Below are 68,329 nucleotides of genomic sequence, written 5' to 3' on the forward strand. Positions count from 1 at the left end.
TCATTTCAGGGCCCTCGGTCCCTGGTCGGCTTCCGGGCCATTGGTTACGATGGCCCTTTGCCGGGGCACGCACCAGGAATGTAGGGCTGTGTGGATGACGTGAGGCTTCCTGACTCCTGGTTCCTCAGAGCTTGTTCGAAGAAGGAACCACTCGGGCACTGCTGTCCTAGGCTTCAGCACTCAGAGCTGCTTGCTCTTTGTAACCCACTCAGCTCTCTCTGTCACATAATACCTTGTCCCCAGCTGGATCACAGTTGTGAGGTATATAACAATATGCGCCCTGACTGGCCCAAAGGAGACTGAACCAAAGCAACCCTTGGCCAGGCCCCCAGCCCGCCCCCAGTTACTGCCCCCACCCCCAGCCACTTTACTGGGTTGCCCATCGTCACAGCCATGGCCCCAAACTTTGTTCCTTCACGGGGATTGGGGCTTTGGGGCCTCCGTGAATTCCTTCCCTTAGAGCCCTGGCACCAGTGTTGAGAGATGGGGACTAGGTCAGAGCTGGCCTCTGAGGCCAAGCGCCATGGCAGTTTCTAGGCCTGACAGAGGATGGCAGGGCTGCAGTGCTCCATGGCCGGCACCTCTGGAGAGGGGAGTGCTCGGGAGGAGAAAAACATTGAGACCCAGGCCGTGGCTCGCTTGAGGGAGACAGGGCATGGACTTTTACCACACAAGTTTATTTAAATAAAAGTGAACACATATGCAGGCTGGGTGGCCCGAGGGGGCAGAGGTCGGGGAGGAGGGCAGATGGGAGGCAGACGAACAGGAAGGTCCAGGCAGAATCTGTGTGGTATGAACCAAGCTGCAGAAGGGGTGGCTGGGGGCCTGGGGGCGGTGCTGGGCTTCGGTGCTGGGGGCAGGGGGCCGAGGGTGGGTGAGCCTGGTGCCAGGAGGTCATTTTCATCCCTCACGTGCTCCCCCCGCCTCTCCCTGACCACCGGGGCCTCAGGCACCCCCCACTCGGTCCCCTTATCCCTCTCCCGACATCAGCCTTCCCCTCAACTACTGGGAAGTCAGAAGACAAAATAAATAAGAACGGGTGAGTCCTGCCAAGGCTCCCAGCAATGGGGTAGGGATGCCAAGCCAGGCACACTGCCCCGGAGCCCCGTGCTGTCAGCCCTGGGAAAAGAACAGGTAAAGTGCAAGGAAAATCCAGTAAGTAAAAATATACCAATGACTTTGTCAAATATACAGCTGCTGGCTGTCAGGGGAGCGGGCGGCTGGCTGGGGCGGGCAGCGGCAGCGCCACCCTGGGAAGTGTTGGCCGACACAGCGTAGAGACAACGGAAATAAATAGGGGTGGAGGGGTGGACAGAGGCCTCGCCCAGCGCCCACCGGGCCTCTGCCTGCTCACCTGCCCCGTCCCCACAAGCCTCGCTCCTTGCCTGACTCCCCAGTGCTGCGGCACTGACACAAAGCACCCGGCGCCGACCGGCTGTAAGGAAAGGATTATAATGTGGGGCGGGAGCAGGGCGGGGAGGCACGGCAGCCGTGCAGTCAGCCAGGGCTGGGGCCGCCCTCAGTACTCGTCTTGGTCTTCCTGTTGGTGTTCCTCAATCTCATCGTCCTCGGGGGGTGCAAATCCTTCCTGGAGGGTGGGAAGGGAGAGGGAAGTGGTGAGCCAGGCAGGCCAGGCAGAGGGGGAGACTTCTGCTGGGAGCCAGTCCCACCTCCCCTGCTGATCTCTGTGTGACCCTGGGCTCTGACTTCAGTGGGCTCTCCCCACCCTGTTCCCCTAGGCCCCTCGGGGTGCTACCCCTTGTGGTCTGCAGGGGGCAGGATGGGGAGGGCCCAGTGGGCCTGGGACATGAGCGAGTGAAGGCAGAGCTCACCTCGGTGGCATAGAGAATGCCTATGATGCCCGAGATAACAGGGCTGTTCTCACTTTCGTGTTCCTGGCAGATGAGCTCGATGTCTCGAAGTTTGCTGAAGTAGAAGTCACGCTCCTTCTCCAGCCCATCCACCGTCAGCTTCAAATCCAATAGCTGCTTGGGGACAAGGCGGTGTTCAGGCCAGAGGCCCCTGCCCCAGACTCCCCTTCCCACCCAAGGTCCTGGCTTTTGTTGAGGGCTCTCTCAGTGACCCTCGCCCACCCTACTCACCTGCTGATTGAGTTCGAGAATCTGGGCATCGGTCTCATGGCCGCCATTCCGGGCTGATGGGGGGTTCTTCCGGAGGATGCAGGGTGGGGCCACATTGCTCAGCCGGCCAGAGGTCTGCATGTTTTTGGGGCCTGTGGGGGACGTCCTCTGTGGAACTGCCCAGAGGAGAAAGGTCGGATGGGGCCACGTGAGCCCACGGCTCGTGGGGCCTGAGACAGCCTGGTGTGATGACTGCGGGGGCAGGCCCATGCGAAAGGCAGGCACTCTTGCCCTCCCCTCCTCTCCCACTCGGGAGGGGCATCGACATCTAGACCTCAAGCCATGGCCACACTGACACCACAGCAGCCGGGCAGCTCTTTGGCAAGCCTGGGAGAGCAGGGACTATAGGGAAGCAAAGAAGGTATGAGGTGTGGGGAGGGGGGGGAGCTGGCCTGAGGGAGAAGTGAGGGCAACCAGGAAGGAGGATTTGGGAAGTGGGTCTGGGAGGGTTGGGCCCTCTTGTACTGTCAGCCAGAGTCTGAGGAAAAGCAGCTGGTGCAGGGTCTCAAGTCTGGCACTTGCTGGGTCTTTCCCGACAGAAGCCCCACCCTCCCTGGGGATAAACTCAGTCTCAGGGCCCCTGCCCCTCCCAGCATCCCTGCCTCAGGATGGGCTCTGTGCTGTCTGCTGGGCCTGACTCCGGGACCCCGGCTCCTCCCCCACAAGCCCGACATGCTGAGGCCACTTGTCTTCTAGCTATGGCCGCTCCCTAGACAGAGCTGGCTGCTTCTAACACAAAGCAAGCAGGTGAAGGGTGGGGGGGGGGGGGCAGGCCCAGGCGGGGCAGCAGCGCAAACAGAGGAGTGGCTCTGCTATGACGGGTTCAGATGCTGGGGCTGCTCCTTTCTCTTCCTTTCCCCAACCCTCTCATCCCCCAAACGCCCTATTGCTTCTCTCCCTTTTCCTCTTGAACCCAGACAAAGCCTCCTTTCAAAAGGTCATCTCGAGGACTCAGGGCTGTGGGCCTTTGGAATAGGGGAAGATCGGATCCCAATGGGGGAAGCTTGGCAGACTCCTGTCCCAGGGGGGCGTCCAGTGGGCAGGGGGCAAGAAGGGTGTGTGGTGCTGGCACCAGGCCCCTGGCCTGGATGGACCTGGACAGACGAACCGCGCCACATGCCGCCCCATCATCTCAAGGCACAAAGCCAGTGCCCTGGGCCTCCCAGCACCACTGCCCCCGTGGCTGGTGCCGGTGGCTCTCCGTTTGCAGCCCTCTTTCCAGCCCTGTCCTCCCTACTGTGATTCCCCCTGGTCTGGGCGGGCAGCAGGCGGCGTCATCTGAACTCCGTGATAACAGTCTCCTCTAGGCTGGCAGGGCCGGGCCGGCGGCCCAGGGGGCGCTCCTGGCTGCGGAGCCATGCCGGTCCGGCCCCCCACGCTCCCTCCCCCAGCTCGGGCACGTTACCTGCTGTGCCAATGAGTTTCTTGGATTTGTTGAAGATCTGATCACCTGGGTTAGGAGGGGGCGCTACGTCCTGGCCCTGCCGCGCCAGCAGAGGGTTGTAATCCTTTCCGTCATAGTTTGCGTCAAAGAATTTCTTAAACCACTGAATAAACTCAAAATTATCTTGGAATTTTCCTTTCACTAATTTCTCTACGGGAATTATCTGAAACAGACCACACAAGCAGAGAACTTTAGCCACCTGCTGCCGCAGGGCTGCCTTCCTCTGTGAGAGGGTCCACTGCTCTCAGGAAAGCCAGCTCCTGGGCTGCGGCGTCTTCCACCTTCTCCACGGGGCCCCTCCCTCGGCACCGGGAGCCGGGACGCTGTGGCCGGGCCTGGGAGCCAGAGACGGCCCTCTCCTCCAGGCACGGGAGGAGCCGGCTGCGGCCCTCGGTGCTGCCGCCATGTGCCTGTGGGGTAGGGGTGCCGGAACCAGGGGCTGGGGGCCACTGAGGCAGTAGAGTGAGCCAAGAGACTTTCCTCAGGCCCTACAGAGAAGGACCTTAGTAGGAGCGGCGCACTGAGCCCCAGCTGCTGAGACAGACAGGGTCCAGAGAGAAGGAAGGGGAAGGAATGTCGGCAGGATAGGATATCAAGTGTGGGGGTTTTTCCACCATGCCTTGAGCTGGGGGAACATTCCCTCCGGAGAGCAGGGGGGTGGAGAGAGGCGTGAGAGCTGGAATGACCCCAGCAGCCCCTGCTGCCCCGGCTGGCGGGTCATCTTCTTCCCCAGGGTCACACAGCTCCTCAGGGCCCCCCGGAGCGCAGGCACCTACTTTGTCAACACCCATCTTCTTGAAAGCTGCTTGCAGCACCTTGAAGTTGTGGATGTATTCGTGCTCTAGTTTGGCCTGGAACTTCACCTTCCTCAAGTGCACACAGCCGGGGAAGAGCATGTCCATGAACTGGCAATAGGCTGCCCCTGGGGAGAAGCACAGCTGCCTGAGGGGGTCCCCTGCCTGGGCTGCTCCCCCAAACTACCCAGTCTCCTCTCTCCTTGTCCTGGCAGGGTCAGTCCTACGGGTGGGACAGATGTGGCCGGAATCCCCCCCCCAGCTTTCCCAGAATAAGAGCAACTACGACAGATTGATACGGTCACGTCAAACACTGCATACGTGTCATTTAATCCCAACAGCAGCCCTAGTTTGACAGGCATGTTCTCTCCATCTTGTGCATGGGGAAACTGAGACCTAGCGACTTGCCCAGGACTGCGCTGCAAGAAGAGCTGAGCTTCAGGCCCAGCGTGGCCAGATTAGACCTCATGCTGTGGGCCGCTGGCTTCGCTGCCCGTCCTGGCTCTTGATACCCCACGGCCCCTGCCCTCCCGCAGCCCCTCCCCGAGCCTCTCCTGCTCTTCGCTTCGGACTCTTCCCATTCCACGAGACCCTCATTTCCTTTACTGCCACGACTGTGACTAGTTTAGGGCTCTGCTGCTCTCCTCCTCAATCCTAATTTCTGACTCTGTTCTCTGCTGTGGCCCTTCTGCCTCCCTCTCTCTCTCTCCCCTTCCCTCCAGCAGGGCCCACTCCCCCCACACCCAGGCTCCTACCTGAACAGAGCTGTTCTATCTTGGTATAGTTGAGGTGCAGGGAGTCATTGACCCATGCCAGCATATCATGGCGACTCAGATTTTCACTGGTCACGGACGTGGAGTACACATTGACGGCCATACCCCAGCTGCAAAGAAAGACGAGAGGCAAGGTCAGCATCCAGGGGACTCGTGCTATTCCTTGACTGTAAGGACAGAAGGAGCTGGACAGTCCTGGGCGAGTGAAAAGCACCTTCCTCCAGACCGGCCTTGCGGTTTTCCCTCCTGGAAAACCCTTCAGGCATTTCCCTCTTCAGGCATTTAACGAGTGCCTACTATACACCAGACATGTGCTAAGAAACTGGTGATAAGATGTGGTCTCTGCCTCCAAGGAGTTTACAGACAGGCAAACCCTCACAGAAGGGAGTGGCAGGGCAGTGAAAGCGGCACACACGAAGTTAAGAGACGACACAAAGGTGGGAGTGATCTCTTCTGCGTGACAAGGTCAGCGAAGGCTTCGGAGCAGAGATGCTGGAGTCTGGAAGGACCAGGAATTTTCCAAACATGCAAAGGGATGGGGTAGAAGGGTACCGCAGGCCCAAGGACCAGCGAGAACAAAGGCATGGCTTATTCTGGGACTCTGAGTTGTTCAGCAGGCCTGGGGAGCAGGTTTTTGTGTTGGGGTGTGGTACAGTGAGGTTGGCAGGGACAGATTGCAAAGGGCTTTGTTTCCCACGAGGAGGAGTCTGGACTTTCTGTTCAGACAACGGGAAGCCATTAGAGGATTTTAAGCTGGCAGTAACCTGACCAGATTTGTGTTTTAGAAAGCTGACCAATCTTGTCCTCTCCTTTGACTTGAAACCCCGTATTTCTGTGGCCGGTGGCCTGCTGGCTGACCCACAGGCACCTAAACTCTGCTTGTCTAGAACCTCCCCTCAATACATGCGTCTCCTGTTATACTCATTATCCCAGCGACCGTCACCACCAGTCACCCAATCACGCACGTTAGAAACCTGGGGTTATCCTACATAGCCTACGCCCCCTCACACTCATATCCAGTCATCCATCAAGTCCTTTCCAGTGTGCCCTGCTCAGACTAGTCTCCTGCTGCCTGGGGGCTATGTATGCGCTCTCTCAGGCCAAGGCCAGCAGTAGTCTCCTAAAGGCCCCCCCAGCCTCCAGTCTTTCCTGGCCCACCCCTGATACTGCTCCGATCAGAATCCATGTAAAAGTAGCCCAAACCACACCACTCTCCGTCGCAGTCATGAACGAGATCCCCATTGGCTGAATTTGCCTTATAGACTTGAGCTGTTCAGCACTCCCAGCATTGGAAGCATTTTTGAATTAGTGCCCAATATTTTAACGTTGGGATGTTTCACACAAACAACTTGAGGTTTCTGGCTTTTGGCAGCGCTGGGCCTTTGTTCCTGCACAGCAACCAATGGCTGCAGCTGGGCAGAGGCGCCCCCTTCTGGCCAGCGGATATGAGCTCCTCCTTATCCTCCCCCTAGCCACGGTCAGCCAAGTGTCACCGACTTGCACAGTTAAGCACACAGTATACCTTGTAACTAGGTCTTTATCAGAAGTGGAGAAACAGAAGACAGACAAAAGGACAGGGTATTTTGAGAACTAAGAGAGAGCTTACTTCGGACTGAAGAATATTTCTCTAGGTTTAATACATAAAATGTCTCTGTGAAGGAAAAATATGCCCAGACCACTTCCCTTTCTCCCTCCTCCCCCCAGCAGGCACCTGCCCTTACCGTGTGACCCTCCCCACCACTTATCAAACTCCTAACTGGGCCCCACTTCTCCAGCCCTGTCTCTCACTTTGCTCCCCGAGTTGGGAGCCTCCGGCAGCTGCCTACTCACCCTGTCTGGAATGCTGCCCCCACCCCAAAGTCCACTCGTTCTCTGCTCCCATGGTTTTCAAACCATGGTCCCTGCAGGAGCAGCAGTGGTGCTGTCTGGGCTTCGGCTTGCTAGAAATTGCAATCCTGGAGCCGCACCCCAACCTACTGAGTCAGGATCTGCTCCTGACCAAGATGCCCAAAGGGTCTGCAGGAGCAGATTGGAGAAGCTGCTTTAGAGAGGAGGCTTGGGTGGCATCCACTGGGCTCTGCTCCCTCATGGCTTCCACCCCAAGTATACATAATGGAACTTCACTAGATGCACACTCAACTTCAATGGCATTTTTGAGAAAAATCGAGAGAGAAACCTTCTTGTTTTGCCCTTCATTGCCCTGGGAAAGGGAGGTCCGGCAGGCCAAAAAGCCAACAGAAACAAAAATTATTGTATTGTCTTGCATTGTCTTGGGAGCTCCTAAGGACTCAGAAGCTGGGAATTCCAGAGATTTCTGAGGGTAATTTTGACTGCACTTGGGTCTCCTCTTACACAGTGGTTTTGAGCCCAGTGCCTTTGCCCTTCTGACCCTTGCTCGAACCACAAGACTTGTCTAAATGCCTGCCCCCCTTGTCAGTAAAGGCCTTAAAGCCAGGGGTGGGGTTTTCAGGCCAGTCACAGGCAAGGTATTCAGCAAAATTGTTGAATGACTGAGTGATGCCTCCTCATGGCCTCTCCTCTTTCTGAATCATCTTTCATCACCTCTGGCCTGGACCCTCTACCCCCACTCAACCTTTAGGACTCAGCTTGGGCATCATCTCCTCCAGGACATTGTCTCTGAACCCCTGCCCTGCCCCTCTCTGTTTCTATAGCACGATGAGCATGCTCATTCACAGCATTTGTCAATTCTCCTGAAATCACTTCTATGCCTGTCCCTTCCACCTAGATGTAAGTTCCTCCATGGCCAGCCTGTTTCATTCACTTGTGGGTTCCAGACCAATTCTCCATGAACAATAATTGCAGAGACTGGATTTAGGAGAGTGCTTCTGAGTTCCTAGGAAACTCACCTATCAGTAAGCTAGTGGGAATGGGGAATGGATGGACACCAAACTTGACAAAGAGGCAGAATGGGTAGGATCAAGGAAAGTGCATTTTATTTTGATGACTCTTTAGTTAGGGATTGTGAGAAATAGAAAAGACTTGCTCCTGAGTTGAGGGAGTTTATAGTCTTACTGGGAAAACTCACAGGAGAATAATATAACCAAATGCCCCAAAGCGTAGTGTCACCTACTGTTGTGACAGGAAGTCAGGAAGGAGAGGGCGGGCAGAGTTAGAAAGAAATGGGCTTGAAAGGACCCCATCTGAGTGGTCAGACCCTTCCAGGCCTCCAGGGGGGTTGCAGAGGCCTCCAGGAGTTCAGTGCGGGAGGAGACAAGCTATTGTGGATACTGGCCTTCCACTAGCTTGAGCTAGGGGAATTATTTCTTCCCCCAGGCCCCTGAGGCAGGGTGATGGGAGGGGTGGGGAGGGGGAGGGTTGTGGCTCTGCGTTCTGTAGGAGGTGTCTGCCTCAGGGGGTCTAGGCTGGTCAGGGCTGGATCTAGGAGATAATGGGGGGAGGGGTCTTAGGTTGGCCCTGGGGATTCCTGAGCCACTCTAGGGATTTTTTTTTTTTTTTTTTCCTGTTTAGTGTATGAGTTTCAAGGGCTGATTATTGAATAAAAAGCAGAGGCATTGGTCTAGGTCAAAATTAGTCCTCCAGAACTAATTCAAGAGACTTCCAGCTTTCTTTGGGTTCCATAGGACTGAACAGGTGATAGTTCACATTCTTTACTAGAAGAGTACATCGGATTCTCCTTCAGAGACATTCAGTAGGCCGGAGTAAAGCCCAAGTGCATCGTGTGTGTGTGTGTGTGTGTGTGTGTGTGTGTGTGTGTGTGTGTAACTATATATGTATTGTATATAACTATATTATATATGTTACATATATAACTACATATAACATACTATGTATACAATTTATTAATACATATTTATATATAATATATAACATGTAGAGTATATATACAGTCGGCCCTTGAGCAATACATGGGTTAGGGGCTCTGACCCCCCCTCCACAGTTGAAAATCTGTGTAGAACTTTTGACTCTCTCCAAAACTTAACTATTAATAGTTTACCGTTGACCAAAAGTCTTCTTGATAACATAAACAGTTGATCAACACATATTTTGTGTATGTTTTATATACTGTATTCTTATAATAAAGTAAGCTGGAGAAAAGAAAATGTTATTAAAATCACAAGGAAAAGAAAATACACTTACAGTATAGCCCACTGTATGTATCAAAAAAAAATCTACGTATATGTGGTCCTGCACAGTTCAAACCTGTATTGTTCAGGAGTCAACTGTATGCAGTTACACACACATACATATATACACACAAATATTACATATATTATGCACACACACACACATACACACACACCCTCAGGTGGGTCTGATCCTCATCTGATACAGGGGCTTGGCTGGGACTGACTAGCCTACACTGCAATGGCGTACGCTGGGATGTTGGGATGTTTTGCCACCTCCCTTGCGGGGGAAAGTGTTAGCCATCTTCCTCCTTGATACATGGGAGAAATGTCTAGTTTTCCTTCCAGGATACAACCAAAGAGCTTGCTATCAGGGCTCCAAGAGCCACCAAGAGCTATACAGGTACTTGAAAAATGCCAAAGTCTTCTCAGCTTGGCCAGAAATTCCCAGCTCGGTCTGTGCCTGATGATGGGAGGGCATTCTCCACACCTTTGATCATTTCTGAATCTAGGGTCCCCAAAGTGGCAATGGGGCCTGTAAGAAGGAAGTTGGAAAAAATGTCTCCTTGAGGGCCAACAATCATGTTGTTGCCTCCTGTGGGGCTTTTGGGAAAGAGGGTGGGGTGTGGTGGAGTGGGGTGGGAGAGTGGGGTGAGTGTAGGTGGGAGGCTGATACTAAGAACAGAGCCATTATTTCCACTCAGGACTGGCCACTCTCTGCCTTGGTCAGGGTCCATTTTAGCTCAAGAGGACTCATCTAAGGTACCCAGGCGTCTCTGCAAGGATTTTCTGTCACACTTGCTAGAGGGTCCCAAAGAAGTGGCTTCCTAGCTCCCTTATCCCCCATCCTGGTAGGGAGGGCAGGATTTCATTTTCCTTTCCTAGATTTGACACCGTAAATAAGACTAAGCTATGACCAGCAGGTGGCACCCAGGTCCTGAGCTAAAACCTCCTCAAACATTTCCCCCATCCCCAAATCCTCCTCTCCCTAGCTCAATTTAGAAAAAGAGAGCCCCCAACTTGGATCTGGGCCCTCAAAGAAAAAGCCTGGTTTTGTCAAAAGCTCGTGGTGTCAGGGCACGGGGGGTGGGGAGGGGGCGGTGGGGAATGGAGTGCTCATTCCTGACCCAGACGTCCTCTGAGAGCTGGACCAGCTGGAGTGGCCTGGAACGCTGGGTCTAAGATTCTGGACTGAACCACACCAACCTCTCTGTTCCTCAAAGCTACACATTAAACTCATCAATTGGTACACCTTCGGATGACGTTTTGTATTGGGTGTTAACTCAGACCTAGACTCAAACCAGATCAGCTTCTGGGGGCAAAGATATATAGAGCATTTATCCAAGCATCTGGCCCTTCGTGGTCCAACTGCCTCCAATTAAAGCGGAGAAACAGTCTGAGAAAACTCTTGAAGTTAACACACCTGTTACCAAGAGCTGCTTTCTCTCTTCTGAGACAATGGTAGCCACCCCCACAAGGGGTCAGGCTCTGTTTCAAAGGCTACCACAGCGAGGTCTTCCCTGTCCCTGGGTTTCTACCATCATCTTTGGCACATGGTGAATATCAGGAGAAACGGCCCCTGATGGGGTTGTGGCATGTCACCGTCTGAGCCAGCTGTAAACCCCATTCCGGGACCAGACTGAAAATGCGGCCTTGGGAAAAGCCTGCTCTTCAGAGCCATGACTCCTGCTACAGGTCTGGAGTCATGGGAAAGACAAGTTGAGGAGGTTTAAGCTGATGGTTTTGCTAAATCATTTCCCGTGCTAGGACTGTAAGGTTCACGGTGCGTTTACTGGAGATGGGAAAGGTGGCCACAGGTCTCGTCCAGAGAGGCAGAGCCGCTGGTCACTCTGTAGCCTAGTGACTTCAAAATGACTACATCTCAACATCCCATAGTCAGCAGAGTTTCTAGAAATCATCCAGTTCCTTCCCAGATACCCAGGACTACATTAGCTCTAAGTATTTATGTTCCTAAATCATAAATAAGTCTACAGAACTCTGAAAGTTCACACTCTGATATTTAATAATAGTATCACGAGCCTAAATCTGATTTTGGCTTTTCGTTTTCAGGTCTTCAGTGGAAATGTATCCTCTACAAATGTGTCTTGAAGCTAATTCAGGGACATCCAACCCCCAGTTCTTTGGTCCCTACAAGAACCCCCTGCAGTTCCCAGGACTCTATCCTCCAGCCAGCACGGCTATGAAAGACACACCGGGTCTTTCAGTCCTGCAGTGGGTGTTGGGCAAGCCTTTGGCAGCCTCCAAAAAGGTGCTGTGTTAAGCATACTGAGCTCCAGTCAGAACACTTGCGTTCAAATCCTGGCTCTAACATTTCCTAGCAGTTTGGCTTTGGGCCTCAGTTTCCTCATCTATAAAATGGGGACAGTCCCCACTCCATCAAGCTTTCATGAGGATTAAGTGAACCGCATACACAATGCTGAGCAGAGCCCAGCACGTAGTTTTCAGTAAGTGTTTGTCAGCACCACTGGGGCAGACAGCGGGGACTCCAAGGGCACTTGTTTGAGAAGCAGGGGCTCAACACGTACCCAGCTTCAGGTCTCCGAGACCAAGGAAGACCAGTCCTGGAGGGAGAGAGACTACAGAGCTCTGCCCTTTCTGCCTGGGGACAGCCATCTGGGCTTCCTGAAGCTGGGCCTCTGACCACAATCCCTCCCCAACTCCAGATTTCCCACATATTTGGCTTTGTAGATTCATCCTACCGGTCAGGAGAACTGGAAGAGAAGCTGTGGGATCAGAGGACAACTCTGAGGAGTCTGCCAAAACGTTTCCTGCTCCTGACGTGGGGCTATGCCCATTGTCACTGGGTTAACCTTTCCTGCCCAGGCCCAGGGGGGCTGAAGTCACCTGTCTGGAAAATCTGCAAAATTGCTACCCCTTGTCCCCTTGGGTCACACATCCAGGTTATTCCGGGGTTGCATGGAGGCAATATGTGCAGGCAGGCATGAAGGGTTCTGAGGGCCTGGAGGAGTCCTGCCAGCGGGTCACAAAGCCCTGGCAGACCCAGCCAATCACCTTCTTCTCACGGCTGAGCAGGGACCTGACTCATATGGAGGCTCAGCTCTCACAGTTGAATTCGTCAAAGGTAGAGAGGGGGCAGGTGGAACAGCTCCAGGGCTGGTGGGGAACCAGCATACGCCCAATCCAGCAGATCCAGGACAGGGATCTGGATGGTACTGGTTCAGGTGGGGACTGGAGCTTCTCTAGGATTCTGTTCTCACAACACTTTTAGGTCATGTGGCTGTGGCTGTTCTCTAAGATCCTGAACCCCACAGAAGTCCCAGCTTCCAGGGTCTGGGACATGTCCTGCTGAACAATGATCTCAACTCTATTTATTTATTTATTTTTTTTAAGAGAGAGCAAGCAAGCAAGCGGGAGTTGGGGAGAGGGGCAGAGAGAGAGAGAGAAAGAATCTTAAATGGGTTCCACACTCAGCACGGAGCCTGACACGGGGCTTGATCCCACAACCCTGAGATCATGACCTGAGCCAAAATCAAGAAGTCGGATGCTCAACCGACTGAGCCACCCAGGTGCCCCGATCTCAATTCTTTTTTTTTAAAAGTTTTTTTTTCAACGTTTTTTAATTTATTTTTGGGACAGAGAGAGACAGAGCATGAACGGGGGAGGGGCAGAGAGAGAGGGAGACACAGAATCGGAAACAGGCTCCAGGCTCCGAGCCACCAGCCCAGAGCCTGACGCGGGGCTCGAACTCACGGACCGCGAGATCGTGACCTGGCTGAAGTCGGACGCTTAACCGACTGCGCCACCCAGGCGCCCCCCGATCTCAATTCTTAAAGAGGCTTCCCCAGGCTGGTCCGGGTAATGCTGCCATATCCCCGGAGGCTGTGTTCAGCCCCTCTCCCCCGGCCCTGCTCTGCCGGGGGTGGGTTGCTGGCCCATCTGTGGCTAGCCTGAGGACAGACAGGGAAGGAGGCAGCAGCGGCTGCTGTGACATGTTAAGAAGAGAACATTGGTTTCTGCAGCCCTGGTGTGCCTGATTTTCCTTAATGATCCTTCGCGCTTCAAAAGCAGGTGTCTCCCAGGGGGCACATACAAGCTGTGTCACTTTATCTTCCTTAAAACGATGTTTTGTCAGCCTGTATGCCTTGCAGTTGTCACTGGACCAAGTGGCATGTTCTCCCTACCTCTGGAACAAGTGGATCTGACCGGTTGTTTAGCCTGCTTTCCCTCTATCCCAAGCTCAGCCCTCCTCTGCCCTCATAGCTCCTCCTGCCCCATAGCCAGCCCCTCTCAGAATTCTCCAGCTTTATTCCCTTGCCTTTTTGACAGACTGCTCATTTCATCTGCTAGCTTTTCCACCAGAAAGTCTACCCTGGTTATGTCTAGAACTTGACAAGCTTCAGTGTTTGGTCTTCTGTCTTCTCATGCAGACTGTCATTCTTCAGGTCCCCGAGACTCTAGCTGCCTGCCCCGCAGGAAGACAGTGGCCCCCCCCCCGCCTCAGTGGGGATATGTGCTGGACGGGGTACGGTGCCTACTTTCAAATAGCGTCTCCCCTGGTCTGCCATGATTCCTGAAATTCCCACCACAGATGATACTCTTCTGGATGATAGCCTTCATCTCTGAAAAGCCTTAGTTATTATCTCAATTTTGAATATGAGGAAATGAAGGCTCTGGGTTCAAGTAAGTGCCTTGCTCAAGCTCAAGATCAACCACTGGCAAGACTAGAGCATGAACCCCTTCCATTTGAACCTGAAGTCTATGCTCTTGCTTTACCACTACACTGTGGCAAGAAGAGCTGTTTGATCTTGCACAGCCCCGGTGCGGTGCGTGATAATTTGATCTAATGACTTAGGCCCCTGAGCATTAGGAGAAGGGAAAAGAAATTTCAAAGGTTTTCTTCTTTACGTTTCCTTTTCCTGGCTACTGCAGCATTGTCTTAATCTCAGTCACCAACTGTTTACTGACCACTGACACAAGGTGCTAAACACTTTGTGAGGCACCATGAGGACACAGGATCATTTTAAGACACGGGTCTTGTCCTTAAGGAGCCTTCGTTTGAAGAAATAAGAGTAATTCATAAAACAACAAGGGATCCCACAAACCAGAACAGAGGAAGTGCGACCCAGTGAAAGTACATTTGGCTTTTAAGTGCTCCAAGAGAGCGCAAAGGATGAGTGTGGGCTCAGTTAGATGATTGCTGGGGGAAGGTGCACCTAACACCTTGATGACAGGGTATCAGAAAGCAGTGAAGAGAAAATGGGAAAGTGGAGACACAGAAAAGAGGTTTGTTGTCACTTTTATTTTTTAAAATGAGCATGAGACCAGTGATTCAATCTTAGAGGAATGTTAGGGGATTCGATCAAGAGAGGAAGTAGGAGAGGTAGGTGATGTGTCTAAGCCAAGGGAGACACCAGTTTCAAGGAGGAGGTCATCGGCCCTGTTGAATGAAGTTACCAGACAGACCTCTGATGGAGAAATGGTCATTAGATTGTGCAAGAAGAAATGATGAACATCTGAGTCACCTTGCTGCAGGGTGGAGAGAGAAGCTAGACCCAAAGACAGTTACAGAGTCCCAGATCATCTGCCCAGATGGATGCTGAGTGGGGAAATCAGGAGTTTGTCATCCAGGCCATTTATGTCTGCTGCCATATCACAGGTGAAGTAACGAGCGACTGCAAGGTGGGGGACACCGCGCTACTCTTAGTAAAGGTTGAAGCAATATACAGATTCAGTGTAGGCTCGTGCTCTAATCTCAACATCCCACACATCCTCCTTCAGACTCCATATCCTGTTCTTAAATTCTAGATTGTATCTGTCCACAGAGGCTCACAAGTACAACCTCTTGGTTTTTCTAAAGCTTATCACAACCCTGTGTCATGAATGAAAGAAAGAATGGGGGAAGACTTTAAGTATAATAAAATCTTAACTAATTTGAATGTTTGGAATATGTTTTAAGTATTCATTTACTGTCCTGTTTACCTGTAGTTAATCAGAACAGAACCCCTTTTGATCTTCAGTTTCGTTGAAAATCTTGTTGAAAGGTCTATTAAGGCAGGGTAGAATGCACAAAATTTATTACTAAGGACTTTCCAGAGCCTCAGATTCACTCACTTACTTACCACCATTTATGGAGGTATATTGCAGGCATGGAGCCAGGCACAGGGCCTCTAGAAAGGAATGGGATCCAGTCGGGCCCTCAAGGCGTTCACGGATAGGGTGGGAACTAGGCCAGTGAACAAATAGCCAAAGGGCTCCACACTATGCTAGAACCCCACAGGCAGGAAGGGCATGCTGTTGCAGCAAGCCTGCTTCTGGGGTCAGGGAAGCCTTTGTAGAGGAAGCATAGTTTGATGCCGTCTTGAAAGAGAAGGTCATCGAGCCAAGAGTTAAGAGGAGAGGAGACTAGGGGGAAGAGGGCGAGGATTACAAATAGTTCACCCAGAATGCACGCTGGGTGCCGGCGGAGATGAGGTTAGAAGGGTACACAGGAGCTACAAACCAGGAGCTCCGTAAAGAGGTCAGGGGGTATTACATCCGGGGGGAAACTCAAGGAAATTTTGTTCCCTTGTATATAACATATTGGTAACGATACAAAAATACTTGTAACCATACTATAGTTGAAAAACGGAGCATAATTTCCAAATCAAAATTGCAGCAAATGAAATTGCAGTGAATAGAAACTGCATTAAATTTGTAATTCTTGAGGCTTTATTTTATATTATCTTTTCTAGTAAAAATTGAAGAGATTCCCAAGTGCTGCTTGCAGAAATCAGTGCCCTCCAAATTTTTGGAAACACTTTATTTTGAAATAATTTTAGACTCACAGTTGCAAAATAGGACAAAGAATTCCCATGCACCCTCATCCAGCTTCCCCAGTAACATCTTACATAATAATTGTGAAGGCCAGGAAGTTGACATTGGTACATTATTAACGAAGCTATAGACATTATTTGGATTTAATCAGCTTTTACATGCACTTTTTCTTTCTTTTTCTTTCTTTCTTTCTTTCTTTCTTTCTTTCTTTCTTTCTTTCTTTCTTTTTGGTGTACAGTCTATGAAATTTTATCACATGTATAGATTCATGTAATCACCACCCTACTTGGACACAGAATGCTCTATAACTTCAAGGAAACTCCCTTGTGTGGCCCCTCTATAGCCATGCTTCGTCCCCAACTCTAACCCCTGGCAACCACAGATCTGTTTGCCATCACTATAATTTTATAATTTTAAGAATGTTATATAAATGGAATTATATAGTAACCTTTTGAGATTGTCCTTTTCTCCCCTCAGCATAATGCCTTTGGGGTTCTATCCAAGTTGTTGCATACATTAATAGCCCTTTTTGTTGCTGAGTAGTATTCCAAACAATGGTACAAGTATGGATATGCCACATCTTATCCATTCACCCACTGAAGGATATCTGAGTGTTTCCAGTTTGGGGTGATTACTAAAAACCCTATGAGAACTTTCCTCAGTCTTCTCTTGCTCTGTCCATGAAAGTGTGGCTCTGGGAGAGATCTCGCCATGTTTTTTTGTCCTCTGGAACCACAAAGCTGGTTGGGGTTTGTAGCTGGAAGGCCCGGGCATTAGGTTTGGGGACACAGGTACACAAGCAACTCTTTGGACTGACTATTCTCAAAACTATGGGTTTGCTCGATCTAAAGACTGGACCCCTGTAGGCCAGGTTCTTGCTTCTTATATACATTTACTCTGTAACTCAAATTTGTGAACTTATCTTTCTAGATGGCCCAATTTTATCAAGGATACTTTAAAATTATAGTGGTCAGGGGCGCCTGGGTGGCGCAGTCGGTTAAGCGTCCAACTTCAGCCAGGTCACGATCTCGCGGTCCGTGAGTTCGAGCCCCGCGTCGGGCTCTGGGCTGATGGCTCGGAGCCTGGAGCCTGTTTCCGATTCTGTGTCTCCCTCTCTCTCTGCCCCTCCCCTGTTCATGCTCTGTCTCTCTCTGTCCCAAAAATAAATAAAAAACGTTGAAAAAAAAATTAAAAAAAATAAATAAATAAAATTATAGTGGTCAATTTGGGGAACCTTCAATATGAACAAAATTGAGAAGTGCTTTAGCACAAAAAGGGGACAAAGTTTCAAACATTCAATTGTTTGCAGGGTTACTGGGGCTGAATCCACTGAGGTTCAGAACAGCCTGTCTGAATTTCTACCCAAACCTACACAATACCCTCTTAAAGCTAAAGAAGGACTAAAGTAGTCAAAAGCCTAACAGAGAAAGCACTCATCATACTCTGAGCAGTCCTTATAACACCCCTACCCTTCAGTCAAAAAACCCAGTGGGTGGGGATATAGATTTACTCAGGACCTTGGGGCCATAAATAGAATAGTCATCTCCTGACCAGAACCAAATACTCTTATCTCCAGTGCCTCCAGAGGGTGCATATTTTACAGTTACAGATACATGTTTTGCTTTCTTTAGTGTTCTGTTAGGTCGAAAGGGTCAACATTTGTTTGCCTTCTTCTGGGAAACTCACCAATCTACCTGGACTGTTAAATGCCCTAAAGATTTCCTGAGGCCTCTCACCTACTTCTCACAAGTCCCCAGCCACAACCTTAAAGACCTTAAATTTCTGCATGATTCTTCCGTGGATGATGTTACATTGTGTTCTAAAGACAAGTAAACTCTAAGACTGATTCCAGCCATCTGCTGTTTTCTCTCAGAAAGGGCACAGCGTTCCAAAGAGAAGTTACAATTTGGTCAAAGTAAAGGTTATTACCCAGGACATGATTTATCCCCAGGAGGTAAATCCTATACTTTTGACGGACTCCAGGCCGTTCCCAACTTTCCAACTTTTCTAAATCATCACACTTATAACTTAACCAAGCCCTCAGTCTGCAAACCTCTTCCTTAGGAATCTAAACATGAAGAGGCCTTTTGCGAATTAAATTAGCCCTTCAACATCTTCCCACTCTGGGCTTACGTAGTTATCAAAAACCATTCTACCTATTTGTACATGTGAGATCCGGACAAACTTTTGGTGTTTATGACTCAACTTCGTGGGAACCATCAGACATCAACAATCTACTGCAGCGTCTCTTCCCCTGTGGCAGAGTCTACTCACCTGTCCTAAGGGCAACAGCCCAGCAGCTAAGTTATTGGAGGCTTCTGCACACTTCGTTTTAGGGTCTCCTTTAAATTGGATGGTCCTTCATGGTATACAATATTTGTAGCTCACTGAAAACACACAACATTTCTCAGTAAGTAGGCTTACCACCAGTGAAATCCTATTACTTTCTCCTCACATATTTTTCTATTCATTGCAGTAATGCTTTGAATCCTGCTATCCTACTTTAGATGTCATGTTCTCAATGAGGGGATTTTGGCCCATCGGCTTCTGCTCTAGGAAAAAGAGATCGTTAGATAATTCAAGAAGGAGAAAAACCTGGCCTCGATTTAAGAATCAAAACCTTAGCCACTCAAGGGGGAATCAGGGTTGCTTTCTTTTCTCCTCAAGCCTTCTCAGTTCATGCTTTACAAGAGGCCTGGAAAGTAGGGCAAATCCTACTGAAGGTGGAACAGACAGAATGCAGCACGCCAGCTGGGGGATGTGAAAGAGAGAGGTCAAAGGTGACCCCACAGTTTCTGGCCCCAGCCCTGGAAGGATGGAGGAAACTACAGCAGGAGCAGGTTTAAGGGTGGGGTGGAGACCAGGGGCTCACTTAATATCATATACGAACACTGGGAAGAATAGGTAGGGGTATTAGGAAACATCATATTTAATGGAGCACAATATTCCATGCTTTATTATAAGATTTTTTAAAGTTTGTTAGAGAGAGAGAGAGAGAGAGAGAGAGAGAGAGAGAGAGTGCACAAACAGGAGGGCGAGAGAGAGAGAGAGGGAGAGAGAGGATCCCAAGCAGTCTCTGTGCCACCAGCCCAGAGCCTGACGTGGGGCTAGAATCCATGAAACATGAGATTGTGACCTGAGCTGAAATCAAGAATGGGGTGCACTGAACCACCCAGGCGCCCCTTCCATGCTTTATTAAATCAGTCTCCGGTAGTTAGACATTTTTGGTATTTAGATAGTGCTAGATTTAACATCTATGAACATTCAATTTTTGTCTAAATATACTACTACCTGTGGGGAGGGAATTACTATGTCAACGGGCATGGCATGTTTTAAGGCTTAACAGTTTTCTAAAAAGACTGTACCTTTTATTTTCCTTCCAGAAGGAAAGAGTGCTTATTTCACTACACTCTCACCAACACGGAATGTTATTATTTTAGAAAATGTGTTGATTTAATAAAAACCAACTTTTTGTTGTTGTTCTTTTAAAAAACATTTCTTTGATTACTAGTGAGGGAGAACATTATTTCCACATTTATTACTCATATAAATGTATTTTTTTGTGAACTGTCTGGGCTGTAGAGTTTGGGGAACCCACAGGTCATTGATGTGGTCTAAGAAACATCTGGATATTCTGATAGTAAATTCTCACTATTCACACCTTTACTGAAGATCTATCTAGGGTTCTGGGATGGATTTGTACTGACCCCAGATTTATTTATTTATTTGTTGGTTTGTTTATTTATTTATTTATTTATTTATTTATTACTAAATGGAAGTTACTTTTTTTTAAAAAAACTAAATCCCTGATACTCCATGTAATTTATTCTGAACATGAGATACTAGAAATGTCCCTATATGAAGGTTTTGAAGATTCACTTAAGGTAATTATAAAATGAAAGAAAATACTGTTGCTATACTGCAGCTATGCTAAAATGCATTTTGGTTTGAAAAAAGTGGACGTTTGGTAGCAATGGAGAAAACGCACATGACCAGGGAACCAAGATCAAGCTAGACATTACCCTAGATACGCACCCCCTTCATATTTTTGCCTAGTACATGGGGGAACGGGGTTAAGAAAGGGAAAATGACTTAGGGTTTCCCAAGATCCTGCTGAAAGTAGGAGAAATAGAGAATTAAGAAAGCAAACTTTAACTGCATCTCCAAAAATAGGGAGCCTTACAGTGTATTTCCTAAGAAATATACTGGCATGTTTAGCTGTGTGAACAGACAGCATGGTACACACACAAAAAGACTCCAAAGGACCCAGCTCCAGCCCCGCCTCTCATGATCTGGGCTCTGGGCAAAGGTGGCCTCTCGAGGCCTCAGTTTCTTATCATGAAATAGAAATGCCTTCCGGACATCACTCACTATGTGTATGGCTCATGGGCACCCAAAACACAGATGCTGTGAACAGACCACTCATGGAAGGAGTACAAATGGCTAACAAACATGAAATATGAAACGTGTTCAACTTTACTAATGATTTCTAAGTAGCTATGCTGCTGGACCGTCATGAAGGTTAAAGCTAACCTGAGTGGGGCACTCGCACAGGACCTAACCAATCCAGCTCTATCGTTACAGTTATTGGTGAGAGGCTGGTAAAGCAATTCTGACGGAGAACTTTTAAGTCTTTGACATAGAACCAGTAACAATGTAATTCGGTAGGGAGAGGCGGTTGGAGACTCTAAGTAATACAGTTAAATACAGTAAGTTGTGAGTGGATCTATTTTGTGGATGTCTTACGAAGTCGCATTCCAGAGTCTGGAAAAGTGAGGGATCTGGGTAAAGGCCCCGAGGTGGGCATTTAACAGCAGTGACTGGCCAGGGCATCACAATCCTGCTTTAGCTGGATTTGGAATAGGGGCTTCATAAATTTTAGTTTCTCTTCCTTTCTCTTCCCTTGTGGTGGTAATAACCGACAGTAGCTCCAAACCATGCCCCATAAGGAGAGCTCACGCGGAACTCCGTTTCCTTAAGATAGCGCTTCTCACGTCTTACGTGTCACTTCTCCGGAGGTCAGGGTGAGGTCCTAAAGCGACCACCAAAATAGGATCCTTATCATTTCCTTCCTGGAACCAGAATTCTGGAATTTTCCTTTTCTTATTTTAGAGGGTCACGGTGTGGTGCTGAGATCTGGCCTGTGTTCCTGCACCGAGCACGAGTGTTGCTTGGATTCATCATTCCCTAATTTGTTCACACGTGAATATATGTCTACACTCATGAATATTTGATACTATGTACCTACTATGTACATAAAGATGACTGGGCCAGAGGAATTCTTCTCTCATCCATGGATGGCTCCTCGTTTAATGAGTAGGACTGTACACAGTGGCCAACTCCTGACTAGTTAATAACTATCTCAAAGGGTAGTGACGTCTAGGGATGATTTACTCTTTTGACCACCTCCCCGGGAACCTGCAGCGTGTCACGAAAGCGGCTTAATATGATTAAAACGCCCCCCAAATCTCCTGATACTGTTTTCTTAGCCCTCTCTCTGTTACAGATCATGAGATAGGCCTGTGAGGCTACCCTACTTGAGGTACCTCAGGGAAGAGTGATGTGTGAAGATACAGGGAGGGCTGTTTCGAAAGAGGCCAGATACCGGGTGCACCTCAATTCCAAATAAGCCAGGCTAGCCCTGAGTTAAGACTAACATGGCAACAGACGATGGCTTCATGGTGGCAGAAAGAACTTCCCAAAAAAAGGACAGATGAGTGAGGTCTATGCTCACCAGGGACCTCACGAGTCCTCTGCGGTGCCTGCCGAGATGAGGACCCACACCTGTGCCTGGGAGCACAGGCCACCCTGCAAACCCCTACCTCCAGGCAGCACTGGAGAAGGGTGGGGGCTGGTTGAAGCTCTCAGCATCCCTGCTCTGGGTTCCCAGAGGCTGCTGAGCACTTTAGAATCTGGTCCACGCTAGCTCAAAGTTAAATCTGTTAAATGGTCATAGGATAATAGCTTACTGATGAACAAACCAACAAACAAAAACCTTTTATTGAGAGTCCAGGGAAATGTGCCCTTTTAAACGTGGTTGGTCAGAGTGTAACTTAGCACAGTCCTTCTGGATGGCAATTTGGTTAAAAAAAAAAAAAGACATTAAAAGCCTTTACATTTTCTATATTCTCTGACCTTATTTCTATTTCTAGGAATTTTGTACTAGAGCAGTAATTGTGAGTATGTGTAAAACTTTAGACGTAAGCATATCTATAATAATGAAAAACCGGGAACAACTAAAACGATGAACAATAACGAACAGTTAAATAAATCATGGTACATCTAAACTGCAGCTGCTTAAGACAGCGCTGGCTCAGCGCCCATTCCCAGCACCCTTCTCCCTTGCCTGTCTCCGCTAGAGGGGTCAGAAAGACGAAATACTTTTTTCACAGCTTCTCTTATAGCGAAGAGCCATCTGAGACATGAGGTTAACACCCAACTGGCTAAGGGGCTGTAACGTCCTTCACGGTGTCGTGAGCTGTGGTACCGGCTCGTACCTCCTACTTTCAGACTCCTGCCGCGTGAGAAAAATGCCCCTATTATTTGTTGAAGCCATGCTTAGTTTAGATTGGGGTTTGCTATTAACTAACACTGCTAGTTGTCCTTAGAGTTTATTGTTATTTGTATCAAAACACAATCCCGACTGATAAAGACGTGGAAAGACGTTTACAATATATGAAGCGAAGGGAAGGTATTACAGAGCAGAAATATTCCAATAGGCACAGAAGAATAATGTGAAGATATGTTCTAAAATAATAATTGTGGTTCTATCTGACGGCAGGGTTATAGGGGATTTTTATTTTCTTCTTCAGGTTTGCCTGGATTTTCTAAATTTTTTACATTGAACACGTGTAACTTTTGTGACAAGAAAAAAATTCAATAAACATATTTTTAAAAAACAGGGCAGAGAAGTATGGAAGGAAGCTTGTGGTCAGTCAGCCAGCAAGAAGTCACTGATAATAGCTGCCAAAATAACCACTTAAAGGCTTCTCTTGCTTTTTGTCCGGGTGGTTCCGACTTCTTTGAAGTGGTGGTTCGAGCCCTTCCTTGCTAGTCTGTCTGGTGATAAGAGGTCCGCACCAGCTTGTCACCGGGCGGCCGAGACCTGGTCCCAGCAGCAGGCTGCTATCCTCCGGGATGGCCAGAAGAGGCCGTGAGGGCCTCCGAGCTCTCCCTAGCTCCTCTCTCCTCTTCACTGTGGGCCTCCTTTCCCATCGCCTCCCCTCTGTCTCACATTTTTTGCTTTCTCATAAGCTTCTTGGCAGAATCAAATGAGATAAGCTATCTGAAAGGACTTTATACGTTACAAAGTGTCACAAAGGGCAAGGTATTTTTCTTTGTACTTTATACGTTGTTCTTCCTTCTTTTCTCTCCCTGTTTAAAAATCTTTCACTCTTCTTAATCTTCTTCCGTCTTTCCTTTTTCATTCTTCCTCCTGCCTCCTCTGGCCACGGCATAACAAGGACATGCGGGGCCTCCGCAGCCCTGTATCTGTACTTTAATCACATTTCACGTGACCTTGCACTGTACTTATCCGTTCACGGGCCTCTCGTCTTTGTTCACCAGTGTGGTCCGTGAGCAGCGACCATGCCTTTATACTCCCGACAACCTTTCATAACACCTGACTCAAAGTACACTCCTGGCGAATGTTTGTTTGCCCGATACTGCGAACTACACTTCTATTGTTTTGTTATCTGGATAAAGCACAATATGACACAGAGACACTCATTTATGTGTAAAATCAGCCATCCACAAAATGAGTGGAGATGTGTTATTTGCATCTTAAAAATTAAGGTCTTATGGAATCTTTATTTTTATGAGCCAATAACTGAGAACTGGCAGAAAGATTAGTAAGTTGGAAAATGATTTTTTTCTTCCAAACTGCAGTTTAAAAATACTGGGGAATGGGAACATTGATAATGGTAATTTAGAAAAAGTGTTTTTTTAATGGCAAAATATTAGAACTAAATTATATTTTAAATCTGTATTATCCACTGAGACACTTTATTCTGTTTTAAGTTTATTTGTTTTGAGACAGAGCAAGTGAGCAGGGCAGGGGCAGAGAGAAAGGGGGAGAGAGAGAATCCCAAGCAGGCTCCACGCTATCAGTGCAGAGCCTGATGCAGGGCTTGATCCCACAAACTGTGAGATCATGACCTGAGCTGAAATCAAGAATTGGATGCTTAACTGACTGAGCCAACCAGGTGCCCCACCACTGAAATGTTTTTAAAAAGTCTGTGAGGATCCCTGAAATGCTGCATTGAAAGTGCATGTCGTGGGAACCAATCTTATCCCTCCTGCTTTGGCCAAGTTGTTAAATCATTGCTTTTTCTCACCCAGCTCGTCCCAACCATTCTCACTGACTTCATCCTTGTCCAGATTGTTGTCATTCTGTGACCAACAGTATTCCTCCTCTAGTCTCCTTTCAACTTTGTGGCCCCTCACTGCAAGACAAACTTCCCCAAAACACTGCTTTCATCAAACCCCTGCAAAGCTCCGGTGGCCTTTTATGTCTATCTATAGGATAAAGACCAAACATCTTGGCCTGGTGTGCACAATTTCACTCCATACCACCCAACCCCTCCCCCCGCATTCTTTTCTTTGACTTCTCCACCCTTTAAACCCTCAGCTTCAGACTGTTGTTCTCCTTCTTCCGGTCCTGACTCCCACCCTGCCCTTACTTGTTCCTGAATGCCCTACTCCTTTTAAGGTGATGCTTCTACCCCCCACCATTCCCAGGGGCACTGGCTGACAGAGTCAGGATCCCAAACTGCTGTGACAGGCTATGGCAAGAGGCTAAACCACTCAAAAGAGATTCAGACGAGGTTCTGAATTTGGATCTGAAAAACCAAATGGAAGGAAGAGATTAGGCCGATGACATAAGGGTTTGCAACAGAGTGTGCAAAAATACAGAAGCCTTTTAAATGGATACGGGCTTGACGGGAGTTGTCTTTGTGATGGAACTGACAGAAGCTGGGGAAGGGACCGCACTGACTGAGCCCTTGGCATGCGCCTGACCCCCTGTGCGTTTTATTTATCTCATCTGCTCCTTACAACGTGGGGAGGTACTAATGGGCTGAAGGCATCATCAGCTCCATTTTACAGGCTTCATGTCTACTTCTTTGCAGACCACCGTTAAAGTAACCCCTGACTCAATGTCTTCCCAGCGTCTTCTCATTGCGCCTCACTGAACTCCCTGTGACTGGCACCTGCCTGCCTTTCCAGCTTCGCCTCCCATCACCTCTCGCCCTTCTCACTACACCATGTTCCAGCTGTAAGACACCGTACCAACTGAGACAAACTTGGGAGCCTTTTGTTCATGCTTTTCTTCCTTGCCATTGATCTTCACCTGGTAAATGCCCACCTAATCTCAAGATTCATGTCAAGTGTCAACTCACCTGGAAAGTTGGCCCTGATTCCTACTTCTTTCTACTGGGCTGGGTTAGGCTGGCCTTCTAGGTATTTCGGTAATACTGTGTGGGCCTACGTCTAATGCAGACAGTACTTACCATAATTATTTCTTCCACTTCACTATGAGCTTCTTGAGGGCTGGCATTAAGTCCTTGCATCCCTAATGTCTAGTATGGTGCCCAGCTCATGGTATGTTCTCAGCAGAACAGAACTGGGGCTCAGAGAGTTTAAGTAACTTGCCCAAAGTAACAGCTGGTTAGAACTGGTTTGAAGCCAGATAAGTGATTATAAGATCTTTCTAGGATAATGTTCCCCCTTCTCCCCTGGAATACTGAATTCATGGAATACCAGTTCATGGGCAGCCTATTTTTAGAATAACAAAGTGACTGTGATGGTGAATGTAGCAAATATACTCATATTAGGTTTTGTGAGGATCTGCTGGAGAAACTGAGGGTTTAGCTTAGAGATGGAAGAAAAACTTGGAGTGACCAGAGAACTGTCTTTAATTACTTGAAGGGCTATGAGGGGAAGAGTAAAGATTAGATTTCTTCTCTGTGGTCACAAGGGGTAAAACTGATCAAGGTTTAAAGGTATAGAAAGACAGATTTTGACCCACTGAAGAAAAACTTTCCCAACAGGGCTAGTTAAATGCAACAAGCCTATCCCAGGAAGGGGTGAGGTCCTATCATGGCCGGTTTTTAAGCTGGATGACACCATGTGGGATGTTCTAGTAGGGTCAAGAACCAGGTGGCAGGCTGAGCTGAACTAGGTGAGCTTTTATTTTTAGGTGACCTCTTAAGGTCCCTTCAACAGATGCGGATTCTATTACTCTGTCCTGTCTGCCCTCTCTAGCTATTGGCAATCTCTTACTCCTCCATATTTAATAAATTTTATGAGTTTACATAGTTCATTTGGTGATTGAGTACATATGTAGCTTGCCACAAAATATTTAAGTTACCAATCCTTTATGTTTTCATTTAATTTTTTCCCAACATATTCCTAAACAGATACACCCCTTGAAGTCACGGATCATATAACATGTATTAAATATCTTTGGTCTCACATATCTATACTTGTTCAAAATAGAAGAAAAATATTTTAAATGTTCACTTTGTGACTTGACTTTAATTTGTCTGTTAAGAGGACTGTCTTTTATCTCCTAAAAATTCCCTAGGAAAGAATTAATTCTTCATTAGCTACTTTTCTCCAGGTATTTTGCTATTCCTTTTAACAGCTTAAAAAGGAAACATTGGAAGAGGCAGTCTCTGCTAGTTAAGGAAATGCTTGTCATTTATTTATTTATTATTTATTTATTATTTATTTATTTGTTTATTTAACATTTATTCATTTTTGAGAGACAGAGAGACAGAGTGCAAGTTGGGGTGGGGCAGAGAGAGAGGGAGACACAGAATCCGAAGCAGGCTCCAGGCTCTGAGCTGTCAGCACAGAGCCCAATGTGGGGCTTGAACTCACAAACTGTGAGATCATGACCTGAGCCAAAGTTGGACGCTTAACAAGCTGAGCTACCCAAGCGCCCCAAGGAAGTACCTGTCTGTTTCCTATGGCTGCCCAAGGACCCTAGAGGCAGGAGCTCCTCCGTTTGGACCCACCAGGTTCCAAGAGGACCAAATACACTGACAAGGATAACAGAAGGAATAGAGGTAAGAAGCAGGCATGATTGGGCCAAGCAGTCTCAAGAAACAACACTCCCATTTGCTGTCTTTTCATTGTCTTCAATGGAAGAAGAATTGTGGGCTAAGCCCACATATCAGTTGTCCCTAAACAGAGAAGGCTGAGCAGTGTTATCGGGGAGAGCTTTTCTAAACACACACACACACACACACACACAGCCCTCTAAAAAAAGGCTCAGGTATGTGGAAAAGCTCCCCAAGTGGTTCTGATCGCTCTCCCACATTTGAGAAACAGTTTTTCCTCCTAACCCTATCATTAAGGAAGAGCTTTCCTGGGGTGCCTGGGTGGCTCAGTTGGTTGAGCATCTGATTTCAGCTTGGGTCATGATCTCACAGTTTGTAAGTTTGAGCCCTGTGTGGGGCTCTGTGCTGACAGCTCAGAGCCTGCTTCGGGTTCTGTGTTTCCCTCTCTCTGCTCCTCCCCTGCTCACACTTTTTCTGTCTCCCTCTCTCTCAAAAATAAATAAACATTTAAAAAATTTTTTTAAAAAAGGAAGAGCTTTCCCTTCCTATCCCATTATTATTATTATTATTATTTTTTATTTTTTATTATTTTTTTTTTACTTACCTCTTTAAATCAGTATAAACTCATAGATTATTTTACGGGTTATAATATGTTACTATCATTTGTTTTTATGCTCAAATTGTCCTGGTATTGGCCATTGGAGCCCCTTCCCATGTCCTTTTGACACATTCCCATCATTCTTGGAAAAGTTCCTTACTTTCTGGTGGAACAAGATGTTCCAGGCTCAACTTGTACTTTCCTTGCCTCCACCTTAAAAGAAGCCATTTCTCAAAGGATTCCTGTTCTTTTAGGGGAGACTGAAAACCACTTTTGAAGACTTAACCATCATATTAATATTTATGATAAAAGAGGACCAAAGCAAAGTCAAGAAAGGACAAGAAAGATCCCTTCTCTGATTATGACTAATAAGCAGGGGTCAGCAATTATGAGTTAGAGCCCCCTCTTTCTTTGTAAGTAAAGTTTTACTGGGATATGGCCATAATCATTCACCTATTATTATCTAGGACTGCTTTCATATTACAATGTCAGAGTTGAGTAATTTTGACTGAGACTGTATGGCTTGCAAAATGTAAAATACTATTTGGCCCTTGCAGAAAATGGCTGCTGATCCTTGCTAACAAGTATTTACATGCTGTAGACAGAATCCCTTTCAGGAGGAATAATGTGACTTGGAGATACTGTAAAAAGATTAATATCTCTCCCTGTGTTTCCCTAGATGTCACCAGGCAGTACTTTTATCAATGCAGAATAAAATATAAAATTGTAAAAACTGTCATACAGCATGCTGTAGAACCCGGTTGTAAAGGCAATTATAAACATCAGGGTTGTTTATTATGGAATCTAGAAAAAATGATAGCTGGAAAGTAAAACTATGTTAGTACGATTTTAACACTGTCCAATGAAGTGGCACTCTGTTTAGTTGACATTGGTATTCTGGTCACTAGGACAGAGCAAAGCAAGCTCTGATTACCTTTCTGATTGTCAAGTCACCATGACATAGGAAAGAAGTACATCCTTTTCTATATTAAATTTGCTTTCTGGTACCAGTGTGCCTAAACAAATAATAAGTCAGGTTTTTTTCAGGTCTCAGTGACTTTAAGGAGAACTGAACATTAAGGTATCAGATCTAAAGACCTGAGAGGGGTGCCTGGCTGGCTCAGTTGGTAGAGTGTGAGACTTTTGATCTTAGGGTTTTAAGTTTGAGCCTCATGTTGGGTGTAGAGATTACTTAAAAATAAAATCTTAAACAAAACTAAAGACCTGAGATGCTAGGTCCTGAACTGTGTAAATTCTCTTAGAACATGGCACACAATAAAACAGTCAAACTGACGGATTATTATATATTTTTCAAAGTATGCAGATGCAAAAGTATGCTGAAATGTTGGACAGCTCCCATTCACAAAGTTTAGGGCTCCAGCCAAATCCTGGGGGTATCCTGGGAGCATTCCTAAAGTCAATATTCCCAATAAGTCTGTGTCTTGTGGGAGAAGCCCACCCTCTACCGAGGAGAGCATGATTCTCAATTTGTCCATTACAGTCCTGGCTTTCCTCCCAGACATTAACGTTTGGACCTGACCAGTGGCCAGGACCAAGCTGGGCCTAGAGTAGTAGGATAAAGTGCCAGAACTGCTCTATCTCCTGAATCGAGCAAACAGAGTTGGTAAGGCTGAGAAGGGAGCAGAGGGCTCAGCAGCTGGTCCCTAACTTGGCCATTTCACTAGACAGGAAGTCATACCCACATGCACCAAGTAATTATAGCAGAATGTATTAACGTGAACTTAGGGGCAGAGGCAGTGTCTCATATTTGTATTTTTAATTCCAAAGCATGGTCCAAAGTAGGTGCTTGATGTTTGTTGAATGACCTGTCTTCTCTTCCCCTTAAATAACCCATCTCCAACTCATAGAATAGGTCAGTATGTAAAAAACAAAATATCTGGGGGTGCCTGGGTGGCTAAGCATCTGAATTTGGCAGGTCATGATATGGTAGTTTGTGGGTTTCAGCACCATTATCGGGTTCTGTACTGACAGCTCAGAGCCTGGAGCCTGCTGGGGATTCTGTGTCTCCCTCTCTTTCTGCCCCTCGCCCACTCACAGGCTGTCTCTCTCTCTCTCTCTCAAAAATAAATAAACATTACAATTTTTTTAATTTAAAAAATTTAAAAAATTATCTGACAACATTACTTGGTGAGAATGAGTGTCCTGCTTCCCTTATGACTTTAAAATCACATTTTTGGTGGGGCGCCTGGGTGGCTCAGTTGGTAGGGCAGCCGACTTCGGCTCAGGTCATGATCTCACGGTCTGTGAGTTTGAGCCCCGCGTCAGGCTCTGTGCTGACAGCTCAGAGCCTGGGGTCTGCTTCGGATTCTGTGTCTCCCTCTCTCTGACCCTCCCCCATTCATGCTCTGTCTCTCTCTATCTCAAAAATAAATAAACGTTAAAAAAAAATTAAAATCACGTTTTTGGTTAAAAAGGAAATTTATATAGCTTTTAGATGTAAACATAATAAATACAAACATATCTCCGTTATTCTTCTCCCTTAATTATAGGAGGAATAGGTTTATGATTTCCCCAAATCATGAGATTCAATATTTATACATATCCAGTTTCTCATTGGAAGTTGGCACAAAGGAAGAGTGTGTGTGGGGTGGTGGTAGCGAAGGACAGGGAACCAATTCTCACATGTGTGGCCTAAGAAGGCCAAGGTTAAGGTCGAACATGATTTATGAGAGTGAGTAGTTTCAATGAGGGAAGGAGGGGAGGAATGCCACTAATTTTAGAGGATTGGAGAAAATACAGAGAGTTGTTACCTGTTTACATTTGGCCTAATTTAGAGTTTGAGAGTCTGATCCAGATATGTAAGACAGGGAGTAGATGCCTAGAGGTTGCCAGGGCCTCTCAGAGAGATTGTTTAGGTAATCCTGATTGCAGGATTCTGGAGGGATTAGGGATAGAAAGGAGATACTATGGACAATGTGTAAAAATTAACCCATTTATTTTACTTCTGTAGGGTTCTACAAAGTGAATGAGGAGTTTTATTCTGTTTTCAAAAACAGTAGGAGTTACTTTCAAGCAAGCAGACATGGATCATAACTATGGAGCAGTGACTTTTAATAAAGCGAATGGCAGTGACCCACAGACCTTTTGTAGCCAATTACAATCTCCAAAGTCTTCTTCTCCCTACCACCACTGTCAAGCTCTTTATGTTTATAGTGATCAAGGCTGTAGGCAGTATTGGTCCAGCCACCACTATCACTTTCTTTTTGCTACTGTCCTTCTTCTAGGACTAGACATGCCAACTGATGGGTAGGCTGAGCCTCAGCGGCAGACCTGATTGTCCCTGGGGTTGATTAACTAAGCCTCCCCAGACTCTGTTTTAGATCTCTTAAATCTGGTAACTATGCACTGTGCACCCACTGAGTGTCAAGGACAGCGCTGGGCACTGGTGATAGGCAGATGAACAGGATGAGTCCCCTGCTATCAAGGAGCTCATAGATGAACTGTGGAGACAGACATACCAATGACAACATCATATACGAGAGCTATAACATCAATCAATTCCTCCCTGGTAATTATTGGAGCAATTCCTCTCTTGGTGACTACTTTAATTGTTATTAAGTTTGAAAAATTACAAAAGCAGTATTCAAACAACACAGATGGGTATAAAATTAAAAAGTAAAGTTTACTGCTATCAGTTACATATATTCTTCAGACCTTTTAATATATGTATTCAAAACATATACACATATTTATTCCATTGTTTAAAGAAAAACAATAAAACCTTGTGACTTTTTTCCTCTAAAAATATCGTAGTTACTTTTCTATGCAGTATATAGAGATTCACCACATTCTCCTTGATGATTACATATTCTTTTGTATTCAGGAATAGTTAATTTCTCTGAAAAGGTTAGGGAAAGTTTTGAGCAAAAGGTGATTTGTGATCTGGGCCTTGAAGGAGGAGCTGGAGTTCATTTAGTAAAAAGCAAAGCCAAGAGATAATGCTTGCGATGTATGAAAGGTGGTTCAGGGAGTGTGGACAGCCTGAGCATGTAAGAGAGGTGTGGAAGTACACAATCTCTTTGGGGACCACCAGTGGTCTGGTGAGGACATGCTGTTCCTCAGACTTTGGTGTGCATCAGAATCACCCTGGGAATTTTTTAAAATTGCAGCTGTCCCATCCCCTACCTTGAGATTCTGATTCAATAGGCTGATGTCCCCCAACGTCTTTGCTCTTCACCACTACACTAGACTGCCTTTCCTTCTATGAGGGTGTATTCCCCTCATCCTTCATAAGGCAAGGAAGGTAACTGGAGGCCAGAAAGTCCCCATGATAATGGAGTAGAAAGTCCTGACACCTGGGGTGCCTGGGGGGCTCAGTAGGTTAAGTGTCTGACTCTTGGTTTCAGCTCAGGTCATGATCTCATGGTTCATGAGTTTGAGCCCCTCATTGGGCTCTGTGCTGACAATGTGGAACCTGCTTGAGATTCTCTATCCCCTCTTTCTCTCTGCCCCTCCCCCACTCACTCTATCTCTCTCAAAAAAATAAGTAAAAACATTTTAAAAAGGAAAAAAAAGGGGGGCTGCATGGTAGCTCAGTAGGTTGGGCATCCAACTTTGGCTTAGGTCATGATCTTGTGGTTTGTGAGTTCGAGCCCCACGTCGGGCTCTGTGCTGACAGCTCAGAGCCTGGAGCCTGCTTCAGATTCTGTGTCTCCCCCTCTCTGCCCCTCCCCTGTTCATGCTCTGTCTCTCTGTGTCTCAATAATAAACGTTAAAAAATTTTTTTAATAAAAAAATAAAAATAAAAAATAAAATAATATAAAAAGGAAAAAAAAAAAAAAAAAAAAGGAAAGCCCTGACACCCTTATGTTGTTCTCTCACTTAGTCATCTCATTCTTAGCCTTCTAGCATCCTCTCCCCACCAACTCTTCACTTTGTAATTTTATATTGTCTTTCATTTGAGAAGTTCAAAGTATTCCCAATGCTAACCTCATGATTAAGCAATGGAAACTGGTAATAACCTCATTTTATAGAAGGATAAACAGAAGCACTGGGGGACTCCTATCATGTTGAGTCAAAATTGAAGCTGAGAACAGAATTCAAGCCTGTCTCTCATTCCATTCATGACACTATTGTCCTTTCCCTTGAATTATGCGAACCCTGTATCACTTTTCTCATTAACTGAGGCAAAGTATGGAAAGCATCCTGCATAGAGCCCAGCTCACAGCAGAGAAAAGTCATTTCTTTCCTTGACCACAACAAAACAAAGGCTGCTCAGGGCCTCTGGAGCTTAGTGGATGTTTCTTGATGGTCTGCAAAACAGTCATCAGAAATTCCACATAGCATTTCTAGCCTGGGTGACTCAGTCAGTTAAGCGTCTGACTCTTGATTTCAGCTCAGATCATGATCTCATGCTTCGTGAGATCAAGCCCTGCATCAGGCTCTGCACTGACAGTGTGGCGCTTGCTTGGAAATCTCTCTCCTATCTCTCTGCCCCTCCTCTGAGTGTGCTCTCTCTCTCAAAATAAACAAACTTAAAAAAAAAAAAAAAAGAAACTCCATGTAGACTTTTCTTCTAAGGGTGTCAAGAAAAGCTTTAGAATGCCATCAAATAATGAAAAAGACAAAGAGAGTTGCATCTCAAGGCTTCACTTCTGTGTCAATTTGGGAGATAAGGATGCTGTAATTATAGAGCTGTTTATAAAAACAGTTAAGGAGGTGAAGCTGTCTGCCTGGCTCACAGGAAGAATGAATAATAAACCTGGGATTTCACAGTACATAAGGTGCTGAGCTAGGCCACAACTCTTCTCTAGATCCAAGGGGATACAAAAAGAAGAGCAGGGTTATTCTTCTGCTAAGGCGTAGCCAGGGTCACATTTGGCTTTGAATGAAGCCCTGCAAACCAACGTTCCCCCCACCCCAATACCTCAAGAAGGAAAACTCTCCAGAGCAGAGGTTCTCCAATTTTACCGTGCACAAAAATCATCTGACTGGTGCTCCATTATTAATGCAGAATCCTGAGCCTGTGCCCTGAGAGAGACAAATATGGTCTGGGTCTCAGAAGTCTGCATTTTTCACAGGCTTTCCTCACGAGTCTGTGGCAGGACAACACTAGAGACCACCCTGCTCTAGGGAATATGTGCAAGATTTTCCCATTTACCAGCTCTGGGGCAGAACTGCTGCTGTCACTGTGAACCAGTCAGTGGCCTGACCAGCATTAAGCTGAGTCATGGGAAAGCATGAATCTTATACTGCAGGCTCCCCTCATTTCCAAAAAGCTTCAGTCTCCTTTCTGGTTGGATTCTAGAATGTTGTGATGGGGTAAAGCAACTTCAGAAACAAATACAAAGAAATACGCTGACTTCCTATATGGATGCTGAAAAATATTTCAATGGAGGGTCACAGCTATTAATGATCACTTTAGCTAATTGGTTTCTTTTGCCAACATTTAAAAAGAAGCCAAATGTACACAGTGTTCTTTCTTGAAGATCACGTATGCAAATGAAAAAAAAAAAAAAAAAGAGCTAGAGACTAGGGCAGATATTACCTCACACCATTCCAGAATGCTGAAACACTGCAAGTCCTTGTATTAAAGAACTGTCCAGGAGAAGCCTCCCTTTCCATCAAGTCAGGATGCTGGGCCCAAGAAAGACACTGGCGCCATCGCTGTGGCTGCTCAGCCCAGTCGGCCAAGAGACACACTATGTAACAATGGCCTCAGTCCTTAGAACCCAGCCCCCAGGTGGCCCCCCTGCCAGGATTGACTACAGAGAGATGCCCCAGGATGATGGGCTCTTTTCGTCCCGTACCTTGTACCTTATGCTCTAAACTAGAGCAAGTATCCAGCAGGCTGCTGCTTTTTAAAGTGCAATTCATTAATTGGAGTCTCAGACCTCTGTGTTATAAAAAGAGGAGCTAAAGCAGAATTAAGTCGTTAATTATTTGGCAAGGTTCCGAGGCATTTGCCATAACTCCTCGTCGTGTCTTGCAAGCATGCAGGACGCTTCTGATGCCTTGTCCTAGAAATGAGTTTGAGTGGTTAGGAACACAAACATTGCTGTCTTAAGACTCTTCTCTGGTTGTCAAATTTCTTTGAAAAATTCTCCAACTTTATGTTCAGCCATGAAAAACTTTCAAAATGGTCACAAGTGTTTTCTAGTAGATCACTGTAATGCTGTGAATTAATTATCTTCCCCACTCCCAACTCTACTTCTTTGAAGTTGGCATGCCTTTCATCCGTAAATATGAAAATAAACGTTAATAATTAATGTCTTCTCATCCTTTTCCAAGTAGGAAGTTTTATTTACTTCTGAGGAAGAAAGTATTATTTCTCAGAGCTAGGGAGACAGGCAGAAGCAGAATGAAACTGTTTCTGATGGTCTAGATGAGGATTCAAACTGCCTCAAGTCACTGCACCTGCCTTCAAGAGTAACTATTACTGGACCGGTCTCTCCTCAATTCTTGCTTCTAGATGGAAACCTGTTCCAAATGGTGGCTCTTCAGCTCCTTACTCTCCCTTCTGACCAACACTCTGCATGAAACACTTCCGTCTTTTACGATAGACCCATACATTTCTCATACATTTTCTCACATTCTCTGTAGGTCTCCCATTACAATGACCTCTAATCCCAGTACCATGTACACTTCTTGTGACTCATCCTTTGGCTCATCTTCAGGATGCTGTGTCTCCACAGGCACCGGCTTTATGACTGATGGCTGCATGAAATGCCCTACAGACCCATTTAGCTTAGTCTGCCCGATAAGCACCAAAGGTGAGTGCTGTGGAAGACTCCCCGCCGCCGACACACACACTGTCACCTTGAAAGCTTAAAGGGAGAACTTCACTTTGCCTAGCTCACACCCATACCCCCATCTTTTTACCACAGCTGACCTCAGCCCTTCTACAATTTCTGCCTAAAAGAACCTGTGGGGGCAATGCATTCCATGTTTCCTGCCTCTGTTCAAGAAAGTCTTCCTTTGATATTTTCTTTCTTACGTGAATAAGTTCATCTAATTTGAACACATAGGGATGTGGTGAACAGACCCACCGTTCCTATTCACACCCTTTAGGATTGTATAGATGGTGGTAGGCCCTCAAATGTGTCCATGTCCTAATCCCTGGAACCTGGGAAGAGGTTACCTTAAATGGCAAAAGGGCTTTGCAGATGTAATTAAGTTAAGGATTTTATGATGGGAAGATCATTTTGGAATATAGGTGAGCCTAATGTAATCACAAGGGTCTTTATAAGAGGCGAGTGGGTGGGGTCGAGAGAAGATGTGATGATGGCAGCTGAGGCTGGAGGGATGCAGGGCCCCAAGCCAAGGAGTGCAGGCGGGCAGTTCTAGAAGCTGGAAAAGGCAAGGAAATGAATTGTCTCATAGAGCCTCCAGAAGGAACAGAGCCTTGTCAGCACCATGATCTTTTTTTCTTTCAGTTTTTTTAAATATGAAATTTATTGTCAAATTGGATTCCATACAACACCCGGTGCTCATCCCAAAAGTCAGCACCATGATCTTAACCCTCTATAGTAATTTCCTCTGGCTGCTGTAACAAATTACCACACTGTGGTAATTCTCTCACTGTTCTGGAGGCCAGAAGTACAAAATCAAGGTGTCAGCAAGGTTGTTCTCCCTCCAAAGGCTCTTGAGGAAATCTGTTTTTGCTTCTTCTAGTTTTTGGTGGCTCCAGGCATTCCTTGGCTTGTGACCACATCACTCTATCTCTGCCTCTGGTCACCCTGTCTCCTCTTCTCTCTCAAAACTTCTGCCTTCCTCTTACAAGGATACATGTGATTGCATTTAGGGCCCACCCAGGAAATCCAGGATAAACTCCTCCTCTCAAGATCCGAAACCACACCCTTCCTCATAGGAAGTAATATTCATTCTTTCAGGGCATCTCAGTGGCTCAGTCAGTTAAGCATCCAACTCTTGATTTTGGCTCAGATCATGATCTCATGGTTCATGGGATTGAGCCCCACATGGGACTCTGTGCTGACAGCATGGAGCCTGCTTGGGATTCCCTCTCTCCCTCTCTCTCTACCCTTCCCTCGATAAATAAATAAACATTTTTTAAGAAGGTAAAATTCATTCTTTCATCATATAAGGTAATATTCATAGGTTCTAGGGAGGACTTTTGGGGAGCTAGCATTCCGCCCACTATTTTGGACTTCTGACTTCCAGAACTGTAAGACAGATTTAAGTTGTTCTAAGCCACAAAGCTCATGGAAATTTGTTGCAGCAGCTAGAGGAACCTACTCCACAGACTGACCTAGTCTGTCCTCAGCTGTACTCTAAGCTGCAGAGCCCCTCTTTGCTCTCACTTGTGGAGGTTTCTCCAGGTTATGGTGATTGCCTGGTGGTCTTGGCACTGGTATGGGCCAAACCTGAGCTGGTGGAGTGGGTCTCTGGAACCTACTTCTGCTGGGTTCCTTCTGTGAGAATGGCCTCACCCACTCAGACCCACACTGTCAGAACTCTGCCTGGCTGTGTTTGCACATGGTGAAATGAGATGCATGGGAGAGAATCGAGAACGAGAACATTGTGAACCATGTCAAGACCTAGCAAGATGGCCCAGGTGGGATTCTGACTTACTTTGGGGAAAGGCCAAGATCCTTCCCCAAAGGGAGGAAAAAAGTTTCAATGGCACATGGCTTTTAACAATCTGTCTCAGGGCTGAAGCACATGTATCTAAATGGTACTAAGCAGCTGATACCCAGGCTAGGGAAGGAAGAATTTAGGATGTCCCTTCTATTTCTTTACACAAATTTCAGCAAAAATAGGCAGTTCGACCAGTGATATTGGGCACTGAGACACCTGTAGGTAAGCTGAGCTACGCGGGAGTTTTATTTTGATCTAAAACAAGTCATTGTCCCTAGGTTTCAGTTTTTCCACAAGCACGGTGAAAGTGTCTTCTACGAGTGAGTTCAAAACAAAGTCCCCCAACATGTTATGTCAGTGTCTTGGAAACAGTGCTACTGGGGACAAAACCAAATACAATGCTATCTGGAGCAATGGGAAGTGCTTTCCACATGTGTCCTACACTGGGATTTAAAAGTGACTGCTGGAAAAAACTGTAAATGGATAGGATTCTAATGTAGTTAAAAACTGGAAGAAAAGGCAGCGATATGGTCACTGTAGTCAATGGCAATGACAGCAACATGTTTTCTGTAGGGAGGGCTTAGGGCTGGTGGCCTGGTGGGAAGAGGGAGCTAGAAGTGGGTCTTAAAGCTGCCTTGCAGGACCAGCACCGATTCGCATTGGGATCGTAGGTTTCCTTGGGGTGGCTCTGGGAGAGGGGCAGCGCCTAAGCCACCCCATGGTTGCCACTACTATCCAAGTAGCAGAATTACAAATGGGTTTCATGTTTTCATTTACTCTTTTCTATCTTTTCCAATTTTTTTGCATATGAAAAATAATAAGCTGTCATGTTTTTAAAAAGAAATAATATGCGTGTAGGGGCACCTGGATGGCTTGGTTAAGTGTCAGACTCTTGATTTAGGCTCAGGTCATGATCTCACAGTTTGTGAGTTCGAGCCCTGCGTTGGGCTCTGTGCTCACAGCGTAAAGTCTGCTTGGGATTTTCTCTCTCTCTCTCTTCTCTGTGCCTTCCATTATATAAATAAATAAATACACACACACATATATATACGTATATATATATATGTATATATATGTATATATATGTGTATATATATATGTATATATATGTATATATATGTATGTATATGTATATACATATACATACATATATATATTTCTGCTTAAAGTGTTTCTGTAGTGTTTTAATTTTAAAATATTTTTAAAGGCAATTTTGACTTACACTTGCTATCCAAAAAAGGAGATTTGAGGATTGCTATACACTAAAGTTTTTAGTTAAACACACATTATTCTTAGAAGCTTCTCTGAAAATATGGGCAAGTTAACAGTGATTTCTGAGAATTTTTTTAATTCATGGGAAAGCTAATGCATGGACACAAATCAGGGGTGAGAGTGGGACAAGCGATCCCAAATTCCTAAAAGTGTCCTTCAGAGAAACAGCTGGAGACCCAGCAGTCTTGGAGGAATGCCTTTCCAAACCCCCAGTCCCCGCCATTGGGAAGGGACCGGAGGGGAGAGGCAACGGCCGCCCAGGGACAAGCTGTCATCGAGGCTTCCCAGTTGTTTCTCTCAGCTCACTTCATGCCTACAACAACCCAACTGTGGCTCAGATACCTGGGAAAGCTTCTGAGAGAAGCTGACAGGCAGCCTCTTTGGAGAGACAGTTAGAAAGGGCTGCCAATTCCAGAAAACCGAGCTGAAAGCAATGTATAAATTAAGATGCTTCACAGTTCTGGGAGCTCTAAAACAACTAGCTATTTCCTTGTCCCCTCCCACCCCCCAAAGAGGTCATCTGCTCCAGGCAGCAAGCAACATAATTTCCACAAAACAGCTAGATGCTGGCAAGGCCATCTGAGTTCTAATGATAAGCTTTAAAGATAAAGATAAATACTCCTCACAGGGCCTGTGTTATCAGTGGGTTCCCAATGTCCTCAAGAGTCACAAGTCTTCTTGAGTTACAACCTTCAGCACATCCCAGAACAGCTCTGGGCAGAGCAGTGCCTGGCTGGGTCTTGCTGATGGAGCCTTCCCGGCCATAGGAGGTTCTCCGGGCTACAATCAGAGGCTTGTTACGTTGTGGAAGGCGTAGTCTATTTGCTGTCAGACTGGCTAGGTTTGGAAAGATGCCCTGGGAAGTAGATCAGTTGGTGGGCAGGGTGGAGGTGCTGCAGGGAGAAAAGGAGTTCTGAATTTACCCTTGGAACCTGGTGGGCTCCTAGGTCAGGGTCTGGTAACCCACACCCGGGAGAGCCAGAAATGCACCCCTGGGAGAGACCACCCTAGGCCAGTCAATTTTCTTTTTATGTAAGTACAAAATTATGTGGTGGGTCTTGCTCTCTGAATGTCTCTGTCTCCATCTTACTGGAAAGTTGACACTGCTCAAGTGAGACCCTGTTAAATAGAGTGGCGATAGTGGTATCTGCTTCCTAGTTCCCTCTGAGAGGAGCTGGGTTGAGACCTCTTGGTCTCTAGTGCCACTACCAATCTGGAGATGAACGTCAGAGGTCTGCTCTTTCCAGTTCTCTTGTCCATTAGGGATGCATGTGCGGGCTTTTTAGTTTATCGTTACAGTCACTACTTACTCACTCCTAGGAATGACTCTACAGAACTAAGGACTGATGGCAACAAAACACACCTCAGAAAGCCACTCGTTCAGCAATTATTTGTTGAGCCTCAACTATTTCTAGGTCTGATACTGATGAGTAAGTCAGTCTTGGTCCTTTACTCATGGAGCATGTTGTCTAGTGAAGTGGACAAACAGTAATATAATAATCACAGAAATAACTATGTAATCACATTAAGTGCTATAGAGGAAAAATACATGACTAGAGTGTTTTGAAAGCAATGGCTTTCAGCCTTTTAGTAAAAAATACATCTTACATTAAAGCAGGGGTTTTTTTTGTTTTTGTTTTTTTTTACATTTATGTATTATTGAGAGACAGACAGAGTGTGAGCAGGGGAGGGGCAGAGAGACAGGGAGACACAGAATCCGAAGCAGGTTCCAGGCTTCGAGCTGTCAGCACACAGCCCGACGCGGGGGTCGAACTCACGGACCACGAGATCGTGACCTGAGCCGAAGTCGGAAGCTCAACCGACTGAGCCAGCCAGGCGCCCCAATACATCCTACATTATAATCCAAAATACATATATACACATACAGACATGTATAATAAAACAAAAGCTTCATTAATTAAACAATTCTTATTATTTTTTTTAAAGTTTATTTATTTTGAGACAGAGAGAACCAGAAGGAAGGGGCAGAGAGGGGACAGAGGATCCGAAGCAGGCTCTGTGCTGACAGCAGTGAGCCCCATGCGGGGCTTAGACTCATGAACTGTGAGATCATGGCCTGAGCCCAAGTCGGACGCTTATGAACCAACTGAGCTACCCAGGTGCCTCAAACAATTCTTATTCTTACTATGAACTATGCACTCTGACATTTTCTGGTCTATTCATTACAAAGTGCTGGTTATAACTCAGTGAATTGATCTCACAACCAATTAAAGTCTGTGATCCACAATTTGAAAAGTCCTGTCTTGGAGGCCCCAACCTGTAATGGAGCTGGGGTGGAGGTCATGAGACACTTTCCTGAGGGAATGATACTTAGGCCCAGGCAGGTGAGATTAAGGAGGGTTAGCCCAAAAAGGCCAGGAAAGAATGTTCTGGAGTGGGGGGTGGGGGTGTCGGGGAGGGAACAGCATATACAAAGACCTCTCATTTTACAGAAAAGGAAACGAATCAAAGAGGAGATGTGATTTGTTCAAGGTCACATAACTCTGAGCCCAGGTCTTCCAACTCTAGGTTCAAGGTTCTTTCGTGCACTGCAGCCTACCAGGTGTAGTCTTCCTCTTCATTTAGTAATTATGGGCCAAGCACTAATTATTCTCACCTAGGCTGCCTAGGAGAAAAGAGAAAGGAACAACGGCAGGAGGCTGTGTTTACAAAGAGCCCATTAAATTCTACATGCGAAACAGTGCACGTTAGCTCCTACCCCACCTGGCTCGAGGCCTGCACTGCAAGCTGTTTGTTCCTTCCCGGTAGGGACTGGCAGGGAGCCATACTCCTGCTCAGTCCTGGCTTTAATGAAACAGCATTTACAAAATGGCCAGGCGAGGTTTAGACCCAGTGGAAAGCCCTGGAAAGAATGCAGAGTGCCCCCGCTTTTCCATCTCCCCATGTTGACGCTGGCACCTGACTTTCCACGCATTTCCACCTTGCTCAGTTCCCTGCTATCAGCCCCTGCGACTGCTGTGTCTGGTTAGCCGTGTAGATAGCTCGGTGGTGCAGCCTGAAGGTAATGTGAATCCGGTAAGTGAAATGCAGGCCACGACCATGGGTGTCAGTCTGGGTCAGGGTCAAAGCGGATGATCCAGGAGGACATGAGAAAAACAGGGACCAGGAGGGAAGGGCCTCTTTCAAAGCAGGCAAGAAGAGAAACAGGGCTGAATATACAGATGTACCCATTCGTACACTGCACGAAGCACTCAGGGAGGGGATGCGTGAGGCTGAAACGGAATCCATATTCCACTCACAAAACCGTGTTCCTGGCGAGAGGCTGTATCTGCCTGAAGGAAGAACCTTCGCTGACAGAGGCCAGAGAGGAATGGCGCTGTAGGGCACCTGGTCAGGGGGTTGGAAACAGCCAGAACCACACCACCTCACATCGAAAATGCTGCCGGGCCTAGGGAAGGCGGGTGTCCTCAGGTTTGAAACAGTGTTGGTCTGTGGGTGGGGAAGGGCCGGTGGCTGGGTGCTGCTCTCTAGTGACAAGCTGTGACCACAGGAGCTATTGGTTGTCAAGCAGAGACACCTCACAGTTTTAACACTTAACAGGCCAGACTCTGGGATGCTCTGCAATCCTCATCTCTCCTTCATCAGTCTCAGAGAGCCAGCCGCCCCTGAAGGCACAGCTCTACTCCCGAGATTTTTTTTAAATTAACCATTTGATTTTATTTTCTAACTTGAGAGAGAGGGTGGGGGGCAGAGGGAGAGAAAAAGGTGAGGGAGAGGGACCGAGGAACAGAGAGAGAGAGACAGACAGACAGACAGACAGAGAGTCCCAAGCAGACTCCACGCCCAGAGACAAGCCTGACGCAGGGCTCGATCTCAAGACCATGAGGTCATGACCTAAACTGAAATCAAGAGTTGGACACTTAACCAACTGAGCCACCTGGGTGCCCCTACTCCTGAGATTTTAATTATCAGTTTAAAAAAATGTTGGGACACCTGGGTGGCTCAGTTGGTTGAGCTCTTGATTTTGGCTCAGGTCATGATCTCATGGTTCATGGGATCGAGCCCCCTGTGGGGCTCCACACTGACGGCATAGGACCTACTTGGGATTCTCTCTCTCCCTCTCTCTGCCCCTCCCCAGCTCATATGCATGTGCTCTCTCTGTCTCAAAATAAATAAATATTAAATTTTTTAAAATGTTACTGGTAATACATGCCCATGTAAAAACACCCAAATCTTACACAGTGGTAAATAATTAAAAACAGTCTCTTCAAAATTTTTAAATTAAAATTCCATCAATAACCTCTTTACTCCTCATCCCTCATATTCCAAACCTGCTCTCTGTTCTCACTCGAGCCTGTAATCACTCTGCCCCCTCCTCCCGCTGACAACCAGCACGCCTCAGATTTGTAGCTCTTCCCTCCACCTCTGACCTTAGGGCCCGCGGTGTCAATGCCACCTTAAATTCTGCCTCCTCAGACACCCTGCCTCGAACATGCCCATGCCCCGCACCCCCGCTGCTCGCGGCTTGCTGCTGCTTCCCTAGGCCAAGGGACTTCAGAGACTTAGCCCGTTATGAATCCCCGGGTCCAAGTCAGCCCTCCGCCCTGAACAAGACTTTCATTCATCTCTCGTACGCCCAGGCTCATTTCTCACAGCAGTGAATTCAGACCTTCAAGACTTCATTCACTCTCTACCTCAGCAAGGGGCCCTGGCTCCATTTCACTGAGGAAAAGGTCTCTTCTTAGCAGGAACTCCAGTCACTCCCCTGGGCTTCACCCTGTAAGTCATGGGTAGAAAGAGCCATACCCTCTCCTCCTACCAGTCTCAGTAGAAGGGAACCTTTCCCTCCTCTGCAAAGCTACCCCTTCCCTGGTGTCCCTAAGATCTTTCCTATTTTGCTCTCCTTCTCTCTTGTACCCCAATTATTTTCCTCCAATAACTCCGTCTCCCTTCTGCCATTCCACATATTCAGACCTTCTTATTATCAGAAATCATTCTAAGTCAATACCCAACTCTTACTCTGATTGTAAGTTGGTTGGATCACCATGGAGAACAATGTATAAAAACAACAACAACAACAACAACAACAACAACAACAACAACATGCAAGCAACCTAAATATCCATGGATAGAAGAATGGATCAAGAAAATGTGGTGATATACAGGATGGAGTATCACTTATCCACAAAAAAGAAGGAATTCCTGCCATTTGCAACAACACGGATGGATCCTGAGGGCATAGTGCCAAGTGACATAAATCAGACAGAGAAAGGCAAAAACCTACACGTGGAATCTAAAAACACCAAACTCATAGATACAGAAAAGAGACTGATGGGTGCCAGAGATGGGGAATGAGGGGTGGGGGAAATGAGTGAAGGTCAAAAGGTACAAGCTTCCTGTCATAAAAACCGTAAGTCCTGGGGATATGTACAGCATGGTGACTGTAGTTATTTATTGTACTGTATATTTGAAAGTTGCTAAGACAGCAAATCTTAAAAGTTCTCATCACAACAAAAAAATAATTTGCAACTATGCGTGTGGTGATAGATGTTAACTAGACATATATTCTACAAATACAGAATCGCTATGTTGTACAGCCGAAACCACTATCATGTTATGAGTCAATTATATCTCAATTAAAAAAATGCCACAGAAATGGGACACCTGAGTGGCTCAGTTGGTGAAGAGTCCAACTTTGGCTCAGGTTATGATCTCATTGTTCATGAGTTGGAGCCCCCCATCGGGCTCTCTGCTGTCAGCACAGAACCTGCTTCAGATCCTCTGTCTCCACCTCTCTCTGCCCCTCCCCCACTCGCGCATACGCTCTTTCTCTCTCTCAATAACATTTTTTTAAAATGCTGCAGGAAAAGACCCACAAATACAGAGAACAAACTGGTGGTTGCCAGAGGGAGAGGGGTGGGGGGGAGGGGCCAAATGGGAAAATCAAAAACAAAATAAAACAAAGCCCAACATTGTTTGTACCCTTTGCCTCTGTAATTCCGCTTTATGGGATACACCCTGAAGAAAAAACCCACAAAAGAAAAATAGTAGCTTGTGCAGTGATGTTCAGAGCAGAGATATTTATATTTGCAACTTGCAAAATGTTGGAAATACCCCAATTGCCCAATAATAGATTGAGAGTTAAGCATATTTTGGTACCGATATAATGGAATACCACAGAAGGCATGGGATATTTGTTTATTTTGTTTTAGTTTATTTATTTAATTTTAATTCCAGTGTAGTTAACCTACAGTGTTGTATTAGCTTCAGGTGTATAATATAGTGACTTAACATTTCTACATAATTACTCAGTGCTCATCAAGATAAGTGTACTGCAATGGGATATTTGAAGTGACAAATACATGAATTATGCTGACACAGAGAAATGTGCAGATGAGGTCATTTTAATACATAAAATCATATAAACAAAAATACCTGCTTATTAAATTTTTATATACATTTGCTGATAAGGAATAGAATTATAACAATTAGAAATGTGATCGTGCTGCTTCTTCTGTTACTACTTTTCTCTCTTTTCCTGTTGCCGTTCTCTGGTGACCATCCATTGCCTCTATCTTCTCTCTACCCGATTCCCCACTTAACACTACCCAACTTGGCTTCCATCTCCAGGGTTTTACTGGACTGACATTTGCAGCAATCATCATGATCTACTTCTGGATAGATCCTTGAGTCTAGTCAAGCCAGCAGCACCAAAGCTCTCTTCTTGACATCTCTTCTCTCTTCCCTTGCTACTGAATCATCCTAACTTCCCCACCTCTCTTTGCTCTTTCCCTAATTACGGACAATTCTCGAGGCCTGTTACTCGGAGCACTCACCTTCGTGCTCTATACCCAAGACCTCTGGAGAGAGCCCCTTTCAGGGAAGCCATCCCTCCTCCTGTGTTGCTGACTCTCACCTCTGTAGCTCCATTCCCGGCCTCACCCTCAGCTTCTGGGTCTATGGGATCACTCCACTTAGAGGTCTCCAACCGTCACCTCTAGTTCTCTCTGTCTGAAGTGCAACTTCTCTCCAAACTGTCTCTTCGACTTCCTGACTTCTGGCTAATGTCACCAATACTGTCCCAAACTGTCACACCCTCAATTTGGTAAGGGTGACCTGCTTACAGTCCCCATCACACTCGCTCCCAGTCATTCCTTGGCTGTTAGAAAGCCCTCTCTGGGCTCCTGTCTCCTGAAAGCCTGCTTGCTGCCTTCAGGGCAAGTTCAGGCTCTGCTTCCTTTGTGAAGTCTTTTCCAATCACTCCAGTTCACAATGATTATTTCCCTCTCACAATCCTTGTTGAATTTGGACTCTCTAGTACACGCAACGTACTGTTCTTTTCATTTCTTTTACCTGAACTCTCTTACTCATCTGTCCTCTGGTGGACAGGACCCGGCATCATCCTGCTCACCCAGCCCCAGTATGTCTCCCTCTCTGAAGCCCTCCCTGTTCCCACAAGCTCAGGGTCACTCTGCAAGTGTGTTAATAGTGCATTCTGGAAGTGCTTACCAAAGCACCTCTTCCTATTGCTGCTGGGGTTCCCACCCCCTTGTGTTGTAGTGACTTGTACCACTTTTGTTTGACTCTCTGCAGAATGTTAGACAAGTTCCTTAAGGACAAAGACCACATCTTATACAACAAAGCACGACAAATATGTTGCTGACATTCGATGTTGTCATATACACTAGTCATTTCACACATGTGTCTTATCTTCCAAACCAGACTATGGTCTCCTTATGGAGACAGGGTTTGAAGCTTATTTCTTTTTCTTTTTCGTTTTTTAAGTCTCACTTCTTTTAAATTGCATATGACTTAGAATACAAAACAGAAAGGACTTGGGGAGTACTTGTTGAGATATACTTAGAATAAAGCCTTGAGAAGACAATATGTAAATTTGTATGAATAACCTATAAACCTGGAAACTGTACTTTCTGGGGAATACAAGTCTTATCAAGTCTCAAAACACTGCACCTTGCTATTTTGGGGCCAGCATAACACATCTCTGTACTTAGCAGTGGTCCTGTCACTTAAAGGTGTTAATAGGATGCCCAAACTGGGAGCTCTCAGCCGTGAACCCTACCCATCTAAAATCAGAACAAATCAGAGACTAAATCAGAGTCCCTGATAAGTGGCAATAATCCACAGGAAAGGGGTTGGGGCTAGCAGCTGTCTGCCAAGAGACTGGTGCTGCAGAAAAGTCTAGCTACACAGTGCATATTACACCACTGGAGATAAGCCTTCAGTGAGACACTCCTCACATGGGAACAGATATTTAATTCCATCCAGCGGTCCAAGGCCTGCCCCTTTCACATGGCACAATGCATGTTAGTCCAACTATGGTCTTGCTGACTCAGAGCAGCTAAGGTTTCGTTCTTACCAATCAGGAAACCCCACTTAAATGACAAGGTGACCAGGACAATCACACCCTCAAGACAAGATGAATGCCTCTCTGATAATTACTCTCTCAGGTGATGGAGCATCTCCAGCTAGCCATGCCCAAAGATTTGTTCACTAATAATCCCAGGTGGCTAGGAAGGCCTCCACCCCATCTGGGACAAGGGTTTGGGTACTCAGAACCATCCTGACGAGGCAGATTCTGTTCAGCAAACATTTATGGCAGCATATGCCAAGTTGTGTGACAGGCCGTATGTCCCTCAACTCTAAGACCTGAATCCCCAGTGCTCAGAGGTAAGTAGACACCACCACTGGTGGAGGGCAGGTATCAGTCCTCTGGGCTGGGCCGTGGAGGCAACACACGATGTGTGTGCACAAGAAAGACGAGGTGAGAGGACAGCTACTGGGCCACCCCTCCCTTCACAGCCAGGAGCTCCATGGACCTGGTGTGGCAAAGAGGGGAGCTGCCCAGTCTGTCCCTGCAGGGGGCTTCTGCCCATCAGGTGGCTACTGGTGGGCACCCAACTTTCTCTATCCTTGGAAGAAAAAGGACCTCTGAGCTGATGGCTGAACGGAACATGCCAAAGGCAAAGGGAGAAAGGAGTTTGCGCAGGCTTGAGCACAGTCTTTCAAAAAGAGTTCAGATAGGTACACAACCACCAAAACATGACAGCGAGCCTCAGATAAGGCCTCCAGGACACTGGGGGAAGAAAGCCCACCCAAAACAGAGCTCTGTTATACAGGTTTTACTGAAACCTTCTGATAAATTTAAACAGCAAAAGGTAAGAGGCAAGGAAGACTATCTTAAGATACTTTCTTTTCATATATATATTTTTTTATGTCTCATTTGAGTCAAGCGAGAGTACTTCTCTGGATGATGGACTTGGGCATCTAGGCCATGTTTTTGAGTCACACACCTACACGATATTCCAGGCATGTTCTCTCTCAAAGAAGAAATAAAGTGGTATCTAAAGAAACACATTCAAAAAGTGTTTTTGATAATAGTGAAACCAAATAATGATAAATAAATTAAATATCTCGTGATTTTCTTTGAGACTGTCTACTAATGGAATCTATAAAGCACTGTTTTAATGTTTATTTACTTTTGAGAGAGAGAGAGAGAGAGACAGAGACAGAGCATGAGCAGGGGAAGGGAGGGGCAGAGAGAGAGGGAGACACAGAATCCAAAGCAGGCTCCAGGCTCTGAGCTGTCAGCACCGAGCCTGACGTGGGGCTTGAACCCATGAACCATGAGCTCACGACCTGAGCCAAAGTCGGACACTCAGCCAACTGAGCCACCCAGGAGCTCCTTTATATAAAGCACTAGTTTAAAAGTTTTATAATAAAAGTTATAACTGCTTAACAGAACAATTTTAGGAAACAGTGAGAAGCACTATGAAAAAACTGCATCTATTTATAATCCCATGCTTAAGTGATATCACTTAAGATTATCACCTATGGTTTGGCATATGCCCTTCTAACCTCTTTTCAGATTTTTCTTTATAAAATGGTATCATTCTTGACATACTATTTTGCATCCGTTTTTTTCACTTATTATATCTAAAGTTTCCGGTATCAATAAATATTCTGGGGTGCCTGGGTGGCTCAGTTGGTTAAGCATCCAACACTTGATTTCAACCCAGGTCATGATCTCACAGTTTGTGAGTTCGAGTCCCACGTCTGGCTCCTTGCACTGACAGTGCGGAGCCTGCTTGGGATCTTCTCTCTCTCCCTCTCTCTTTGCCCCTCCCCCCTCTCAAAAATAAATAAATAAACTTAAAAAAAATTCTTCTACAAGATTTTTAATGTACGTGCGGTGTGTGTGTGTGTGTGTGTGTGCACGCACAATATTTTATCTGGGTAAGCCTGACCAATCCCTAATTGTTGATCCTTTGGCTATTTTAACTGTTTGATATTATTTATAATGTTACATTAATAAAACTCCTTGTATAAGTATTTTTATATACACCCTTGATTTTCTAAATATTCTTAGAATGGTAATTTTTCATCTAAGGAGATATGTCCTTTTAAGGCTTCTGACATCCATTGTCAACATTACTGAAGCAATGTTTCTTGCTCAGTTATTTTAAACATACCACACAGTGGCGTGTATCTCCCATACACACGAAAGAGTTTCAGTAAAAAAAGTAATTTTACTTGGAGTTGAAACATTTTGGATGGGTCGAGTCCTATTTACTTCGGGCAAATGAGGCATCCAGAGCTCAAAATGCTGATGTTACATTACGCCTGTTTAGCAAAGCTGATAGGACGTGACGCTAGTGAGAAAAAGACACAGGGCTTAGGCTGGTATTGGCTGGTCAACTCCACACAGAGGAAAAACCATCCTTGGCCACAGGATGCCTCTCCAACCTTAGCCAACTGTCGCAAATTTGTACTTTTGGCCAAAGGGGAAGATTAGGTGATGGAATGTGGATTACTCAGCATAACCCATCCTAACTCCTGGTTGAGCAAGTCAAAGCATGCGCCTGAATGGTAGGTGTGCCCTCTTTCTATACTAGATAGGACATTTGGCTAGGAAACACAATTGAATATTGGAATACTGATGATGAATTCAACTGGGCAAGAGGAAGGGACTGTTCTTAAGAAGGGAAGGAAAAGACGAGGAAGAGGTGGGGAGGCAGCGGGTCAACGAAGCATGCTGGGCTGCCAGGGAAGCAGCCACTTTGGAGTTTCCTGCCCTTACGTAAGAGGCTGGCTTGGTGTAAACTGGCTCGGCCGACCGGAGGGAAGCAGGCTAACCCTGTCTGTCCCATGCACTGAAGGCTCCGAGTAAAGGCAACGGCTTCTTTGGTACCAAAATGTGCTCAGTGAAAAACAACCACTGATGGGGCACCTGGGTGGCTCAGTCGGTTAAACATATGACTCTTGGTTTCGGCTCAAGTCATGATCTCACGGTTTGTGAGATTGAGCCCCACGGGGGCCTCTAGCGCAGAGCCTGTTTGGGGTTCTCTCTCTGTCCCCCCCCCTCCCCCTCTCTGTCAAAATAAATAAATAAACTTAAAAAAAAAACAACCACTGCTAACTCTATTGGTCTGCATTAAACTACAAAAGCATACATGTCTCTCAAAACAATTCACATATAGAAGCACATAAAGTAAAATTTCCCCTTTGAGTCTCCCTTTCCCTCCTCCACACCCAAGTTCTGCTTCCAAGAGGTAAAACCTACTGTGTTTATCTTTTCAGTCTTTAGATGCCTATACCTGGGCATTTTCCTCCCAAGTGACACTTGTAGGACTTCAAGTTCACTTGTGTTCTGGGCCTGACTGACTTGCCCTGGCTCCTTAATTACTCGGTAGTCTCTGCCTTGATCCCATCTTCCCATCTGGAGATGTTGCCTTCCAAGATGACCTCCCTCTACCTCTCCTCACTAGAAAGAAGGCTTCCCTCCTAAGATGGACAGCTCCCTTCCCTGGCCCTCCAGCTCTCCCGGGCAGGCGCGGAAGCTGGCCTGAGCAAAGTCGCCCATGCGGGCTCCATCTCTAACAGTCGAGAAAGTGCATGAAAGCCACGGGAACTCTAGTCACAAGGGAGAGCTCAGCGGCTTTTTCATTTCAAATTAAGCTCACTCCCCAGACTGGCCTCCCCAACTGGAGGACCCACTGCCCCCAAGACACACACAAACACACCAAGTCGGCACTCTCCTAGTCAAGCGCTCCTGCCCTGCCAGGCCTTCAGACAACCAGGTCAGCTGAATCCATGGACACAAAGGGGCATTTCATATACTCCGGTTTTGGCAGTTGGAATAACACTGCAAGTGCCAGGTTTCACAGGACACGTCTTCTCTCTGTGCATGTCAAACATGATGAGAGAGCTGCTGGGAGATGGGGGCTGCTGAAATGAGGGTCCAAGATGCATTTAAGTCATGATACAATTTTGAAAGTAGTGTTTTTTATTTTATGCACTAGCAATACAAAACAGTGGTTGCTATCTCTTGTTCAGCAGGTACTTTACATACTTTCTTTCGTTTAATCCCCAAAACAACCCTGAAAGACAGGTAGGTTATCACCCCAGGCTTGCAGGTGAGGAACTGGCACTCGATCGTTCCACAGTCCCCCAAGGCCAGGAAGTGGCAGGACTAGCATTTGAACTCAGGTCTGTCTGCTTCCAGAGGCCAGACCGCCTCACTTTCTCAAGGAGAGGGGTCAGAGATCTCACCGGGGCTTCCAGGAACTACAGAAGGTTCCAGTCTGGGAGCTGGAAGATAACCCAGTTTTCTCCTCCTCTTGGCCCCTTTCAGCCCTCTGCATCCGGCTTCCTGGGATGCAGCAGCCTCACAGATGAGGAGTTGAGAGGGCTTCAAATACCCACCTTCACATTTGCTTTATATTAGATGATGCAAATTTTTGAAAGCAAAACCTTCCTCAGGTCAGAGTGTGTGAGACAAAATTATTATTTTTAAGGCAGCAAGAATAAATATTTAATTAGACAGCAGGACACTAGATTTTACCTAGCTTTGCAACATCTCAGACCATAAAACAAGTCTTTGTCTCTGGGACTAATTACAGGCTAGTAAATTATTTTTATTAAAAGCCTCTGGAATATTAAACATGAGGGGTGGGGCAGGGTAGTAGTGTAGACTAGCTCTAGTCTAGAAATCTGGGTTCTAATCCTGACTCAGCCACTAATAACCACCAACATTCACTTGTATGGTATATACAGTTTACAAAGTGTTTTTACATACTTTCTACATTAGTTGGATGTCCTCAGGCAAATCACTTAACTTTTAATGTCTCACGCTAAAATCTGGAAAAGAGAACATTGAACTACATCAACTGAAGTCCCCTCTACTTCTAACAACACACAGGGGTTGGGCATGTGCTTTAGGATCTTTCTGAACGTGTCTGTAAACAAGGGCAGATGCATACTACTTTAGAAAAATACTATTTTCTGTTCAGATTCTGAAAGATGTTACCCAGCTAAGTTCACATATAGCTCATAAGACTTTTGCTGCCAGCTAGTTGGCTCAGCTTCTGGAAGGTACCATATTAAGGTCTTGGGTTGGATGCCTACATAGGAGCTTTCCTCTGTTCAATAGTCAACTACTATGCCCACTGGCAGTCAATCATCGTACACACATAAACCCATAAAGTAGGTTGGCTTGGGGGAAGGATTTGACGAAATCCGTCCTCACAGTGCAGGCACCCTCAGGATGGTAGGGCAGTAATGGCATCATCACATACCCAGAAATATTACAAATATCATCCCTTCTCAGTTCTAAGACACGTAAAGCCCCCTTCAAGTCTTGCCACTTCCTGGCTATTTTAATGGTCCTGAAATTAGGATATGCCTTAGAATCAACATACATATTTTGATCTGGTTGTGTTAAACGCTTTTACTAAGAGCTGTCGGTAAATTGCTGGTGTGTCTTAGAATCAGGGAAATATAATGCTATGAAACCACCACCTGGATTACATAGACTTAGGTCTAACTCGATTCAAATCATGCCCCTCTCCCTGATCCTAACAATTACATTCAGTAACAACTGGATAGGCAATGTATAAGGCACAGGTAGCAGTCCTGTTTCCCAACAGTAGCCATTTAAAAGGCATTCCATCATTATCCCATAAAACATTGGTATGGATTTCAAAGGCAAATTAACCCATATAAAAATCACTGTGATGCTCTGAAAATGTACCGTCCCACAGCAAACTGGAAAGGGAACATTTTACTCACACCCTCCTCATCTATCTAGCCTTGACACATTTTCTTGCTTCTTAATTCACAACCCTCCACCCCAGTAATATCGCCGATTCCCAAAATACACTCAACCCAGGAGGAGCAGCTCTCCAGCACAGCTGTCTGCTCCTGCCCTGCCCGGGTATTTCGGTGAGCTATGCAACACAGAGGACCACACAGAAGGAATGCAACTCTCAGGCCCCACAGCTCCCATCGCCCCACAGGCAGGTGCATCCCGCCAAACCCCAGACTGGCATTCGAAACAGAAGAAACTGCATTGCTGCATGGGGGCTGTAGTTTTCCTGAACTTCATCTCTATGTTTAAAACTAGGGCGACAGCCGTCTTTGCTACTGTAAACTAATCTGATGGGCATGGGGGTGGGGAGTGGTTCTGAGGAGGCTGCCAATAGGCCATGATTGAGCAAAGTCAAGGAGCACAACCTTTATTTCTCGCTGTTTGCAATCCCCCAAACTCCAAATTGGTGAGTCCTTCACTATGATTTTTAGAAGTAAACTATCTACTCCTTTTGTAGTTTGGAGTGAAAAAACCACAAAGCTTCTTTTAGGGTTTAACTGGCTGATAGTTACACATATTTGCTAACAGCACACTGAAATCTGGAAGCCAAAAAAAAAAAAAAAAAAAGAATCAAAGGAAGCTGGCAATGAGGAATGAGGTACATGCTTAGTAGTTAAGAGCCCTCAAGTTGAGACACGTTTATTAACAGACAGCTTCTGGCTATGGACACCAACTATGACTTCAGCTCAATTTCTGCTGGAAGAAGAAAACAGTTTGGATCCTCCAAGATCAGGAAATGCAGGGTGGGCAGGTGGATTGGTAACAAACATAACGCAGGGAATTGTCCAAATATGCTAGAACCCCTATCAGGTGACAGCCCCCACAAAGATTCACAGCTGCAGGAGGCAGGGGGTACAGGCCTCAGACCTACACCATGGAGCAACCTCAGTTCTTCCTCTCCACTCTGCACATGTTATGTTCAAACTCACTATCGCTCAGTTGGTTACTACATGGAATTTACAGGTATCAGAGATTGTCCTGCCACAAGCCCTCAACACACAAACAGTAAGCACCTGCTATGGATGATATCAGGCCTATTTCTAAACCTCACATTACACCAGGGTTGTACTGTATTAAAAAAAAAAAAAAAAGTAGAAACGAAAAGAAAAAAAAAAGAGAGAGAGAGAGAAAAGCATACTAAATAGTACCGAAAGATGCTTATTCACAACACCACACCGGAAGCGCAGTAACTTCAGCTCCCCAATGCAACCTTCCCCCCGCCCCCCACTACCTCTAGTCCCTCTCGGTAGCACCAGCCAAGGCCATAGCCCAGCCCACTAGAAGGCCACCATGCACTAGCGGGTGTTCACTAAACACTAGCTGATCGCCATGGGGCTGAGTCCTCAGCAAAATCTATTCTGAAAGCCCCACGAGCTCTTAGCAGTCAGTCAGAACTGTCCAAACCTGCTTCCCCACACCAGCCAGGGCACGAGCTTGTGGGGTAAGAAACCTGAGGCCCCAAGGTTTGGGCAGGCAGAATGTCCCCCCTCCCCCAGTCTCCCCTCGCCTTCTCCCTTGTCACTCTTTTTCTGGCATATCACTGGGGAAAACCAGAGGCCGGAGGTGTCAGGCCCAAGAGGAGTAAGGAGAAGGGACAAGGGCGGACTGGAGGCAGTTTGGGGCTGTGAGGAGAGAATCAGTCCCGCGTGGAGGTGCGGTGGCGCCGCATCTAGTGGGGAAGGACCCCCCCGCCCCGACTCCCCAACCCTGGGGTGGGTCCGGAGGGACGGCAGGGAGGGGGAGTGGCTCGGAGGCCTGACGGCCGCCGCCGGGAACCCAGGAGAGAGGGATGGAGGGACAGAGGCGGCGGGGGTGAGTCGCGGCGGGGGGGGGGGGCGGGGGCGCGGGTGGGGAGGCGAGGGGGGCAGCCCGGTTCCCCTCCCCCAGCCCGGGCCCGGGCCTCTCGCTGACTCAGCCCCACGGCGTCGGTCGCCTCGGCCGGGACTCACAGTGCGCGAGGCGGCTCCGGCGGAGGCGGCGGGGCGGGGAACAGGCGGCGGGGGCGCTGCGGCTGAGGCTGCGGCTCCGGCCGGAGGCTCCGGGGCGAGGGGTCCTAGCAGAGGCCGCCGCGGTCTCCGGCTTCAACGCACAGGGACTGCGGGGGAAGAGAGCACTGCGCAGGCGCGATGCGGCCACCGCTGTCAGTCCGAGAGGGGCGGGGCCAGGGCACCCGCCGTCTCCAAGGCAACTGGGCGGCGAGGAAAGGACAGCCCCAACCTCCACCTCTTAGCGACGGCGGCGGTGGGGGGGGGGGTTTGGTGGGGGACAACGAGAACAGTCTCTCTACATTGTCATAGCAACAAGGAGAAGAAACCACCTCATAAATTTATGGTGGTACCGAGGGAGAGCTCTTACCTTGTCACCATGGCAACTGGGAACAGCCCCTTCCTTTTTCCTTAGCAACAGGGTAACAATTCCTCCGCCCTGTCTAACTAAGCGCAGAAGGAACAACCATTTACACCTGATTCCGTAGTAGCCAGATGACGGATTCTTATCTGCCTCACGGCTACTGCAAAGGAAAAAATTCGCGCATTATTTCTTCTCTTTCAGCAACGCAGGAGAGCTCTAAGGCTAAGCTCCTCGCGGTTTATGGTTTTTCATCACAGCCCGTTACTCTAATCTCCGAGTTCAATTTTCCCCTCCCCGTGTTAAACATACCTTTTCGTCTTCTGCCAGAAAGTCTATACCTTTACCCCTAAATCGAGCTAACAGAATCGCCTATACACATATCTCTTGAGTTTTTATCAACCTCATTGTCTCTCCCGATGCATTTGTGAGCATTTCTTGTGTCTTCATCTTGTCCATTAGCTGGTTGAGATTCTATCTCCTCATAACTAGTTCCCTCCCTGATATGTTCACTGGTGTCTCCAAATTCCCTATGCTAAGTCTGCTTTTATGGATCTCCCCATATTTTCTAGAGCCCTCTTCTTCCTCTCCACGCCTGCTGTCCTTGTTCTTCAGTGCTCTGTCCAGGGCTCCACTATGCTCACCCGCTTTGTGATTTCATCAGCTTGGTTCTCTTCTTGCAGATGATTTCTGGCTCTGTCTCCCTCAGCCCTGACTCCCACAGATGTCTGAGGTCACCTCTGTACCCACCATGAACATAGCTCTTTTATTACACACATCCAAAGACAGTGTTGTCTTTGGTTTACATTCTGTCTCCCCAATCAGACTACGTGCCCCTTGTGGGCAGGAATTCCTTCAGCATCTAGCACAGAATGTGACACGTAGTAGATTTCCACATAAATACATAGTGTTGATGTAACTGAATCGAATGAAGACAAAGATTTCCTTGAAAATTCTTCAAGATTTTCTTTGACCCCCAAAGAAACGGGTGAAGGGAGTCAAAAGGTTAAAAAAAAAAAAGGTTTTCATTCTTTCTCACTTTCTCTGACCAAACTGCCTCAGAGTCTCCATCAGTGTTTTCCTTATGATCTTAATGCATATTTAATCTTTAATACTCCTGTTAGAACTCCCTCACTCCCTTAGCTCTCCATCTTAAGGCTAAAATTCTAGTCATCTGTTAACTGAGACTCTAGCATTCTGTATTTCCTGAATCCTCGCCTCTAGCTAGTGTCCCTTCTACACTATCCCAAATGTATCCACTAAAGAAAATTTCCTCACTGGGTACTGATCTCCTCCATGACTCCTGTCAGCCTCTATAATCAGTGTAAGCCCTTCACATCTTACCATTCTATCATCTGCTGACCCAGCTTGGATCAAGCCCTCTAGGTGCGGATCACTGGATGCTGCTGGGCTCGTTGGCATACTGGAGACACTGCATTCTCTTCAAATGACTCAGAAGTAAGAATTCATTCTTTTCCCAGTGTCCCTGCTTAGCTCTCAGAGATTCCATCCCAGGACTATTGGTGCCAAAGGATTCTGGGCCCATTTTCTCAGGGGAGAAGAAGGCAGCCCATCATAAGTAGAGTATGAAAAGAGAGGCACACAGCAAGTGTTGAGTCAAGACCGTCTCCTCCTATCCAAGGCAACTCTCAGAATGGAGAGGGTTCCTTGTAGAGGTTAATCCTCAGGACAGAGGCGCCTGGGTGGCTCAGTCGGCTAAGCACCTGACTTTGGCTCAGGTCATGATCTCACGGTCTGTGGGTTTGAGCCCCGTGTCGGGCTCTGTGCTGACAGCTTGAAGCCTGGAGCCTGCTTCGGATTCTGTGTCTCCCTCTCTCTCTGCCCCTCCCCAGCTCACAGTCTCCCTCTTGAAAATAAGTAAACATTAAAAAAAATCCCCAGGACAAATCAAGGAGTTAGGAGAGTGAAAACCCAGGCCATACTTTTTCCTAGCAACAGAATTGGAGAATGGGATTGTTCCTAACTGTATCTGTAGGGTGTCTGGATGCTATAAAGACAAGGGGAAATTTTCAGATTCAGTGTATTTTGTGTCTCCATTCTGAAGTTCCAGCTCAGCTCCATGGTTGTAAGCGTAGACTGGGTGGTGTAGACTGCCCCAAGTAATCGTGAGAAGAGACTATGTCCTTGTAGCCCCACATCTTTGCAGGGGATAGAGGACCACTATACAAAGAGTTCCTGCATACCTTTCACCCAGATTCTCCACCTTAACATTTTACCATGTGCGGGTTATCTGTTGCTACAAAATAAATCACTCCCAGTGTTTAAGATAATAACTGTTTCATTATTTCCATTTCTGTGGGATGGGAATTCAAAAAGAGCTCAGCGGGGTGGTTTTCTGGCTCCGGGTTTCTCCCACAAGTGCAGCAGTCACATGGTGGCAGGAGCTTAAATGGTAGGGGGCCAGCTAGACAACCCTCTCTCTTCCAGTTGTCTTAGAGCAAGCTTGATAACCACATGGTGTCTTCAGGGCTGTTGGACCTACTCATATGTAGAGTAACTCTGCACCCCCTTTTATAACCCAGCTTCAGATATCACTTCTGGCATATCCTTTGGTTGGAAAAAAAAATCACAAAAATCTACCTAAGAGCAAGGGGAGGGAACCCAGACCCCACCTCTTAATGGGAGAATATCCAAGTCATATAATAAGGGAATGTGGATGGGAGAGATTGTCGAAATCATCTTTGGAAAACATCATCTGTGTTTTCCTATTCTCTGATGACAACCGTTCATATCCCACTCAATGCAAAATACATTCATCCCCTCCCCCAAGAACCCCCAAGTCTCATTCCATGACAGCACCAGCCTGAAGTCCAGGATCCCCTCTTCTAAATCGGGTCCCCGTGTGGCTATAGCTCCTCACATTGGGCATGGCTCCTTGAGGATCAATCCTCCTGACCTGAAGACCCTGCGAAGTAAAGAAACACATCGCGTGCCTCGTATATGCCCAGGAAACACTAGTGGCACAAGCATGGGGTAATTTCTATGGATATTATCATTTCAAACAGGAGAAAAACTGAAGGCACACACAGCAGTTACTAGTTCACAGCGATTCTGAAATCTAGCCGGGCACATGTTGCCAATTCCTAATGTAGTGCTCGGACCCACTACCATTTACTTATATTAGCCTTCGCATGGATTTTTCCCCCCAGTGGGTTATAATCCTTGCCTATGATTATTTGTTTTGATATGCAATTTGTCATCGATTTGGCCAGGGAAAGAAATTCCAAGTTGGCTCTTGTGCCCTTTGGAGTTGTTTTCATCATTCTTTGAACATTTCCTTGCTTTCTGACACAAGATGTTCCGGGCTCATCTTGTGCCTTTCCTGCCCCGCCCCAGAATTGGCCATTCACCAGGGAACCATGGGTCCTCCTGACTTTTTGATGTTCCTTTTTCCATTCCCTCTTGCTCCCTAAATCTGCCCTTAGACTTCGATGTTTCCCTGAGTTCCCATCTCATTTTTCTCTCTCCTTCCTCTGTACCTGCTCCCTGAGTGCCTTAATCTGTTCCTGTGACTTCTGCATCTGGGTCTCCAGCCCAATAAGCTCTCCTAGCTATCAGACCTGTTCATGTAATTGTCTTCTAGATTTCCTCCAACCCTGTGTTCCATAAGCACCTCAAGCTCAGTGAGTTTCAGTTAAACTTATTTACCCTTCCCCCCACCAAACCCCCCCTTGCTATATTCCCTATTATTGTTAATGGCATCACTAGGAAAAACGTGAGAATGATCCTATCCCACATCTTCTCCCAGCTCCCTATACCAGAACGTTTTTCCAATATTATCAATCACACTTCTAAATGTCTTTCAGATATGACCCTTCTTTATCCCCATCACCTCTACCCTCTCTTACCTGAGTTATTGCAGAGCTTCCCACCTGGTCTCTCCGCCTCCAACCTCTCCCACCTCCGACCCATCCTCAACGCCACTCCTAGAAAGCTCTTTCCAGAAGGTAAATCTTATCACGCAACGTCTCAGCTCAAATCCCTATGGTTGTCCTTTTCAAACTAGCTGAAGCAACCACTGGCCACGGGGGATTCATGTAAGGAGACAGAGAGGGAGCAGCTATGGAATAGTGACATCTCCCTCAAGTTTCATTTTTATTTGGCGAGTCAGTAAATCATTAAAACTAGTAAGACAAACTGGCGTGTGATGACGTAGAATACAAGAATCACAAGATTTTAAAGGCAAAACTTTTCAAGAGAGTTTGAACTCAAGACACCTCCATGCCTGTACCACCCACTGCCTTTGAGGGGACTTCAGTGGAAAGTTTAAGAAACACCGGTGAGGGTAAAAGGATAAAGTTCAGGTTCCTTCACACGGTGGACAAGCTGTATTATACTCTGGTCCTTACCAGACATGTGGGATGGAGAGCTGGCATGTTCTCCTTGGTACCAGGCATATTCTTTATCATGGCCCAAGGTGCTCACACTCATAGACCACATCTTGTTTTTACTTTTGTATTCTTAGCACCTCACATAAAACACCTCACTAAAAACAGCCAAGCAAGCTGAAAACAATCTGACCTTTCTGCACTTTTCCCAGGGTGACTGGGGAAGCCAAGTGGTGGAGGGAGTCTGAGTGAACGGGTTAACTGGCTGGTGGGGGGCTAGATTTTATTTTATTTAAAAAAATTTTTTTTTTAACATTTATTTATTTTTGAGACAGAGAGAGACAGAGCATGAACGGGGGAGGGGCAGAGAGAGAGGGAGACACAGAATCTGAAACAGGCTCCAGGCTCTGAGCGGTCAGCACAGAGCCCGATGAGGGGCTCGAACTCACAGACTGCGAGATCGTGACCTGAGCCGAAGTTGGACGCCCAACCGACTGAGCCACCCAGGCGCCCCAAGATTTTAGATGGGAACATGCAGGGGTGCTCTGCCTGGTGGTGAGGGGGAGGCAGGGAGCTGTGAAGCCAGTAAGCGTCACCAGCCGTGTTCATTATTCATTTGAAACTAGCTGAGAGTGGAACAGGCACTCACATACGACTGATTCCCACATATAGGAACCCCTTGACATGGTTTTAAAATTTACAAGGGACCTGTGTAGGCAGTATGTAGTTTTGCTGAGGGATGAATTCTAATCACATGACATGATACAGTTGCGTCCTTATCTAGAGAGTGACTCTAACCCTTCACCCTGCTGGAACTGCATAAGCAGTGGGTCCAATACTTCCTGGCCACGTGGCCTTGGACCTTGGTTTTTCTCATCTGTTGTTGTGATGGTCAAGTGTGATAATGTATGAAAAATGTCCAGCAGTGCCTTATACACAGTAAATGCCTAGTGAATGGTAACTATGAGTAATGACCAAACTTTCACTAGGGTCAAGAGCTCACTTGATTTCCCCCTCAGTTATATTCTATTAAATGACATAGGGGCCAATCCGCAAATTTAAAATTTGCAACCATCTTAAGACAAGCCTCACGTGAACAGTAATGATGTACCGTATCCAGAATGAACAGCAACCTCGGACCAGCGGCTTAGATGGCAAGTTGTTACCCTGCTTTTTGAAGAAAGTGCCCACCGTGACAATCAGGTGGGTAACAAAGGCTGGGATTCATTGGATGAGTTTCCTATAACCTCGCTGATCACCTCCTGAGGTTGGTATCATTTCCGTTTTCACAATAAACAACTGAGGCCCAGAGAGGTTAACTGACTTGCTTAAGATCACACAGCTTGTGACCATCAGAAGCATGATTGGAACTAAAGCCAACACCAAAATCCAAACTTCTTCCACCATCCCATTGCTTCCTGCACTTTCTATACTATAATCATTTGTCAATATGTCTTCTCCAAACTAATCTGTAAATGCAGGCACCATACTCGCTTCATTTTTGTAGTATCTAATACATGCCTGGCACATATTCCGTAAGCATGCATTAAATGCAAGGTGGAAAATGTTAAGTAAACCTGAACTAGAGTTACCAGATCAGTGTGAGATGCCTAGTTAAATTTGAATTTCCGATAAACAATATTTTAATATAAGTTTGCCACAGACACTACTTGAGATACATCTACACCAAGGGAAAAAAAAAACCCTAAAATGTATTTGTTACCTGAAATTCAAATTTAATTGAGCATTCTATATTTTTATTTGCTATATCTGGTAACCTTAACCTAACCCCTGAGGTTGGCCTTGAAAGGGACAAATCCCCCAGGGGTTCTCCTGGCGGGGAGAAGGGCCGTTATGGCCCCTCACTCACACTCAACACTGACCCCCATCCCCAGCTGCTCTGGGGGCTGGGGTTGAGACCGCGGTAACCTGGATGTGCCTGCCTTTCCTGAGCCTTACCCGGTCACCTAGGTTAGGTCCCCTCGGCACTTTTAAATGGAAAAAGCCGCCGCTGATGGGCTTAAAGCGCCACCTGGAGGCCCTTATGGGTAGTACTGTGGCCAGGGGCCCTCCCACGGACCCAGGATTTGAGGGAGCAGGGAAAGGCCAAACAAGGCAGAGACAGGGCAGAAGGGGAGACCCGTCTAGCAGTGGAGAGCGGCAGGTGAGGAAATACCTTCCAGGCATTTTCAGTTTACAGCTGCTGCTCTGGCTGCCTAGGAACTGAAGGCACTCGCCTTCCGGAGGAGGTCATTGCTTAGAGACTTACTTTCCCGTGACCCTCTGCCTTTTTAGCTGTTCCTTGCTTGTCCCCAGGCTGGAAGTCATTGGCTGATGAGAAGCATCATAACCTCCATCCTGGAGGCTTGATGCTACGTTTTAACATGATGGTGAGCAGCATGGAAACAATACCATGGACCGGCAGCTGAAGGAGTGGGAGCTATTTGCTCCGCTGCGGCTCTTAAAGTTTGGTCCTCAGCACACCTGAAAACTTGTTAGAAGTGCAAATTCTCAGGCCCCACACCAGACCTACTGAGCCCGAAACTCTGGGGGTGAGGCCTGGCAAGCTGTGTTTAAATCACCCCTCCAGGGGCGCCTGGGTGGCTCAGTCGGTTAAGCGTCTGACTTCGGCTCAGGTCATGATCTTGCGACCTGTGAGTTCGAGCGTCGCGTCGGGCTCTGCGCTGCCGGCTCAAGGGCCCGGAGCCTGCTTCGGATTCTGTGTCTCCCTCTCTCTCTCTGCCCCTCCCCCACTTGCACTCCGTCTGTCTGTCTCTCTCTCTCAAAAATAAACATTAAAAATAAATTAAATAAACCCTCCAGGCGATTCTGACGCATGCTGACATTTGAGAACACCTAGAGGAAACATGCGTAGGGTGGGCAGGGGAGAATCCCACAAAAAATGTGCAAATACTGGAAGAGTCCTTATGTGAGTGAGTCCGTTTGTTCTACGGCCTCCGGAGGAAGAGCTGGAGGGGGGTGGGGGCACAAGTTGCAGAGAGACAGAATTCGGTTTTCATCAAGGAGATACTGTTGAACAAATAGAACTTTGGGGGAGTGTGACGTATGCCTGGTGAAGGCACTTCTCCATCACTGGACTAAATGTCCTGTGTCCTGGGCCAGATGACCAGTTAGGGATGCCGTAGAAATTTCTGCAGAGGTTAAATCAGATGTAAGGAATCTCCCCACTGAGAGAATCCACGATGAATTCTTCTTGCAAATCCTCTTTTCTCTTATCGAGAGCAAGAGCAATACTTCCTGGCTGTTCTGCCCTGTCTGAGAACCGTGTTTGGCTAACGAAGACTAGAGCAAATGACTTTTCTAGTTTTCCTGCTCAGGATTTTCTCAGGGCTGCTCCATTCTGGACTAGTTGTTCTGTAGGCTGCTGCACAGCTGCCTTCCAGAGGTTTCCCTCTACAACCACTCCTAACCCTCTTACCTATGTGGAATCTCCCATTTCCTCCATCCCATATTTTTTCTATTTTTTGTTATTAGTTTAATATATCAGGGCACATCACCAAGTAGATTCCCAAGAAAGATTACCAGGAAAGTCAATCTTTTCAATCTTGATTGTCTGAAAATGACCTTTTTTAAATGTTTGTTTATTTTTTAGAGAGAGAGAGAGAGACAGAATGCAAGCAGGGGAGGGGCAGAGAGGGAAGGAGACACAGAATCCAAAGCAGGCTCCAGGCTCTGAGCTGTCAGCACTGAGCCCGATGCGGGGCCTGAACTCATAAACAGTGAGATCATGACCTGAGCTGAAGTTGGACGCTTAACTGACTGAACCACCCAGGAGCCCCCTGAAAATGACTTGTTATTGACACTTGGTAGACAGATTGTTTGGGTATAGAATTCTAGGATGGAAATGATTTTCCCGCAAGATTTAGAAAACAAGCTCCATGATTTTCCATCTTTTCATAGTTTTGTTGATAAAGTCAGGTGACATTCAATTTCCAATTCTTTGTATGCAGCTTGTGCTTTCTTTTCCTGCTGGCTCTTGAAGCATTATTTTCATTGTTTAGAAATGTCATGATGATGTCTCTTTAACCTGGAAACTCTTATCTTTCAGAAAATCTGGAAATTTTCTTCTATTATTTCTTTGATAAACTCCCTTTCTTTGGTTTTTCTGTACTCCTATTTCTGAAACTGCTGTTAGACAGACTGATCATCGACTTTTCTTGGCTTTGTCTCCAATTTTTTTTTCTGGTCTTTTTAAATAAGTCTGTACACTCTGAATGTTTTGAATCTTGCTTTGTGGTGTAGTAAATGGTCAATTTTTATAAACAATTCTCCCTCTTTTTAAATTTATTTATTTTGAGAGAGGGAGCATGAGCGAGCGGAGGAGGGACAGAGAGAGGGAGAGAGAGAATGCCAAGCAGGCTTAGCACTGTCGGCACAGGGCCCGACGTGGGGCTTGAACTCACGAACCGCAAGATCATGGCCTGAGCCGAAGTCTGACACTCAACAGACTGAGCCACCCAGGCGCCGCCCTATCTTAACTATTTTTGAGTGTACAGTTCAGTAGGATTAAGTATACTTACATTATTGTTAAATAGATCTCTAGAACTTTTTCATCTTGCTGAACTGAAACCCTTTTTCTACTACACAATTCTCCTTTTACCTGTTCTTCAGCCCCTGGTACCTATCATTCTACTATTTCTATGAGTCTGACTACTTAGATACTTCATATAAGGGGGATCGTATATAACTTGTCGTTTTGTGACTGGCTTATTTCACTTGGCATAATGTTCTCAAGGTTCATCCAAGTTGTAGCATATGACAAGGGTTCCTTCGTTTTTAAAGCTGCCTAGTATTCCACTGTGTGCACATATCACATTTTGTTAATCCATTCATCTGTCCGTGGGCATTTGGGTTGCTGCTACCTTTTGGTGATTGTGAATAATGCTGCGATGAACCTTTTCTCTGGGTTGTCATTTCACTTTCTTGACAGTGTCCTTTGAAATACAAAGGTTTTTAATTTTGATGAACTCAAATGTATCTATTTTTTTCCTTTGTTACTTATGCCTTTTGGTGCCATATCTGTGAATTCATTTCCAAATCCAAGGTTATGAAGATATACTCCTCTGGTATATTTCCAGGAGTTTTACAGTTTTAGCTCTCACAGTGAAGTCTTCGATCCAGTTTCAGTAAATTTTTTTCTTTTTCGTTTTTAATGCTTATTTAGTTTTGAGAGAGAGAGAGCAGAGGGAGGGGCAGAGAGAGAAGGGGACAGAAGATCTGAAGGAGGCTCTGTGCAAACAGCAGAGAGCCTGATGGGGACTTGAACTCATGAACCACAAGATCATGACCTGAGCTGAAGTCAGATGCTTAACCGACTGAGCCACCCAGGGGTCCCCATTTTGAGTAAATTTTTTTGCATATGATCTCAGGTAAAGTTCCAGTTACATTCTTTTGCAGGTGGATATCCAGGTGTCCAAGCACCATTTGTTGAAAACACTATTTTCCCCCATTAAATCATCTTGGCATCTTGGTCAAAAATCAGGAGACCATAGACACTTGTTTTCTTGTTTCTTAATGGACTCTCAATATTCTATTCAATTGATCTAGATCTCTACAGTCTTTCAAAAAAAGATTTTATTTTTAAGTAATCTCTACACCCAATATGGGGCTCGAACTCACAATCCCGAGATCAAGAGTTATGTGTTCCACCCGCCAAGCCAGCCAGGTGCCCCCTGTATAGTCCTGTCTTGATTACTGGTGCTTCACAGTAGTTTTTCTTTTAAAAAATTATTTGTTTTCCAAATTCTAGTATAATTAATGTACAGTGTTATGTTGGTTTCAGGCGAACAGTACCGTGATTCAACACTTCCACACGTTACTCAGGGCTCATTGCGGTGTGCTCTTTAATCCCCATCACCTAGTTCATTCATTCTCCCACCCACCTCCCCCCTCGTAACCACCAGTTTGCTTCATAGTAGCTTTTACATTAAAAAAAATTTTTTTAATATTTATTTGCTTTTGAGAGAGAGACAGAGCGTGAGCAGGGGAAGGGCAGAGAGAGAGAGAGAGAGAGAGAGACACAGGATCCGAAGCAGGCTCCAAGCTCTGAGCTGTCAACACAGAGCCCAATGCGGGGCTCGAACTCACGAACCGCGAGATCATGACCTGAGCCGAAGTTGGGTGCTCAACCGACTGAGCTACCCAGGCGCCCCAGTGTAGTAGCTTTTAAAATCAGGAAGTGGAAAAAATTATGTATCAATTGTACTCAAATTTTTAAAAATTAAAAATATTAAAAAAATAAATTCCAGGATAAAAAAATAAAATAAAATCAGGAAGTGGCATTCCTCTCTCTCCAATCTTGGGGCAGTATTTTTCCTGTCTTTCCCTTCTTTACAGATCCAAGAATCATTGTTGATTTTTTTCAGTCTGTTCAGCTTTTTTCTTATTGTTAGGCTGGAGTGGTGACCTCCGAGCTCCTTACATGCAGCACGGGTCACTGCCATGCACTCTACTGTAAACCTGTTATACTCAAAGTAAAGCATTTCAATGGAGAAAAAAAAAAAGGTGCATTCTTAATATTTTACCCGGGCAAACACTGTGACCCTTTTCGGATGTATATTTTGTCACTCCTTCAAATGGCCTTTTCCAATCTTGATTGTAACCATGATATATAACCTCCTCCAACTGAGTATCATCAGATCTTCCTTCCCTTTCCTGGGTTTTAAGAAGCCTCCTTCCTTTAGTGGGCATAAGGCAGTTCCCAGAGAGGATCTTAGTTTATACCCATGGATCAAAGAAAGCCTATACTTTTGATTGCTAAGGATTTGAGACACGACAGTTCTTCAAGCTGCCACTTGGTGAGTGCTCGACTTCCTTCCTTCCTATAGGCAGAGTCCCAGGAAATGACAAAACCTAATAATGATCAATTCTGTATCTGTGGTCTCTTATTTCCCGCAACATTTTAACGTAATGATGGCAGGATCTGGCACAACATGGACCCTGACAGTGGTTTGTCAGATGAGGCCCGGGCATACACATGGTGAGACCTGTTGATGTCTTACTCTGGAGGCATTTTTCTTACCTCCCTTCTGCTGCCTGGGGATGCTATGGTTCAGCTCCACTCCTGGGGTGTTTTTAGTTAAAAAGCTTTGCCATATAAGATAGGTATCATAAACGAAGCTACTTCTCCCCTCCTGTTAAATTTTTCCCACATGATTAAAAAAAAAAAAAAAAATGATCGAATGCCCTGTTTTCACCCTGAGGCTAGACCAGGGTTTCTTAAGCTTGGTGCTATTGACATCTTGGGTCAGATAATTCCTTATTGTGAGGGGCTGTTCTGTGCACTGTAGGATGTTCAGCAACACCCCTGACCTTTACTCACTGGATTCTCTCACGCTCCCAGTTTTGACAACCCAAAAACTGTGTCCAGATGTTACCAAATGTCTCCTGGGGGACAAAATGGCCCCTGGTTGAGAACCACTGAGCTAGACTGACTTAATGGGTAACTTCAGCTCAAGAGCTTGGAAGGGATGCCCCATCCCTGCTCAGTTCGTGTTTAACTGTCATAAACCCCCAACCTATCCAATTTGCTTAAAAAATGGAACTGGTACAGCAGAGATATCCAAAATGACAATTTCGCCTTGATAGCTCCTATGACCGCGATGCCAGCTGAAAGTCTGATAGCTATGAAAAGGCGAGTTAACAAAGAAAGGCAAAACCCTTTCATATGTTTCCACCCAGATACCAAGGAGAAATTTCAAAACCATCTTATGGACATCAAGTAAAATCTATAAAGTGCCCCCAAGGCACAAGTTTAAATCCTCACAACTTAAAAAAGAGACAGGCCCTGACTGTCCACCAGCCCACAGTGGGGAAAATTTCACTATACAACCCCGGCCATTGGAAAAATGAGCAAATAACCTTCAGCAACCCCTGCATGTGGTGCTTTGTCCTAAAATACCTTTGATGCAGCTTCCAGATCTCTCCTTCTGGGGGTGTCAGGAAATCTTCTGTTGTACAACAGAGACAGGAACAGGCCCTTGAGGTCCTGCCACTGATGTCTCCTTTCCCTTGGGGTTCAAAATACCAAGGGTCCTCCCCGGAGACATTGTTCCCCAGTGACTTCTCCCACAGCAGTGAAAGGATCAAAGACTAACTCCGCGAGATGGTCTGGTTTACCGCAAAGGGCTGCTCCAGTGCCTTGAACCTTAGTGTCGAAAGGGATCAGCTCCCTTCAAGGTAAGGGGGCTGCAAAGCTTCCAAGGATAGTTTAAAACCAAGAATTCTAATAAAGGGAGAGGCACTGAGTAGCCGATTAAATTTAAATATGCATCACTGTAAGCAATTGCCTTTCATTTTGAGGCGATCTTTAATTCACAGTTGAAGAATCTATTTCCTCCCAAGGGGGCTTAGAGGGCTGTAATTCATGTAACATGGAGTCAGTCTGTAGAAAGGAAACTAGTGTTCAGAAAAGCTCAGGGTCTCAAGAAAGATAATTTGCTTTTAATAGTAAAAAAATGTGAAGAATTTGCATTTCCAGGAAAATATTCAATGCACTTGTGTGATTCGAGCCAGAAAGACAGTCCGACAGCATGTGCGTATTTTGGTAAAGCTATAAACTATGATAATTAAGATGTTTTTAAGCCAAATTTTTAGCATATTCTTAAGCTCAAAAAGAAAACTTCCTGATAAGAACAGGTCACAGGGCAAAGAATAAATAAAAGGCAAAAGGAACTTTCTAGAAAGTTGGTGGTTGACTCAGTCATCTCCACTCCCTTTATTGGTAAGAGAATCATTTATAATTCTTATTGCTGCTTTATTTATTTTAAAAGTTTTAAATGTTTACTTTTGAGAGAGAAAGAGCAAGCAGGGGAGGGATAGGAGGAAAGGGAGACACAGAATCCAAAGCAGGCTCCAGGCTCTGAGCTGTCAGCACAGAACCCGATGTGGGGTTCGAACCCATGAACCGTGAGATCATGACCTGAGCCAAAGTCAGACG

General features: G+C 46.2%; 1 protein-coding gene across 7 annotated transcripts; it reads right to left on the reverse strand.

Moving 5' to 3' along the window:
* Window positions 1–1,436: 1,436 nt before the first annotated feature.
* On the reverse strand, window positions 1,437–54,777 carry MAPRE3 (microtubule associated protein RP/EB family member 3). Of its 7 annotated transcripts, none has more exons than XM_042933461.1 (8): window positions 54,625–54,777; window positions 18,328–18,440; window positions 5,135–5,262; window positions 4,362–4,507; window positions 3,547–3,748; window positions 2,103–2,257; window positions 1,833–1,985; window positions 1,437–1,588 (listed from the first exon to the last, which is right to left on the reverse strand). In XM_042933461.1, the coding sequence occupies exons 3-8, from the start codon at window positions 5,253–5,255 to the stop codon at window positions 1,520–1,522; spliced, it is 846 nt and encodes a 281-aa protein (XP_042789395.1). In that variant the 5' UTR covers window positions 5,256–5,262; window positions 18,328–18,440; window positions 54,625–54,777; the 3' UTR covers window positions 1,437–1,519. The 7 variants fall into 7 exon arrangements, with proteins under 7 accessions (XP_042789395.1, XP_042789394.1, XP_042789397.1 ...); XM_042933460.1 differs by lacking the exon at window positions 54,625–54,777 and adding an exon at window positions 34,226–34,352; XM_042933463.1 differs by lacking the exons at window positions 18,328–18,440; window positions 54,625–54,777 and adding exons at window positions 11,979–12,002; window positions 12,124–12,216.
* Window positions 54,778–68,329: the final 13,552 nt, after the last annotated feature.

Source organism: Panthera leo, chromosome A3, assembly GCF_018350215.1.
Source record: "Panthera leo isolate Ple1 chromosome A3, P.leo_Ple1_pat1.1, whole genome shotgun sequence".
Classification (NCBI taxonomy): domain Eukaryota; kingdom Metazoa; phylum Chordata; class Mammalia; order Carnivora; family Felidae; genus Panthera; species Panthera leo.

Bases quoted from the DNA above. Each gene is read 5' to 3' on its own strand.
- MAPRE3 (XM_042933464.1), bottom strand. From the start codon at position 5,255: ATGGCCGTCAATGTGTACTCCACGTCCGTGACCAGTGAAAATCTGAGT. The intron at 3,749-4,361 runs GTAGGTGCCTGC...GGTCTGTTTCAG, and splicing joins AGAAGATGGGTGTTGACAAA to ATAATTCCCGTAGAGAAATT. The intron at 2,258-3,546 runs GTAACGTGCCCG...TCCTCTGGGCAG, and splicing joins GAAACTCATTGGCACAGCAG to TTCCACAGAGGACGTCCCCC.